This window comes from Cupressus sempervirens, chromosome 4 (genome assembly GCF_028749045.1).
Source record: "Cupressus sempervirens isolate cs-2001-9-10 chromosome 4, ASM2874904v1, whole genome shotgun sequence".
In the NCBI taxonomy this organism is placed as follows: Eukaryota; Viridiplantae; Streptophyta; class Pinopsida; order Cupressales; family Cupressaceae; genus Cupressus; species Cupressus sempervirens.
The window spans coordinates 573318848-573390936 of NC_143121.1; the positions used below are offsets into that span (position 1 = coordinate 573318848).

The 72089-nt window shown below is 34.0% G+C and overlaps 1 protein-coding gene and 1 pseudogene across 6 annotated transcripts; one reads left to right on the forward strand and one right to left on the reverse strand.

Moving 5' to 3' along the window:
- The first annotated feature begins 11326 nt into the window (after positions 1-11326).
- Positions 11327-18188, forward strand: LOC149562494 (pentatricopeptide repeat-containing protein At5g59600-like; annotated as a pseudogene).
- Positions 18189-19280: 1092 nt separating this feature from the next.
- Positions 19281-30571, reverse strand: LOC149562495 (inositol transporter 1-like). 6 transcript variants are annotated; one of them, XM_089825984.1, is made up of 10 exons: positions 30398-30571; positions 27226-27564; positions 24148-24228; positions 23921-23990; positions 22445-22515; positions 21980-22315; positions 21529-21636; positions 21216-21410; positions 20654-21046; positions 19281-20414 (listed from the first exon to the last, which is right to left on the reverse strand). In XM_089825984.1, exons 6-10 carry the CDS (start codon positions 22298-22300, stop codon positions 19887-19889), a joined length of 1545 nt encoding a protein of 514 aa, XP_089682110.1. In that variant the 5' UTR covers positions 22301-22315; positions 22445-22515; positions 23921-23990; positions 24148-24228; positions 27226-27564; positions 30398-30571; the 3' UTR covers positions 19281-19886. The 6 variants fall into 6 exon arrangements, with proteins under 6 accessions (XP_089682110.1, XP_089682114.1, XP_089682111.1 ...); XM_089825988.1 differs by lacking the exon at positions 30398-30571 and having other exon boundaries at positions 23879-23990; positions 27226-27348; XM_089825985.1 differs by lacking the exons at positions 27226-27564; positions 30398-30571 and adding an exon at positions 24440-24468.
- Positions 30572-72089: the final 41518 nt, after the last annotated feature.

Below are 72089 nucleotides of genomic sequence, written 5' to 3' on the forward strand. Positions count from 1 at the left end.
TCCTCCTTAGTAATATTTCCAAGTAACTGGTTATTCTCCTCCTCCCCAAGTATCTTTGGGACCAAGTTAACCAAGCTTCTTCTAATTATCCCAGTTGCAATTTCTCCCTGGAGTTTTTTTAGCCTTTCCTCCACTTCATCTTTGACATTGAATAAGTCACCAAATGAACTCTTCGCCCAGACCCTAACATTCCTCCTAATATTATCCAGTTTTTGAGTAAGTTTGTAAATTGTAGTACCATCTATCCTTATATTCCACCAATCCTGAACTCACTCTTTGAATTCCAGATGAGACTTCCACATTATTTCATATCTGAAAGGTTTTTGTCCACCTTTAAAACCATCCTCCCAGTGGAATAATATCGGGGAGTGGTCTGAAACAATTCTAGTGAGGTTCTCAAGGTGGGTGTTCCCCAATCTATTCCAGTTCTCCGACACCAATAATCTGTCTAGCTTCACCTAAATAAGGTCCTTCCCTTTCCTATTATTAGTCCAAGTATTTGGATTTCCTCTTAACTCCACATCCATAAAGTCCAACCTACTCATGAAGTCATTAAGGTCTTGCAAAATTTTCAGACGTTCTTTATTACCGCCCAGCTTCTCTGAATGGTAGAGGGGGGTATTAAAGTCTCTCATACACATCAATTTCTCACCCTTTATAGTTTTAGCAATTCTACCCAATTGATCATACATTTCCTTCCTCCCAAGTCTACTATTAGAGGCATAGATATTGATCAACCCCCAAAAATGGCTACTAGACTGGAAATTAGTAATGATAAAAAAAATTTCCTTCCAAATCTTTGTACCCTTCATAGAGTTCAGATTCCACATGGTGGCAATACCCCCCGAAGCTCCATCTGCATCCATATGTGAATGCTCAGCCCCCGGCCAAATATGACTAGCAATTTTATCAAAACTATCACTAGACATTTTGGTCTCCTATATTAAGACATAGTCAACTTTTTCCTACAAAATATATTGTTTCAGAGCATATTGCTTCTGGGGATTATTTAACCCCCTCACATTCCAAGAGAGAAATTTCATTTCTTACCTCTAGTAACTGTCTCCAGTGTAAGTTGCTTACTACTAGCCACATCCCTAGTTGTTTTCTTTGTCCTAGTAGCCCTACTAGATGGTCTTCCTTAAGTGAGTACAGTAGTTCCTCTAAATCCTTTCTGAAAGGGTATTCCTCTGAGTTTATCTTATTCTCCAACTCTCCTCCCCCCCCCTAGAGTCCAAACATTTTTCCATTGTGGGAAGCACTGTGGGAGTGGCCTTAGGAGGGGACTCCACCACTTTTTTTGATATCTCTAAGGGTTCACCCAAGGACTCAATAACTATCCCTGGGGATCCCTCTTTCTGTTTGTCTTTTTGCATCAGGTTTTTACAACCATGATAAGGTGTCCAAATTGTCCACATCTTTGGTAGAATAGGCCAGACTATAGGCTAAATTTTTTCACCCCATTTAGTCATCAACTTGACTACAGTGGAGAGTGCTCTATTCAAGGCTACATTCACACAAAACCTTGCATATACTAGCCATGTTTTTTTGCATAGTCACTTTATCCATTGTGACAAAATGACCAAAAGAATTCCCCAACCACCTTCTCATCCCAAAATTCTAGGGGGAGCCCAGGTAACCTAACCCAAACCGAGGCAAGTTTTTTCAACTCCATGCTAACATCAAAGCCCAAATGCCATCTTGAAAGGGCAAGATAGTGCTTCCCATAATACCAAGTACCAACAAGAATGGAGTTAAAATCCTCCTCATAAGTAAACTTGAAACAAAAGAGATCACTAGGCATAGCAAAAACACTTACACTCCCTTTAACCTTCCATTTCTGACTCACCCATTTATGTACCATCTCAATAGTAGGCCAAAATGCAACAAATCTGCCAACAACATAGAGTTTGAGGCCTGCAGTGACATTATCCACCATACTATCAAGGAGGGAAATCATAGGACCCTCCTGGCCACGGGTAATCATGAGATTCTCCTTAGGGGGACAGGCTATTGAGGTACCAACAAGCACATTCTTCCACCCTAATAGTGATCCATCACCCAACTTCTGGCCTCCCTCCAGCAGACAATCAACAAGGCTCCCACTACCCTAAAGGGCCCACAACCACCCCACAAGTCCTCCAAATCCCTGCACACCTCAAGCACAAGTTGCAGGTTTGGGCACGTTGGCAAATTCGAAGGCTTAAGGCCCACCATCATTCAAAATTCAAAATCAAAAAGAGCGGCAAGATTACAGAGCAGCAAGATTGTAGATTTCATGTATCTTTATTTTTGGATTTATTATTCACATAAGTGTAATATAACACTTTTTACACATTGACTCTAAATTCTGAATATCTCAAGAGTGGAATATGACATCATTATTATTGATAAGTAGGAGATAATTTCCACAGCAAGTCAAATTGTGATATTTATATCAAGATTTAACTATGGGGTTGCAAGCTTTGAGTTTAACCATGGAGGAAACTCCGTAGTTAAGTGTGCTCAGGATGGAGTAGTACTGGGATGGGTGACCTCCCGGGAAGTCTCGGTGCTTCACCCCTGTGAGCATCACCTAGATCAAATGAGTGCTAAGTGTTCCATTTATTCTCATGAGAGGCGGATTCATGTTGAATCACTACTCATGAAACATGGGTCAATGAGTTTGACTCAAAATCACACAGTTAAATCCTGATAGCAATATCACAATCATCATTATTATTATTTTCTTGATTTTTTCTCATTAACATCTCATTTCTTCGGAGAGAAATAGCTTGCTCAACTCCCTAGGTATAACATTAAATGTAGACAGAATGGCGATGAAGGAGGCGATTGTAGGGATTAACTTGGATCTAGGTTTGCATTCACATACGGCTGATCGAAACATGCAGAGAAAGGAGGGAAAATTTTTTCAGATAGCTAAATTTGTAGAGAAGTTTTGGGGGTATCCTGGTTTTAGAAGATTTGAGGGAAATCAAGGTTTTCTTGAAGAGCGGAACAAATCGTATAACCAAATTTTTCACAAATAGGCAGTGGTGCAACCAGTGAAGCGTTTGTTTATAAATATAAGATTCCAGTTAAAACATAAAGGAAAGGAGAAGCAGCAAGTGTCGTTTGATATTTTTGAGAGAGAGAGAGAGATGTCTTTCAATGGTAGGAAGATAGTTAAGTTTGTAGATCAGGTGTCAAATGGGATTGGAGAACCAAAGATCCAACAATTTAAGGGTCGAGATGAGGGTGAATGTTCTTATTCTTCTAGGAATATCAACAAGAACATAGATATTCCCTAGCGAGCTACCTTTAATCCAAAGTTTTCAAATGGAACTAGTAAGGGTTTGTAGTAGAATGTGAAGTTCAAACAAATTTGGAGGAAGAAATAGGTGGGAGCTAAGAATTCAAAGGAAAACATGAATAAATGTCAGGAAGTTTTAGAAATTACTATTCTGAAAAGGTTATTGGTGTCACATGTAGATTTTTTAAGAAATACAACATTGCGGGTAAATACAAGAGAACCAATTGATTAGACAAGACATTCAAGATTGGACTAAGGAAAATTGGAAAGGTATGAAAGAAATTTTATTCCATGAATTAGTATCAAATTGTTTTACAGTTTTATTTTACTCTGCCTTGCATACAGATAGGGTAAATAAATTCAAAGGGTGGTTATGCATGGGCTTTGGCATGTCCACTTACCATTTCACATCAAATTTTGTCCTAAATTTGGATGATGTTAACTTTGTCCCACATTGTGTAGAGTTTCCAAATTTGCCTTTGGAATATCATGATCCTGAGATTGTGGAATTAATAGAAAATAAGGTGGGTATCTTTATAAAGCATGACTTAATCCCATATGAGCAAGTTTTTTGGCTGGTCAGGGTCTACATCTTTTTGAGCAATAAAAAACTAGCACCTGTTAACTTAGTGTGTCATTCAAAATGGGGTTTGTGGAATCAAAATATTATCGTTCAAGGGCCAGAGGAAATTGTAAAACATGCTAAGTCTTTAGGGCACTTCAACTTCGCATGTCGTGGGAATGCCATAGATAGGATAATGGTATGTGAAGATCATTCTATGATGGTTGAACATTGTAAGTTTTGGCAGGGCTTGAATCCACATGAAGTAGTGGTTACAGAAGAAACGAAAAGCTGGGATGGGAATGGGGCTATTTCAAGGGTAGATTTGGGGGAAATAAGTGTAAAATCATCTGAACAGCAGGTTGTAAGGATAAATCCTCAAAGTAATCAAGGTTTTTCTCAATTTCAGCACCTTGTTAATTCTAGGGCTTTAACCAGTAGGAGAGGAGATCGTGTGGAATTAAGAGCAAAGATAGGCATGGATAATGGGATGAAGTGCTCATTATTTACATCTATTGTGGAAGATTTAAGAACCAATCAGTGAGTTTCTTTGTTCAAGGGACATGAATAGTAGTTTTCAACTTCCCATTCAACAAAATTTAGCCTCAGATGTGTTGGCAAATGATCAAGTATTATTTCAAAACTGAAGTTTGGTAAAGTGCAATTTTGCTCTGCAGTTTCCCTTTTACATGTTAGGTGTAAGCTTTAAGGATCAATTTACATATATGGAGCATGCTGATAAAGTTCATCATATAATATTTCAAGACCATATGTATCAAGAGATATTTGTCAAAGATTATCATTCTAAAACTAAGGAAAATTTTAGATGGTCTGTTGAAGATATTATCACTCACCAAGTCATGTTTAATAATTCTTCAATGGAGAATTTTACTCCAAAATGTCAAGTAACCATGAAGAGTGCAAATCTGGTCCATAATGTGGAGAAGGATCTTGTAAATTTGGCAAAAGAGATATCTGATTTTATTGTTTCGAAACAGTTTCAGATAATAGCAGATGAAATTATTAGAGAAGATAATAATTAGGAATCAAATTTTTTTCATGAATAGGTTGTATTAAATCAAGGGACAACAGGTAAGGATTGGCAAGACTCCAGTGTTCAGGTTGAACAATATACTTGTAAAAGTTTGGAGGGAGGGGAGGCCAAATTTAATTTTTCACAAACTTTCTCAATTATGCAATCACCTAGCGAAAAACAATTCATTGCTAGTACTCCCAAGACTCGTGGAAGGAAGAGTAAAAGCATGAAAGATAAGGAAGAAATTGCAGTAGGGATTCAATCTACTTTAGAAGACAAATTTCACTTAACCAAGAGAATTACGAGAAGGACTAAATGTCCTTTGGCAGAAATATGAAGATTATTACATGGAATGTCAGGGGTATAAATGCCTTTGACAAAAGAAGTAGAATCAAAGAGTTATTAGAGAATTTGAAAGGTGACATTATTTTGTTGCAATAGTCCAAATTATCAAATAGTAAATATCAAGATATAGTTGCAAAATGGAGAAATTGGAAGTCTTTACATGTATCTAGTATTGGGGCATCGAGAGGGTTAATTACTTTGTGGAATCCTAGAACAGTTTCAGGACATTTGTTGGATCAAGGATTAGGTTGGCAATGCTACAATTTTGAATATTTCGACATTTCTATGACGATAATCAATGTATATGGTCCAACTAGTGGCGCAAAGAAGCTAAAGTTATGGAATAAAAAATCTGATAAACTTAGAGATCTTTTGGATCAGAATTACATCATAGGTGGAGATTTTAATGCAATTAGAAATATGAAAGAGAAACTAGGGGGATCTTTCCTTCTGTGAAAATTATGGAAGAATTTGACAATTTTATTTGTGATAATGATTTATCTGAGGTGATGTCTTCTAATGGTATTTTCTCATGGCACAATAAAGAGATTGGTTTTTACAAATTGCCAAGAAACTTGATAGATTTCTAATTACTAAACCTTGGAATTTAACCTCAGCCTTCTTTGCTTCGAAAATCTTATCATTTCCAGGATCTGATCATTTTCTGGTTGCTTTAAATTTAGAAAAAAAAATACTGCAAAATATGTGGGTAAGCAGAAGTCCTCTTTTAAATTTGAGATAATGTGGTTAATGCATCCTCAGTTTTTGCCTTTAATTAGACAATGGTGGGTTAGTGCTCCAATTGTAAAGGGGAACTGTGTGTTTAAATTTTTTAAGAAGTTCCAATACCTTAAAGACAAAATTAAAATGTGGAACAAACAAGTGTATAAAAAAAAATTTGAAGAAAAGAAAGTAGTGCAACAGGAACTATCAGACATAAATGAAGAAATTATAAAGTATGGCTTGAATTCAAAGTTATTTTCCTTCCAAAAGAAGAAGCAGTATGAGTAGATGGAGTTATATAGCAGAGAAGAAGCGTATTGGAGGCAAAAATCTAGAGAAATATGGCTTAGTGAGAGAGACCGTAATATGAAGTTTTTTCATGCAGCAGCTAGTCAGAGGAAAGCAAGTAATGTTATCTTCTCTATTTTGGATCAGAAATCAGGCAAGGTTATTAAAGAAGAATGAGACATTAAGAGGGAAGGGGTTGATTATTTTAAGAAAATTCTTGATCCTTTTCATAAAGAGGATATATGTGAAGACCAGGTCGGGATTTTTCTTGGTTTGTCCCAAATATTATTTCAGATCAAGATAATCTTGATCTCATGAAACCATTCTCTACGGATGAAATTTGGCAAGTGGTAAAATCATTTCTGCCTGATAAAGCTCCTAGTCCTAATGGTTCTACAGCTCTCTTCTTTCAGAAATGTTGGGATGTTCTTGGTTGGAAATTATTATTAGCTTTAGAATCCTCAAGAAGGAAGGGTATTATGCTAAAAAAAAAATCAATGCTACAAACATTGCTATTATACCTAAGATTGGGGATTCCCAATCATTTTTAGATTTCAGACCCATATCGTTATATAACACCATTTATAAGATCTTTACCAAAGCCATATACTCTAGATTAAAATTCATTTTTCCCAAAGTTATTTCTTTAGAATAGGGAGGTTTTGTGCTTGGTAGAGAAACATCGAAAGGAGCAATAGTTGCTCATGAAACCTTGCATTTTATTAATGAGAATCATTTATCTTCTTTTGTGATTAAGCTAGATATGATGAAAGCATATGGCAAGGTAAATTGGTTCTTTCTTTTTAAATTTTTGGAGAAATTGGGTTTTGGTAGGGCTTGGTGTAAATGGATTAAAACTTGTGTTTCGGGAGCATATTTTGTAGTACTCATTAATGGTTCTTCAGAAGGATACTTTAAGTCTTCACAAGGTATCAGGGAGGGCGACCCTTTATCTCCAGCTTTATTCATTATGATAGCTGAAGCTTTTAGTAGAACTATTATCAAATCCCAACAGATGGAGAGGTGGTAGGGTATTTAGTTTGGGGGTAAGGATTTAGTAGTTACCCATTCTTTATTTGCAAATGATACCTTGTTGTTTGGATTAGCGAGTATAAAGGAAGCAAAGAATATAAAATTTGTATTGGACCTATACAAAAAGTTATCAGGATAAAAGATTAGTGTAGCAAAATCAAAGGTTTTCTTGTTCCACACGAGTGTTGATGTTGGAAAAAGAATTTGCAAGATTTTGGATTTTGAGTAGGATCACCTTCCTTCTACATATTTGGAGGTTCCTTTTTTCATGGGCTGCAATAAGACTTACTATTGTAAAAATATTATTGGAAGGATTAAAGCTAGGACTATGTCTTGGAAGGTGAGATGGCTATCATTGCCAGGTTGCATTATGTTAATCAAATCTATTCTTGTTGCTATTCCAAATTATTATTTTTCTATATTATTAGCTCCTAGTAGTGTTTTGATTAAGTAAAAATAGGTTTTAAAGGACTCAAAACCTTTAACAAAGTATTAAGAAATTATAACAGTAGAACATGATAAGTCTACAACAAAACACAAAAAGTCTAACAACATAGAACATGGACTAAAGGCCTCATAGAGAACAAATAAAACAAAGCTGAAAAAATAGCAAAAGGACATCAAAAAGCCAGCACCCGGACAATTGCGTAGTCTGCAGCTTGATCCGCCAGAATGTGCATGTTCTCCGTAGTAGCCTTCATTTCCCCCATTTTCTTCACATCACCAACTTTCTTGGAATGAGCCCTTGTGCACTTACTTGGTCCCTAGTTCTCAGTCATAGTAGGTGAATCTTGCCCTTTATCCTACTCAACCTTTTCATAAGACTACTAACATTATCTACCACTGTCTTTAAAATGTTATTGTCCTGATCATCCATCTTCTTAATCATTTTTTCAATATTACCCATTATGGCCTCTAGACTCTCCAGTCTCTTCTAAAAATTAGTATTAGCCTTCTCCAAGACCCTATTTTTATCTTCAAACATTGGGACCTTTTTCATTAAATTATTCACCTCTTCAGCATTACCAATTACTTCCAAAAGCTAGTCAATATGTTGACCCAATATGCATTCCCCTCTGGTCGTCCTACTAAGCTACTCAAAATCCTTAAGAAATAATTTGCATTTGTCATTTTAGGTTCACAATTTCCTTCAGAATGGTCCCAGGATTACCCATAAGCCCTTTTGTAACACCTATCTCCCTCTCATTCATGTTATTATTAGGGGATTGATCCTTCTCACCATAATTCGCTTTTTCTAGAGTCATATTCTTAGAGGACTTCTCAACCCCCTTCTCCTGAGCCATTCTCATTTTTCTTTTCCTTTCCATTATGTGAATAAGAATTTTTGCATCTGAGGGAACCGTAACCCTATCCTCATTCTGGCCCCTATTCCTCGAACCCTTTCCTCCACTTCCTTTCTTCTAAGAGCCCCTCCTCCATCCCTCATCAAAATCACTATTTCAGTCAAAATCACTCCCCTTAGCTTTCTTATTCTTCTTCTGAGAACTGCAACCAATACCCCCTTTAAAACTCAGACTACCCCCTCCACCTCATCCTCAGTATCTGAATCATAGCCTTTCTCCGAGACACTACCCTCGATATCATACTCAACTTCCTTCAAACTATGTCTGGGTTTGTCCGCCCTTTTTGATTTCAGTAAATTCATTATGAGTACCATTAAACCCTCATGGCACACATGTTCACCATCTGATTCTTTTTGAATTTCCCGTATGGAATCATCTAGTGATTGTCTAAGATAGAAGGGAAAATTGAGCCTGATACTATGCCTAAAATGGTTAGCCAGCATAAAGTGATAACCATAAAGCTTCGTGAAATGACCATCTAAAGTAAGGTATTCAATGATCACAAACAGAACGAATCTCCAAGGTTGCGAGAGGCAGGATTGTAAAGTAGATTGAAATATTATTCGAGGCTTCTTATGGTCGGAAAATATGTCAGGAGTAAAGAAAATTCTGTTAATATCACTTAAGGAAATGTCAAATGATAAATTTGTAGGGGGCATAAATTTTCCAAATCTGGGCTTGAGGAACAAAGCTTTTGGTGGTAAGTTAGTGCGGTTTATGTATGAAAAAGTTGATGCTAAATGGTGTAAGATTATGCAAAGGAAATATTTAGATACATTAGCACGTTCTAGGATTTTTACATTAGATAAATTACCTAAAGGTTTAGCGGTTTGGAATTTTATGGTGGAATCTTTTGACTTGGTTACTAAATATCTTTCATGGAAAATAAATAATGGGGCTAGAGCCCTATTTTGGGAAGATTCTTGGAATGGCTTATTAGTTCTAAATGCAATGCATTCCTTTGGGGCATGAAAAAATATCTTTTGTGAGCAATGGGGTACCTGTGTTTCAGATTATTTTCAGAGGATGGATCCACTCTCAGGAGTAGTTAGCTGGAAGAATCCAAAAGATCTTCCTATCCCAGAGGAGGTCAAGAAGGATTTTTTTACCATGTGTAAGGCTAGAATTGTTCTGGTGACTAACAAGAATGACGAGTTAATATGGATTCCCCACCAAGAAGGGAGATATTCAATAAAACTTGGTTGCTTCAAATTTAGAATCAGGAGAGAGAAGACCAAAGGTGTATAAGTTTTGTTGGAATCCAGTTGTTTTGCCAAAAGTTGGTTCCTTTGCTTGGTTGGCCCTTAGAAAGATAATTTTGACTGGTGAACAATTGGAAAAATTGAAAATAGTCCAAAATTTTCAATGTGTTGTGCTCGGAGGAACCTGAATCAGTTGATCATTTATTCATTCATTGTAAAATGGCCCAACAATGTTGGTTTTTTGTTCTTCAAAAGTTAAATGTTATGCTTCCATTACCAAATACATTATGGGATATGTTCAAGGATTGGCCATGTCCGAAAAATCATTCCTTCTATGCTTGCTTTTGGAAATGTAGTCCAGCATTATTTATTTAGGCTTTATGGTGGGAAAAGAATAAACAAATTTTTAGGCGATAGTAGTCAAATATAGTAGGAGTGTTGACAGCTTTAGAAGCCTCAATAGCTGAAGTGGTTTTGGCATATGTTAGAAAAACAAATGAGCACCTAATTGTTGTAGGTTGGGATATATTAATGTCAAATAGATGGATAAATTTAACTTCTCCAACTTATAATTTTATTATTTTGGGTCCAAGTGTAAAAATAAATAGGAGGAAAGTGAGATGGATACCTCCTAAGAAGGGAATTTTAAAGTTAAATTTTGATGGTTGTTCAAGAGGAAATCTTGGAGCTTCAAGCATAGGGGTGTGTATCGTAAGGTGATCGAAATGTTAGCTCAAAAAATTCCTTCAGGAACAAATAATTGTGCAAAGGCATTAGCACTTATGTTTGGGGTCGAAATGGCTATGAGCCTGAATTTTATAAATATCCATATAGAGGGAGATTCCACTCCGGTGATAAATTCATGTATACAGTGAAAAGTGGAAAATTGAAAATTTGGATACATAATTCATAAAGCTTGGAGCATTATTGATCTATTTAATTCTATGTCTTTTTCTCATACTTTGAGAGAAGGGAACCGAGTTGTGAATATTTTGTCAAATTTGGGTTGTGATTTACAAGGCTCATGAAAGCTATTAAGAAAATTTGATGATAACAGTTTTCCTAATCTTTTCAAGGAGTTAGAACATGATAAAAATTTGATAATCTCTCATTAGGAAAATTTGAAGTGGGGGCATGGAATATCATTGTATATTTTTTGGTGTACAATATAGGTCAATTGCTCTCAATTTTCAAAATCTCACGTGATTCATCCTAAACATGATATGACTTTCAAGTTTATTGAGATTTCATTAAAGGATAATGATGGCATTCATTGCCAAATTTTAAATTAAAATTATAGTCTTCATGGCTAGTGTGAAATTCAAAAGTACAATTTATGAGGTCACATAATGTGGTGTGAATTTATATAAACTAGTTGGTTGTGATTTCATTGTATGTAGTATGAGATTTTGTCAGTAAGAGATGGCTTTAGTTTTTGCTGGTTATTGATGGTCGCTTGTGTGAAGATACTGTTAAAAGTACATGGTGATGTTGGCTTATTCATTTCATTTGGATCTAAATTTGGATGTGAGAATGATAGTAGTTCCTGGTTTTCGAGTGATGGAGGACAGCAACAACTACTTTAGAGTTTCGTTGAAGAGTAATGGGCGGGAATTACCATTTACTGGCTTCGTTTCCTTAGATGCTTTGAAGGAAATTTTTCATTTGGACTGTGAGAAGTGTCGTAATGATGTTATGGGGATTTTGGGATTTGAATTCCTTTACCCAACTTTGTCGAGACTTATAATGTCGTCACAAATATTGTCTTTGTTCTTAACTTATGTTATGGACTTTCTTTTGGATCCGGATGCAATCGCCCATATTGCTGATAAGGTGGTTTGTTATAACTTTATTGGAAAACGAGTAATTGAAGAGGAAATTAGGAAATATGATATTCAAATGGGTTTGGTCCCAACAGGGGGTGTTTTGAAAATCTAGCGATTAGGAAGGATGGAAGGTTTTAAATTTTCTATCATCATTTAAAAGTGTGATATTGGAGAGAAAATTCGAGTTGATTGATTACATTTTTTGGATTCATAGAGATTTTATATCGGGAGAAGCCGCTAATTATCTCAAAGGGAAAGCTCAACCTATTGAGGATTTGCTCAGTCATGATCATGAGGGCTTGGGGAGTATGCGAGGATACGTGAGGAACAAAGTGCAGGAGGAGGATTTTGAGCAGAGTTCAGTTAATATAATGCAGATAGATAATCCATTTGCTTGGCTGGATTTGTCAAAAGATGGGGCCCTGGTTTCGATTGATTGGGAACCAGTATTGATGAGTTGATAGTGGGCTAGGAGGAGTGGGAAATTATCAACAGCTTCATGGGTTTTTCATGAAGCGGTTTTGCATTTCTCCAGTATTAATATGGTAATTTTTTGAATATGCAGATGAAGTGTAATGTCTGGTGGAGCTCATAGGGGCTTGGCTTTTGTATCAAGACCGAAATCTGTAGATGTGAAAGGGCATTTTTTGTGAACATTTTATGTATAGTGGATAGGTGGTGCAAGATGTAAAGTTTATATGTCATATGCTTGTATATTGCGTATGTTGGGTTTGCTTTTGTAAGATCTCTATTGTATGCTCAAGATTATGAGGGCTTCAATTACTTTTCTCTTGAGATGGGTTTGTTAAATACGTTATTGTATATTTTTTCTAATACTTTGTGTTTGGTAACAACTTGAGAGTTTCTTACTGGTTTCTTCCCTTCATGAGCCATTGAACCAGGTTATATATAAATAAATATATCTAAAGTGGCATGCCATTTTTCGCCAAAAAAAAAAATTTACACATCAATTAAGAGCATTAAAAAGGTATTATTTAAACAATATTATAATTATAATAATTTAACAAACAAAATATCAATAGATTTAAAGACAACCTAAATTATATAGACTCAAAATTAATAAAATAATATACTCTTGTACTATGAATAATATTGATAACATGATAGTAATATTAATTTGATTAAGAAAAGACATAGCCTAAAGAAATGAAAATCAATATCCAAAACTCTATTTTTCTTTCCCTTTTACACTATTCAATTTAATTTAATTTTCAATTATTTTTATTTTTGAACTCTAGTTTAAACTTCTAACTTCAATTTTACTTTCTAAATCTAATTTTGTAAATGAATGTGTTAAAAACTAATATTATAATATAGAAATAATTTTTCAAAAATATAAATTAAAAAATGCAGTACTCAATTATAAATTAGTCAAGATTTGCTTTATAATTAATTTAGTATTAAAATTAAATATACTCTATTAAATTGCTAAGAACTTTAATAAACTTTATAAACTTAAAATCTGTCTTAATATAATTAAATAAATGTAAAGAAATGGAGTAAGAAATGTTGATGTAGTTTTATATTGAAGGTCTTCTTTATTCTTTTCTATTTTCTATGGAAGATTACTACAATGCATTTTGAAAATAATGTAAGTATAACAAAAAAATGTTTAAATTTTAAATTTTAAATTATTTGTTGGTTGTATGGAAGATAAAATTAAATAAATATTTAAATAATTTAAAAGTTAAAAAAATGACTAGAATAATGTAAATATGTGTTAAAAAAATTAGAAAGTAGTTTTAAATCATATGTACTAATTGAAATTGGTATCTAAGTAATGTATAAATTAGAGAAGTTTTTTTTAAAAATATAATGATCTTATGGAACAACTAAAATAAAAAATTAAAATCAAAATATATACAATATTCAATTTATAACATAACATATGAAATAAAATTAATTTATTTGACCACTTAGTAAACTTAATATAACTTAAGAGTATTTCTATTTAATGTACTAGCTTTTTAATCCAAATGTGAAAAATCAGTCATCATGTCTCAATTTGAAATTACATACTTACAATTAAAATTGTTATTAAAATTGTTTTATGAACTAAACCGATGGATTTTAAGAATGTACATCTGGAAAAAGAAACCACAATTTTGTATAGCTGAAGATTAAATACCAAAATCCATAAAAAGTTTAAACTTGCAATCAATACATATAGGTACATACCATATTAGAGTTATAAAAAAAAAACTATGAATAGTAATTGAGAAACAACAAATAACACAAAAAGAAAAAGCAAATCAAAATAGAGCAATCACTGAAGAAAAAGAATTAAGAAACTAAAATGAAATCTCTAAAATTACAACTTTTCCAACATCAAGAATGACTAGATTCTAACCAAGCACCAGTCATCAACATTTTCACCATATGCATAGATTTGTAAACACATTTCAAAAGCGATCTACCAAACACTACCTCCTACTTAATTCATTCAACTTTTGTCTTTGATATACACAAGCACATATCAGATAGAATAAAAAGACAATGAAAAATAAAAGGAAAATTCTCTTACAATAATTCATAAATATCTCTATTGCTTAATGCTTAATTTAGCTCCTCAAAACACTTAAAATTTTGAAACATTTTGTCAAAATGGTAAAAATGATGAATATGACTTATATGATTGTATTTATATTATTTATTTATCCAAAATTGTTATATTTGATTTGTTTCTAATTTTAAAAAATAGAAAACATAAAGAAATGTAACTTACAATTTCAAAATTAACTTTTGCTAATTTTCAATCAAAAAATAGGAAAGAAAAACTTAACCATTTTACAATGTCGAAAAAAAGACTACTCAAAAAATGGTCTTACAATTTTTCCATCAACAAATATAATTTTCGGAAACAAAACTCCCACATAAAGCCTATCAGCATAAAAATTGATTCCAAACTACACGAAGCTATACCTCAAAAATAACACCTCTACTTCTGTGGTATGTCGATGATTCTCGTTGGAGACCTAGCCCAACTACTCCTATTATGGGTAAACCAATCTATACATCACTCTAATACTAACAAACAATAAAAAAAAAATTAAAAACCATGACACACTTTTAATACAATTGTAACATTGAAAACAATATTTAGGTAGGAAAGTGATGATCCACTTCAAATACAATTTTGCGAACAAATGCTACATGATTGAGAGTTGTTAATGACACACAAACAAGAATCTCACTCCAAATGAACATCTTGTGGTTGACCATACAACACATTTATTTACTACTAATGAACAAGTTCCACCCAACAATTAAAAAATGCTAAAAAAAACTAAAATGTCTCTGCACATTGTAGATTTGAGGAATTTGTTGATGATGGCCAAGAATCCAAATAAATTTTATTACGTGAACTTTGACATGTTATGGTCACAACAAACTTTTGAATTGTTGGTCTTGTTAATGGATCTTTTGAAGAGGTAAAAGATATAGTTTATCCAATAAACTCTAAACAATTTCAAAGGTGTCTACAAGTTAACATTTGTTGAATTCAAAGGTGTTCATACACAAGAAATGCTCAATACAATTTCAAGTTACTTTTTCAATGTATTTTGAATTCCACTAATTTTTTATTTTATAACAATGAGACACATCCTTCCTCTCATCAATTAATCTCATTTTACTTTAACCTACAAGTTTTTGTTGCCTTAAAGTGACTCCATTATTGATTTATTTACAATAAACCAAACATTTCAAATATTATTGGTAGACAAAATATATGCATCAACTCTATATAAAAATTTAATTTTATACCATTAAATTTGAAATCCCTAAATCATTTTTTCTAAAATTACCCTCAAAGTGATAAAATTTTAAAAATATTTTCTATTGTTAGAAAAAGCTTTATTTTTATTTTTTTTTAAATTCACTCTTGCATGTAACATCTTCGACACATATAATACCTTATAGAGTTTATACTATTTTCTTTTTCTATTAATACTTTGTTCCATGATATTCATCTACATATGGAAAACAAAATCTGACTAAATTTTTTTGAATACACGGAGCTAAAAGAACCAGCCCAATTTTTCCAACAAACGAAAGATCTAGTAATTGAACATCTTGAATCTAGATTTTAAAATTATAGTAGCAAGCTCTAGCTACACTTTTACAACGTATTTCTTTTATTACTGTTGTGTCTGGCACATGTGACATCACATAATTTATTATTTCAATATTAGAAAACATTATATTCACATTCCAGTTATTGATGGCCAACATCACTATCGACTTGGAGAAGGAAAAGCTCCGGAAGCGAGGAGATGATACGTGAAACCTGTTGCCCGGTCATAAAGTGTTTTGATTTTTGAACCTGTTAATCTTCTGGTTATGTGTGAAATACGTCCCATTTTGATCATTGAAATGAACTTTTTATCTTTGATTTTTCATGAGTTTTTTATTCTTCATGTCTCCGGCTTGTCCTTAAAATCTGGCTTCTAAGCTCCAACTTATTGGAGACATTTTCAAGTTTATCATTAAACATTAACCTCTCAAAAAGGTTAATGATATCTTTCCAAACACACATTTTGGAGTAGGTTAATTAACCACTCCAAAAATGCATTTTTCTTAACCTCTCAAAAAATTAATGATAACTTTCAAAACACGCATTTTGGAGTAGGTTAATTAACCTCTCCAAAAACACATATTTCTTAACCTCTATGACACACTTATTAACCTCTCTGTTTAGCTGATTAAAGTTGAGCACTAGAAGTAAGATCATCGAGTGCCAGGATAGAAGTCATATTGAAGGTTACAGAAGAAACAGACTCACCGATGTTGCAAATCTGTTTACCAAAACATAGACACCGAGAAATGTGTGGATGTTATTAGATTGTGTAAACAGGGCCGACTGAAAGAAGCTCTCCATATTTTGCAATTCTAGGATCAGAAAAATTTGTGTTCATATTCATCGACGCTTTATGTCAATCTCTTGCAGCTCTGCATCAAGAAGAGACTTCTAGCACAAGGAAAGTTGGTGCAAGCCCACTTTATTCAGACTAGATTGCAAACCCCCAGCAACTTTGTGTGGAATAAAATAGTTAACATGTATGTCTAGCTTGGCAATCTTGTAGGAGTTCGCAAAGTGTTTGACGAAATGCCGGAGCGAGATGTGGCCCCCAGGACTACCATGATTGCAGCTTATATATGAAGGGGTTATGCAGAACAAGCATTGGAATTCTTTTGTCAAATGAAGAAAGCACACATCCAGCCAGTCGAGTATACTTTTTCCAGCGTTCTTCTTGCATACGCAAATTTGAGAGCTCTCTGTCAAGCGAAGCAAATCCATAAGGATATAATAATAATATGTGGATTTCACTACGACTTATTTGTGGGGAGTGCACTAGTAGATATGTATTCAAAATGTGGGAGTGTAGAAGATGCGCGCCATGTGTTTGATGCAATGCCTCAACGAAATATGGTCACGTGGAAAGCTATAATTGCAGGATTTGCCAAGACTGATCAAATCGAGGAAGCACTGAAGCTTTTCAACGAAATGCCGGAATGAGATGTAATCTCATGGAATGTGATTATTTCAGGATTTGAACGTAATGGATTCATTGATGAAGCTCTTGATCTCCTTCAAAAGATTCTTGAACGTAATATAGTTTCTTGGAATTCAATGATTGCGGGGTGCATACAAAATGGGTATTCTGATAAAGCCCTAGAAATATTTGAGAAAATGCAAGCTACAAGTTTGAAATCAGACTTGGAAACCTTTTCTTTTGTTCTACCGGCATGTTCTAACTTAGCGGCTCTGCAGCTTGGCAAGATGGTTCACGAGGATGTGATTCAAAGTGGGCTACAGTTTGACAGCTTTGTAGAAAGTGCTCTTATTGACATGTAAGTGTGGTTGTTTATTGGATGCTCACAAAGTATTTGATAAAATTTCTCAAAGAGATCTAGTATCATGGACTGTGATGATTACAGGTTATGACGTGAATGGTTGTGCTAAGGAGGCCCTGCTTCTTTTTGAAGAAATGCGAGGATCTAGTATGAGTCCAGACCATGTAACTTTCACTAGTGTTCTGTCAGCGTTTAGCCACGTAGACCTAATGGATGATGGATGGCTATATTTCAATTGAATGGTTCACTGTTATCACACCAAGCCAACATTAAATTATTATTGCTGCATGGTTGATCTTCTTGGTCGAGCTGCACGCCTGAACGAAGCAACTGATTTTATACAGAGAATGTCAATCAAACCAAATGTTGTTGTTTGGGGATCTCTGCTTGGTGCCTGTAGAATCCATTCTAATTTGGAGCTAGGTGAATATGTGGAAAAATACCTTTTTGAGTTGGATTGTAAAAACACATGCTTTGACCTATGGTTATCAAGATAAATTACTCAACATTCTTTTCATTAAGGTTAATTTTGTGGAGGATAATTAACCTCATCCAAATCATGTACTTGGGGGTAGTTACTAACCACGGAAGGGTAGTCATTAACCTTTGTGTCTATATAAGGGCTCTTTTGGGCTTTGTAAAAAGACTCTTTGATTTTAAAAATAAGAGAACACTATGCTGAAATTTTGATTGAGAGATAAATTTTGGAAAGTATGTACACTTTTTATATCTGAAATTAAAAATCTCTTTTGTCTTCGTGGTGCAAAGAAATGGAATAAGATATGCTTTGGGTTTCTTATTCTAAAATCAAAATTGTTATACATTGTTGTAGACAATCAAAATTGTTATACATTGGAGTAGACATTCTCATAGTACTATGTGAGTGTTTATGAATGATAATGAATGTGCTTGGTAATATTGGTTGTTTTCAAGCGTAATCCTTGATCACCTTTGTTATCAATCTTGTTTACCGAAGAAGGTTGTAAGGGTGTGCTGTTCATTCGTCTTGGCTTTCTCTTGATCTCTAAAGTTTTAACGGCTTTCTCTTGATCTCTGAAGTCTTAGATTCTTTATTTGAAAACCCAAAAAGAATAAGCCATTTTCTTCTGTTTGTGGAGGGATTTTCCTGCTGATCTTGCGTGGGATTAAAGCGGTGCCAGCTTTTGTACGTACCCTCACTCCAGAAATCAAGTTTCTCTGTTGTTTCACAGCAGAATACAAACGAATGGAGAAAATCAATTACAGATTCCAGTAAAATCTCTTTAGAAGCCCTCTGCTTGTGTTGATTTTGTCAAGTATGATTCTCTCACTCTAGACTACAACTAACATCCTGGTTACTTGTTAAAGTTTTTTCATAATTTCATTGTGTTATGCTTTGTTTTCATTAAAACAAAATCAAATACTTACTACCACTATTAAAAATATTAAACCCCGAGTCCAGATATACTTGAAATGTTAATACCTGCATATTGAAATGTTAATACCTGCATACAAATATCAAATATTTTGTGTGAAACCATGTGTACAACACTAGTTACTTCTATTACAAATGAATCTATTACAACTTCTATACTTGATTGCAATTTAAGAATGTCATTGACCAAGGTTTCAGGACCTTTGAGTGTACTATCTGATTAGTATAATAATTAAGACTAACAAATGAATTCATATTACCAAATAAATGAACATGGGCTACCAATTTAAGTTTATTTACTAAATTCTGATAGAATCAATTTAATCAGTAAAGCGAGAAGTGAGTTTTAATCCACTTTTCGCTTGCCAAAATATATTTTAGGCGAAAGCTCAGAAAAAAATTATTGCCAGAGATAGTTACAGACTCACATGCCCAGAATGTGCATTCAATGGTCACTGACTGCATCTATACTGTTGCACCATTTCAAGTGTCCTGGATGTGGGAAATATTTGGACTCTAGGTTCACCCTTGGGACTGAAATTCTGATAACAAAATACTTATAATTCTATAATGAACTTACCCCACTACAACACCCATACGCTTTGTCTACATACAATATTAGTGGGGCTGTCACTGCCAAACAATGCATGTTCCACAACTTTGCTATTAATCTGCAGAGAGAGACTGGCATTTTCAACATATCAAATGAATGTGAAAAAGGCCACCTAGAACTAGGACCATCCATAATAATATCAGATGCCTGTCAAATTGCACAACCAAAGATTAGGTCCATCATTTCTCTATATCAGAGAAGGCTGTTTCAATATCATGAAAATTTTGTACCACCCACCATCAAAATATGTGGTTTGTCAATGTACCCACCTGAAGTTAGCTCCACACTTTTATTACGGACAATATCTGACACTCAGACATGAGATTTAATAAACACTGGCTTGTGATTTTTGTCAAGAAGAGACTCAGTAGTACTTCCATTTTCACTACCATTCATATTGCCATTGCTACCGTTGTGTGCTTTCACTTGCCACATTTTTTCAACTTCCTCAAAACTGAGGCCTTTTGTCTCAGGAACAAAAGCAAACGTAAAAATGAAAGCAGCCATGACGATCGCAGCAAAAATTAAAAACGTCTTGGAAGTCCCCACTGCATCAACTATCGATAAGAAACTCTCTGAAACAATCAAATTGCTTACCCAGCAAGCTGTTGCAGCAATACCTCCACACATGCTTCTATATTTTGATGGGTAAATTTCAGAATTGATTGTCCACGGAACAGGTCCCATACCAGGAGAGAAGAAAGCTATGTAAAGAACCAAGCCAAAAACAGCAAGCCAACCATAGGAACTTGGACAAAGTCCACTGTACCAGTTACCAGAATTTAGAGAACAATACTGCTCAGATGTTGAGTTTGAAATGAAACAGGTTCCAGGAAGCATCTGGAAGAGAAAATTGAAAAAATATTATAGATCATGAACTACAAATTTAATCAAAAGGATGTAACAATTATAGAGTTGTATTGTCATTGATGTCCAGGCTCTTCACTAGGCGCTGACAAGGCTGAATAAAACACTTAATTGGAAATTACACTAGATCTAAAAACTCTTAATATGTACAAGACAGAAAGTCTACAGCCTGTATTTTTTATGGGCAAGGAATAGAATTTTTTTGTTATTACCTGGTTTCCTGAGGCCGTACAAAAACCACATCCAGCATTTAGACAACCATTGCAGTTCCAAAGTGGTTGGCTGAAATCAAGGACAGCTGGACAAGCATAACCTGCTTTTAGTGTCTGATGTACATCAACAGTGGGTACATCTACAGAAGTCAAGTAAAATGCTCCAGAGAGAAGGCCGAGTGACACAAAAACACCAAATAAACTCGTTAAGGCAAGTATTCTCCTTCCGCATCGATCTATAAGGAATATTCCAAGAACTGTGCCAATAGCATTCATTGCTGCAACTATTAAGGAAAGCAACAAAGCTATCTGATTTGAAGCAAAGCCAGCTAGTTCCACTATGGTGGGACTGTAGTACATTACAGTATTAATGCCCGCAAATTGTTGAAATGCCTATATAGATTCACATCAAACTTTTTGTTAGCTCAGTCTCAACAAATTGACAATTAAGAAAATTCAGAAAATAGCGAAACTAACTGTTTTTTAATCTAAGCAAATGCTATAGAAGGTCACAGAGATTATATATATATATATATATATATAACAGTCGGAAGTTGCATACCTGGAAACCAACACCAGCAAATAGAGCAAGCCTTATTTCCTTGGACTTTAAGAGGTCCAGATATGATATTTTGCCCTTCAATTCTCTTTCTTGGGTTTCTTCTTCCAAAGTAACATTTAGCAGCTCGATCTCACTCTCTAGCCTCTCAGGATCATATATCTTTTCTAGAATCGCAATTGCTTCAACTTGCTTGTTCTGCATTTTAAGAAAATAGGATTTCAGGACACTTTTAAAAGACATCTACCCTTTTAATGAGATGCTACTTAATCTAAATAGACTATCAACACCTTTATAAAGAACAGACTAGCATTACCTCCAAGAAGAGCCAACGTGGTGACTCTGGCAAAAACACCATTAAGAGAAACTGTGCAAGAGCTGGCAAACCTGCAGCACCTAGCATCCAGCGCCATGTCCCTGGCACCTGCAAAAAAAACAGAATTAGGCATCTGAATCTAACATCATATTTTAATTTGGGTTCTAGTATCTCTTTCTCAATTAAACTATATATTTTTAATGTACTTATATAAAAGACTGCTATATCATAGTCATGCCATATGTTATTGAATTATTCTCAAGTCATACTCCTACCATTTCACACATCTCCTTCATTGACTTAATGACATAACATACATTTGATCCACATAATTCATTGTATCAAGACATACTTCAACTCAAGCATCAACGAATTATCAACCAAAATTAGTGAAGAATTAGCATCAGTATTAAATGATTTCACATAAATTCATCAACCATAACCTTCTTACCTCCGTAAATGCTAGATTCACAACATATGATAGAAACTGTCCACCAGTAGTCATCAGCGTATTTGTACTCACTAGTGCTCCCCTTATTTCAGAGGGAGAAACTTCCGCAATATAAATAGGGGAAGTTATTGATGCAATCCCAACACCTAAACCCACTAGCAGCCGTCCAAAAATCAGAGTATATGGTTCTGGTGCACCAGCCATTGCAATAGATCCAAGAATAAAAAAAAAATCAGCTATTAGGGTTGCCTTCTTGCGTCCATATTTATCACTAATGCACCCACTAAATGCAGCCCCTAGAATGGCACCAAAGATTGCCATGCTAACAATAGTCTCCTGTGAAACAGCAAGTAGGTGACCATAGCTTAACAACTTGATTACCAGATTCTAGACATGTATCAGAAATGAAAAAAAGAGATAAACTCTGATCGTTTATTTATTTATTTTTAAATTATTTAGTCATACCTGTAGAAAGCTGCTCTCTTCCACAGCTTTAAAGTCTTCACGAATGTACAGAAGAGCCCCTGATATGACACCTGCATTTATACATTAAAGATGAGTTTCACCATCTTCCAGTTACAACTGAACAAATTACACTTGGAATAGATTAAAATTGCAATGTGATCCAATACAAACTTGGATAAACATAAACCAAATTAGTTGACAGGTGCAGAATACATGTAACTAAGAAGAAAAATTGTCTCGCTATAAATCTGCTAGAAATATTTAATACCACGAACCAGCAATATTACTCATTGAGAAAGTTTTGATTGTATAAGTTGAGATCAAAAATATTTCACTTCTGAAAATGTTTAAAAGTATCCAACAAATAAAATACATGTGTAATCTGACCAGTGTACCAATCCCAAACCATGTGAACACCCACACCCCCCCACCAAACCTCACAGCCCAACTAAACACCCTGTAACCCATGAGGGGCGGTGCACTTTCACTCCATTGGAGCCTCTGCCTCTACACCCCAAAAAGTCCACCCACAAATTGTTATTGCTAATGGAATCATTGGGATGCTTTTTATGTTCATTATTGTAAACTTCAATTAGTATGCTAAAGTTTTATTTGCAATTCTTATATTCATTATTGATTTGCTCCCAACTCTTCCCACTATTATTAATGTTCAAAATTCAATGCAATCATTGTCTCATCAGTATTGTTTATTAGTTTATACTGCCAAAATTTCATTTGTGATTCTTATACTTGTACCTTACACATCTTCTTATAAATAATTTTTCAAATAACAAAATGATTTACAAAGATACATCAAATGCCCTAGTTCAAAATTTGATATATGTCACACAAGTGGGCCTTGCTATTTAGGGCCCTGGGCCTTGCTATTTAAGGCCCAAGAGAACTAAACATTAAAATATAACTTACATATATGTTTATTTAACAAAAAATTTCTATATAGCTTTAATTCGTGATCATTATAAAATTAATGCCACCATCCAGATCCAATGTCTGTAACATGTACTACCACTACAATTTTCACTCCATCCATTTTGGTATTTGAAAGGCACTTGCTGGGAAACAGAACTACGTGATGACATGGTGTAAGTGGCTTGAAGATTCAAGGTCTAAAATGGGGTGTATTGGGCTGATGTTACATCGAATGTGTTGACCTGACATTCACAGATTCAATCCAATAGGTTTAATCCTATTTTAACAATGTCATTCAGCAAAAAAATCATGAGATTCTAAGATGGATCAGTTTATCCTGCCAGAAATAACCTAAAGTATTTCCCTGTAAGTGGCAGTAGGTGTGTTACTACTATCTTTATTATTTATCACATGTATACAAACACACACATACATGTACATAAATGCAATCTTTACATTCATGTCATCTGACGTGAGACAAAAATATTTTACAATATCTGATACCTATCTTCAACAAATTCAACTAAACCCACTCAGAGATGTTACCAGCAACATGATCATGGGCATGCCTCTTCGTCAAGGCCTAAGCCCAGGCGTCCCCTTCTGCATTATTAGCCTGGACATCAAAAATGTCATAAGAGAAATCTTGTTTCCATTCAAAACAACTTGAATGTGCAGAGAAATAGAAATCATTTAGCTAGCTATCATAAACCCAAGTATATCAAGTAAAATGTCAGGAAAACTTGAGAAAGGTGGCTCGTTTTTTGCCATACCATCACTAGAGAATGACAACCTGCAGCTCCAAGTGAAGTGCATGCAAAGGCCTTGCTTGTACCACACTAGAATCCATAATGCTAGGGAAAACTCATTGCCAACATATCAGGGTATTTAATCATTGCAAATATATTGACACATGAAAGGGGATAGTTGGAAAGAGATTACATGCTCCTGAGTTGCTTCTTACAGAAATAATATAACATACGCACCATTTTTTATTTAGTACAAATTCTATATTTAATAGAATAAAGATGAAAAAATTAATTTGGGAACAGTATAATTCATTACCTGGATGCACATTCAACTTTTCATAGAGGCCTTGCTTACAAACCAAATAGGGTATATAGCATAAAAAGGAAAAATGTTAGAAAAAACAAAAACTTCAACCATTACGAAATTTACATTTGCCCCATATGCTTCCAGAAACCAGCAGAAACGAGATTCAACACACAATTCTTAATGAAACAAGACAACTGATAATTTGTAAACAAAATTCAGGTCAATGATCCTAAATGCAAATGAAAAATTTTGGCCGCAAACAACTCTTTAGTAGATAGCTACATTCTTCAATTAGACAGAATTTTGTTGGCGATCTGCTTTTGAGTTTTGACACCCATGATTGATCCATCAGCCATAGGCTTCAACTAACTATGTATCTTCTCTTCATGCCAGAGTAAGATAAGATTCAATTCCTTTAAGAGAAGCCAAATAAAGAAAGCCTCTATAATTTTGAGGGGATGGTAGCACACAATTCCACAATATGACTAGGATTTATAAGTAAAATTTGGAACCAATCAACAATGAACAGTTCTCACATGGACCACTGGCATAATAGTAAATAGTCCTTATATAACAAATCCAATCAATAACTAATCTGCTTGGACGCACACAACATCATAGTTCCCACAGGAACAACAATAACAGAAAATTGCAAGTAATGAGAAAGAGGAACAGCAATAACAGAAAATTGCAAGTAACAAGAAAAAGGGGCGATGAACATAGAAGCAATTCTGAAAAACAATGGATCAAGAACAATATGGCCTCACCTAAATGGCAAGATTCAATAATTCCATTGAATAATACATTAAGATTGGTTTGTACACTATCAACTCATAATCCGGACAAGGCTACCTAGCACTTATTTTTATGTTGACAGATAAACCTGCATTTTTCCTCTTCTATTGAATGTACTATACATTTAATTTACACCAGTTCGTGCCACATTCCACCACATGATCTGATCAATAGTTGATGGTGATACATTTAATTTACACCAGTTTGTGCCACATTCCAGCACGTGATCTGATCACTAGTTGACAGGTGAATATAACAGAAATCATGCCTTACGATCCGAGCTCTTATCCCTTAACAAAATGAAATTCATGTGTCTGAAAAGATTATAATAAGGTAAACTATTGCTAACTCAACCCTAGTCCCTGCCGCAGATGTTGCTGAATCTGCTGATTCTGTAAGCACACAAGATATGGGTATGAAACCAGAGCTGCAAGCTATTGACTTTTCTGCTGTTACTGATGGTAACTCCTAATTAAGCCGAGAGGCTTTCTACAGTGGCAGCAATCTTCAATGTAAACATTTTCCATTTTCAAAAAAAATTAACGTTCATTTACATGTCAGAAAAACAAAATAGACATAGACTAAATATAATTATAATTAAAATTGTGAAAATTAAAGAGAGGAAATGGAAGTAAAAATGAGGCACATCAAGAGTCTCGAATCATTTCCTCATGCCTCTTAGACTCACATAAATATGCGATGATGAAAATAGGTGCCTCAAGAAAGATATCTCTCGGCTTATTTTATATATATATATAAAATATATATAAGCTAGTTATGGCTCTTCATTCAAATCTAAATTGGAATCCAACTTCTAAAATACTCTTTTCAAATAGAATCCAAGAAATAAGAAGTAGGTACCAAAGGCAGACATGTAGAGAAACATGAACTTAGCCAATGGGGTTCCTCCTCCTTATATTTGAAATGATAGACCACAAAGAATTTAAAAAATACTATGGCTACGATCCAGACTCCAATATAGGGGTGACTTTCTAAAACAATTAAACAGTACTAAGAAATTTTAAGATCTTACAATCAAGTGTGTCCTGTGAATTTTATAGGAGCAGCTAAGATGATAAAAAATTAGCAACCTTGAATGATTTGTTTACATTACAAGCTGCAATATATATATATATATAAACTCATCCACCTGTCCCTACCATACCCACCTCAGAAATGCGTAGCAACCTTGAATGATTTGTTTACATTACAAACTGCAATATATATATATATATATATGTGTGTGTGTGTGTGTGCACTAAGATGGTTGGAGAACTTTCCTACTCACCCAACAAACAGCTACTACAAATCTGAAAGCTAAAATGTAAAGGCTCCTATTTTCCACAATGAGATTCCAATTTATCATGTATCAGTTTTTCCTTAATATCATGGGACCTATCACTCCATAATTATAGATAATCAATCCCCTTTACATAGACCCCTTCCTAAGATAAGGTTTTTACAACATCTGGTATTTTACTGGAAATCTGCATTCTAGGATGGATCCTTGTCTCTGAAAATACAAATCGTAAAGAGGAATAAATTTACTGAAAATACAAATCTTAAAGAGGAATAAATTTAAGTGTAGCAAGATGAGACTTCATTTATCTACCATCATCCTAAAAGAACTTAAGTTGCAAGTATCTGTTAGTTGCAGGTATACGTTTTCTAATAAAGTAATTAGAGATTAATGTAGTCAATACAGAATATTATCTATTCTCTAATACATCGAGTATAGACTCATAATTTCAAATAGAGAACACTTTCTATTTCCCCTTCAACAATTGCAGATTCATTTGATTCATATAATTAATGCAGAACAATATTTATTCCCTAATACAACAATAATATGTTCATACAATAGATACAGAACACTGTCAATTTCCTAACACAACAATTGATGGATGGAAAACAAACTAAAAAAAAAAAAAATTAGATCAAACTTCTTTACAAAACTCATCATGCCTTAAAATGCTTGAAAGTTGGTGAGAAGAACATACCCGTATCATAACCAAACAATAATCCTCCAATACCAGCTGCAAAGGTTATACCAAGGATGTATGAATTACCAAATAAAGTCATCTCCTTTCCTACAACAGGTCTAGATGGAGCTGACGTCCCAGGCAAGATACCCATCGTCATTTTTGCTACTCCAACCAGGTAATACTACCTTATGAGATGTTAAAACTCAAATCCTTCAAGTGCTGCTATTATTGTCAGAAGCAACAAGTCTGTTCCAGATCAGATCATTGCATTTAATTCCAACCAGATGGAAGAGATTTGCATTTACAGAACGTACTATTCAAAAGCACAAGCAATAGCACAACCTCTTCAAAGTCCTGCATAGGCAATATCAATCAATTAAATAGATGAAAACTTTGAAACTTGCAGAGAGAGAGAGAGAGAGAGAAATAAAAGTGGATGTAAAAAAGCAGCATTTGCCCCAAAACAGTTTCTTGTTAACTTTTTAAAACTAAGTTTCATATACAATTACTTGGGTGTTCACCTAATTACTAGGATGGTGTACACTTACAACGAAAACTTAAGTGGAAAGCAACTGTTCATGACAAATTCTCATTAATTAAGGTAATACAACATATTAGAATTGTCAGCAAGCAAAAAATCAATTGGAAGTAAATTTACTTAAAATATGCTTGAATCGGTGTACAGAAGGAAGTTTCAAAAACTTTCAGCTACGAGGGGCAAAGGCATATATAGCATGTTGCTTTATCGTGAAATTGCAACGACAAAAAATGAAAATGAAACTCTAGATGGTGACACAAGTTCCAGCAATGAAAAATCAGACGAGCAGGTATAAATTGAGGCTGAGAAAGTAACTCGCCTAAAATAACGGCTAATAATCTGACGCCCAATTTAGGCAGTCTTCACAGGGCAATTAGTCGAAAAAATGGTGAAAGTTCCTGCCGTAGACATCTAAACAACTATCACCTAGAAGCAGTTGCTTGTAACAGAAGGAGCCAGTTCTTATAATATTAGAAAAACCAAAACCTATTTGTCATGAACTCAAAAGCCAACGTCCATGGAAAGATTGTTCTTTGAACTTGAGAATTAGGAGCTGCTCTGCCTAGCTAAAAAGCAAGATGAAACGTACTACAAAGAAGAGTTCTGGGAGGGCTAGGAAACAATCACTCTAGAAACCTGAAAATAACATTATGCCTCTAACCCTAGGTTCCTTTGGAGATTTCCTCCAACGCGTTATTGTCTCTACAGAGGCTTATAGTTTTCTAAGGTCTTATTATAAGGTCTAATAATTATAACAGAAAAATAAAATCAAATGTATTCCACAATCGTTTAGAACTTAAATCATTGAAATATGTTTCGGAGAAGAATATAGACAAACTTTATCTCTCATTTGAAGAAAATATAGGTCCACAACAGAAGATTGCGGACAAATTGAATTGGCAATCGCTTAACGCCCTCAACTATCAATCAACAAACTAATCGTATTGAGTTCAAATCAAGGTCTTAACTGTCCTAAGAAAAAAGATGGGTAGGGCAACTACACTGATACAATACACGTTCAAGATCTGAACTAAGATATAGAATTGTTATCTACCAGACTAGAAAGCAACTCCTCTATCCCTGATTCATCTCATATCACAGGCTAACAGTCAAAAAATTGAAATTTTAAATGAAAAAATATTCAACAAAATAATGAAGAATGCTCACCGAATTTCAGAGATCAAAATATATCCAAACTTATGTGATGACACCTTCAAAATTGTATGCTCTATTTTACTTGTAGACTGAGACTCCGCTCACAAAGAAATCGTCTAAAAACATAGAAAGGGAATGCCCTCAAATGAATTATTTCAGGACCTATAAGGAAGATGTTGCAAAAACCCTAGGGTTATTGCTTTAAAAGGTTAAAAAAACAATGTAAAGAGCTCAAAATCGACAATACAGATTACGCTCACAAACAAGATCCTTAAGCCAGATTACACCACAAGTCACAACACGTAGATATTAAAAATTAGACAGTTAACAGCCGAATTGCACAGTTTACAGCCTTTAGATAATTGACCCAGAAAATATTAAATCACTAAGTAGCATTTTGGATAAGATTTCATGGTTGATTGCTCAGATTTCGACCCAGACATATCCGTCGTTACATGGTCATCGAAAATTCGAAATATTGTATTTTCCCTTCAAATTGACCACACGAAGACCAGAATAAAATATCCTAGCCAAATTTGATCATTCCTGATGATAATTACACCCAAGGTTTGTTGACAGAACGACGACAGAATTTATGAAACAAGCGCACTTTCAGATCGCCGTTTGAAGTCCCAAAGACATGGCCCAAAAATCTCTTCACCAACATAAGAACAGTGCTGGATGAATGTTTTATCCGACATATACCGCCTTAGAGTCAGAGTTTAGAATTATAAGCTGAAATTTGAGACCAGAAACACCTAACTGTTAGAACCCATGCAACTTGTGAAAAGAACTTTTGCAACCAACTCGCCATCGCAAATGTAAAAGTTTCGGAAGAAGGAAAAGCATTAAGATAGAAGCCAACGCGCCGCTTAGCACAGATTTGCCTGTTTAAAGGCTAAAAACATTAATAAAAAGCGAAAAAAGATGATTTCGCCAAGATATCAGTTTTCGTGGTGCAAGCTTTGTCATAGACGGATTTTATCTACAAAATTATTCCTAAGATTTCAGAAGAGGGTAAAAACAAATTCACCATCACAAACAGGAAAGCTTGGCCAAAGATCTTACCACGACAGAAAATGCTGCTAAAGAAGTTTTTTTCCTCAGATTTCCAGAGTTTCAAGCCAAATACAGATGCCTCAGGTACAAAAACAAAATTCATTGACAGCTTAAGCCAATCTAAAACATGGTTCATTCCCTCAAAACTTCCAACAACTTGAGAAATTCAAAAAAGGATCTTTATCTAAATTCAACACTAAAGACATTGGTTGGAAACCCACCCTGCCCCCCTGAAATTTCCATCTCTAGGTTTGCCCGGCAACAAATTGAAATCCAAGCCATTTCCAACCTTAATCTACCATTGCATACATAAATCTTACTTTCAAAGCTAGAAGCTTTCAAATTCAACAACTTCAACTGACAAAAAAAAACCTAATGGACAAAAAACCTGACAAGTTTTCGCAACACGCAATAAACAAACCAGAAATCACTTACACTTTCCAAATCCAAGCGCCAAGCACCAAAACAATCAAGAATATCTTCTGAAATTAATAAACAATTCTTGTAAAAAGGGGCGCGGCAACCTCAAATGTCAGAAGAATATTTTCAACCAAAAAAAAATCTCTGACTTATCCTCAGAAACACAGCATTTAATGAGACATATACAATGCTTTGGTTCCAGCCGAGGCAGGCCTATAAATCAACTTCCCTCCCCCCAAACCGGCTTATCCCGCAATCTTATAAAGCGGTATTCCAAGGCGGTTTCCCGTTGAACCGACAAAAGTAGCCCAGTGCAATTGGCCGGCGCCCAAACCGCCGAGAAAATAAATTCCGTTAAATATAGAAAGAAAGAAGAGCCCAGGCACCACAAATTTTCTTCCATGTTCACCGTGTTCTTGATACTCGCCAACAAAATAGCACGCCGGGATAGAAATCCAGTCTTTGCCCGTTATAAACTGGAAACAAGACGACACTATCATTCAGATCAATTCCAACACCTTTGGAGCTCGCCTGCGCCGCTCGATGTCGGCCGCCTCTTTCGTCGGCAAAAGCAAATCAACTTCAAATGTAAATTTCCAATCTCAGACCGAAAACTCAGGACGTACGATGTACTTGAACAGTCGTCGTGCCACGTGTCGGAAAAAGAAACACTGTGGACAAAAAGTACAGGTGTTGATAAGAAATTGCTCTGACAGCACGCCACGTCCACGAAAAACTCGTGCCTGAATTGATGGGAATATTTATGACCGTCCACGTGTTCAAAGCTGCCATTTCGTATTTCTCTGTGTCGTTTCATGATTCTCATTTAAATATTTTAAATCTGTGTTTCGGTCCTGCTTAGTTTTTCTGTTTCTCTAATTTTTTAATTGGGAAGTTTGAACTTTATTTGAGTGGTAATAAAAATATTGGTTGCTTTTTATGCATTTTCGGATTGAGATGGAGGATGTTATACGTCTTGTTTATTCCTTTAAAAGGATAATATAATTTGGGTTTTGTTTTTATAATATTAAACATCTTAGACTTGTTTTTGGTCTGTTTTTTATTTAATTATTGCATAAATACAAACTTAGATGTTTTTGTGGGCTCACAATTATTTAGCTTTATTATTGTTCTTACAAAGCTATTAGATTTCTACAACTCATCTTCATTACTTGTTTGTTTTCTAGTTTCTCTAGTGTAAGTAGTTTTATCATCAAAATTTAGGATCATACTAGGTGATTTATAAGAAGATGGCATAAATCAAATCATGTCTTAGTTTTTGAGTCAACCTTTTATCATAGTCTATTTTCCTAACATTCAAACTTCCATTAAAATATTATTGCTAAATATTTATTTGGAAAAGAGGCTATGGGGTTAAATCAGGGAGTTTATTTTTGGTCAGTTTTGTTTTTTGTTTTTGTTTTTGTTTTTTTTGCGTGGGCTCAAGATTATTTGGCTTTATTATTGTGCAAACTAAAGATTCTTTCAAATTAGATTTCTACAACTCATCTTCGTTACTTGTTTGTTTTCTAGTTTCTATAGTGTAAGTAGTTTTATCATCAAAGTTTAGGATCATACTACATGATGCATAAGAAGATGGCATAAATCATGTCTTAGTTTTTGAGTCAACCTTTTATCATAGTCTATTTTCCTAACATTCAAACTTCCATTAAAATATTATTGCTAAACATTCATTTGGAAAAGAGGCTATGGGGTTAACTCAAGTATTTTATTGATGTGGAGGACGCCAAATTCACGTAAGTATGTACACTCATCATAATGTACCCTTGTTCAGTTGGGGTCTGGTCAAGTTGGAGGCTATTTTTTGAGGGGTCTAGCCGGGTTGGAGGCTATTTTTTCAAGGGGCAATATGGTGTAGCTGACTCTAGCTCTAATTTTGTAAGTGGCAAACGGTTTGTATAGAATGGCTTAGGGTTAGGGATTTTAAGTGTGATGATGAAAATAATATCTTGGTATTGAGCTTAAAGGAATTGCATATTGTACTCAACTTGATAATAAGAATATTAGACTATTTGGTGAACGTAATGAGAAATTGGATTAACTCGTTGAATCTTTGTGTCATACGTTATATTATGTGTATTTATTCCTATCTAATATTAGTGATGTTTACATATAATTGTTATTTCTTGATCATAATTCTAATTTTTTTTTTTTTAAATTATATAAAAATATATTAAATCTATAAATAAAATAATAATAGTAATAATAATAAATTTCAATTCATTCTTTATAATAATAATAAAATATTTTATGTCAAAGATTTGTTTAAGTTGTTGATATAGTTGAACATTTCTTAATGAAATCACCACTACCAATGCTATAACAAAAAAACATAAAAATTTGGAAAATTTGTCTATTTAATATTTTTAATAATTATTATTTTCAAAAACTTTATTACCACTTATAAAAAAATTCAAAAATTAATTATATAAAAATATATTAAATCTTTAAATAAAATAAAATAATAATAATAAATTTCAATTCATTTCTTATAATAAATAAAAAATTATTTTATGCCAAAGATTTGTTTAAGTTGTTGATATAGTTGAACGTTTCTTAATGAAATCACCACTACCAATGCTATAACAAAAAAACAAAAAAAAATTGGAAAATTTGTCCAATAAATATTTTTAATAATTACTATTTTCAAACAATTTTATTACTGCCTACGCCATATATTTAAAACAACTCTCAAGACGGTAATGAATTTCTAAATATATAAAATAAAATTATTATATTTGATAGAAAAATTTGAGTAGTAATAAAAATATTGGTTGCTTTTTATGCATTTTGGGATTGAGATGGAGGATGTTATACGTCATGTTTATTCTTTAAAAGGATAATATAATTAGGGTTTTGTTTTTATTATATTAAACATCTTAGACTTGTTTTTGGTCTTTTTTATATTTGTTTATTGTTTTTAAATTATTGTAAAAATACAAACTTAGATTTTTTGTGGGTTCAAAATTATTTGGCTTTATTATTGTGCAAACTAAAGATTCTTTCAAAGTTATTAGATTTCTACAACTCATCTTGGTTGTTTGTTTTCTAGTTTATATAGTGTAAGTAGTTTTATCATCGAAGTTTAGGATCATACTACGTGATTCATAAGAAGATGGCATAAATCATGCCTTAGTTTTTGGGTCAACCGTTATCATAGTCCATTTTCCTAAAATTCAAACTTCCATTAAAATATTATTGCTAAATATTCATTTGGAAAAGAGGCTATGGGGTTAAATCAAGTATTTTATTTATATGGAGCACACCAAATTCATGTATGTACACTCATCATAATGTAACCTTGTTCGGGTTGGGGATTGGTCGGGTTGGAGGATATGTTTTTGAGGGGCAATATGGTCTAACTGACTCTAGCTCTAATTTTGTAAGTGGCAAATGGTTTGTATAGAATGGAATGGTTTGTATAGAATGGCTTAGGGATTTTAAGTGTGATGATGAAAATAGTATCTTGGTACTAAGCAAAGGAATTGCATATTGTAATCAACTTGATAATAAGAATATTAGACTATTTGGTGAACATAGCTGAAAATTGGGTGAACCCGTTGAATCTTTGTGTCATGTTATATTATGTGTACTTATTCCTTTCTAATATTAGTTATGTTTACATATAATTGTTATTTATTGATCATAATTCTATTTTTTTTTAGTAAAAATTAATTATATAAAAATACATAAAATATATAAATAATAATAAAATAAAATTAAAAAATTTCAATCCATTCTTTATAATAATAATAAAATATTTTATGTCAAAAAATGTGTTTAAGTTGTTGATATAGTTGAACGTTTCTTAAGGAAATCACCACTACCAAGACTATAACCAAAATAAAAGGGAAAAACTGTCCATTAAAATATTTTTAATAATTATTGTTTTCAACAACTTTATTACTACCAACTACTTACGCCAATATATTTAATTTAAAACAACTCTTAACACGGTGACGAATTTCTAAATATATAAAATAAAATAAGTATATTTTATTTGATAAAATAGAAAACAACTCTCAAGAAGGTAATTAATTTCTAAGTGGGTGGAAAATTAGATGAGAATTTGAAGTTGGCAAAAGTCGGTATGAATTCTTTTGTAAAGATAAAATCGGTTGCTAAAGATCAGTCATACATCTTTCGCTCTTCTACTTCTTTGAGGTCTAGTACGTAGAGCTATTAAAGTTAAATCTATTTACTTGGGAAAGTAAGATTATTTTATTATGCTTTAATTTTGTTTACATCTTCTTCCTTTTTTTTGAGTGAATGGTTTTTATTTAATTTAATATAAATTAATTTTTTATAAGTTTTTTTATTAAATTTAAAGACATTATTTGTTAATTAGGATAAAGGATATTGAAAATAAATACAAGCATAACGACTTTTGTGAAAAAAGCAGAGGTTATCTTTTGCAAATTGATTAATCCTAATTTTAGATTTTCAAATAGACACGAAAATTATAACAAAACATTCATATCAAGGGTTAAAGCAAATTCAACGAACATCCCTCTAAGTACTAGGAATAGTTTTGAAGCATTGGCCTATGTACAGGAAGAAGGGAAGGAACAAAACAATGTGGCCAAGAAAGGCAATTTTGATTCCTAGTTATTACTCCATGAAGCCAAGGTGGTAGTCACAAAACAGAGGGAAACGACTAGGAACAAGTCACTAGTACAAATGCTAGAAGGAGAAAAAATTGACACATTCAGTCAAAAATAACCCTAAATAGAATAGAATAATGACGATTACAACACCAAAAGCCCACTTTAACCAAATGAAGTATGCAAAAATTAGGGAATTAATCAAAGATATGTCCTTATCAAAGAAGGAAAATGTATCAAATAGTGTTACAATTAGCATCATCAAGCCCATTAGAGTATCAATTGTCAATAGCATTCCTGTAGGCACAAAAAAATCTATAATTCCCTTAGTGCCTAATTTGACCAACGAAAATAGCAATCTTGATTCCCTTTCAAAATGCCTTAAAGCTTACATCCCTTCCCATAGAAAATGGATTTCAAACAGAGAAAATTCCAAACATGTAGAGAGCCCAAATAAATTCATAGAAGTAGAAACCCCAATAGGCAATCAAAACCTCCAAGAGGATATTCTAATTATAAGCAACAATCATTCTAAGGAGAGATGGTAGGATTGTTTAGATTTAGGGGCATATGCTTATTAGAACAGTCCAACAAAACTAAAGTCAAACTTGATAAGAAGTTGTAAAAAGATCTATGGGAGTTAGGTAAGTATCATAATGTACTCTATTGTTGTATTTACATTGTGCAAGCAATAGTGTTAGAAATGAATTGGTTTCAATTTCTAATTGTAGTTATAAAGGTTATGTACTTAAATTTATAGCATGGGAGCCAAACTGTTATGAACAAAATAATAGGAAGATAAACATTACTAATTGATATGAATGTAAAAATTTCCCTTTGAAATTAAATCACATCACAGTTCTAAACAAAATTGGTAAATGCTTGGGTAATTTAGTGGGTATTGAATCAAACTTCATAACATCTAGTAATATCAAGTTTTTGGTAAATTCAAAGCTAGGACAAGAGAAAATTAAATCTAAGAAGATAATAACAAATAGATCCATTTACAAATTAATTTTCACAAGATATAAAGAGGAGATACAAGGTATAGCCAGACCAAATCTTAGTGTGGATTATAAAACAACTAACATCAATGTATGGAGGAAAAGATCAGAGAAAATCACAAAAAAAAAGAGACACTACCCAAAAGTAACCAAGAGAGAGAACAAGGAAGAAACGTCAAAAGGAAAGGGGAAGAAGCAAAGAATACATACAGAAGAAGGAAAATTAGAAACACTAGAGCTACAACAAGAAATGTTGAAGAGGGGGGTAGAAATAGAGAATGGAACCAAGGGAAATCGAGACAATCAGATTAAATTGTTAAAATGCAAAGAACGTAAACTATGTCAAAAAGAGAATGACCTCATAAAGGACATTAAATTTAGTATGAAGAGTTTAAATCAATTGTCCCACAATATTATACTTATGCAAAATGATATTGAAGATCAAATTATAATTGGGGAACAAAAACATTTGGAACATGAAAAGATGACAAGAAAAAGAAAAAGAAATATCATCATAAACTCAACAATTTTAGAAGGAGCAGATAAAACGAAGTGAAGATACAACAAATAAGGAAAACCAAACCAAATAACAAATCTCATAATAGAAAAACATGATATAACATAATAGAGTAAAGAATTCATAATATAAGGAAGATAGGAATAAAATAATGAGAATAAATCAAATCAAATAAATGCAAAGGATAATAATAGCATAGCACAACTAGAACCTCTTAAGAACAAATCAGTCAGAGGTACCCAAGATTATGCTGAAGACCAGGAAGAGGGGAATTTATTGCCTCCAACATCATCAACACAATGGAGCAATGTTACAATTAGAAAAAAAACAAAGAAGAGAAGCCACAAATTATGGAAAGCTCTGTCTAATGGCAAAGATCCCTTTGAAATTCGAGGGAAAGAGGAACATCAAATATTTGAGAATAGCAACATCTTTGAGGATTTTATAATACCAAAAGAGGTAGAAACCTATCTTAAGGTTGTAAGTACATATGACCATATCATAAGCAAGGAACAAAGGACAAAAGAGGATAACCAACAAGAAAACAACCAGATATGGGAGGAATTTGGGACTCTAAGTAATAGAGAGGAAATATGTGGAAAAGAAGGAGCCATAGAGAGGGTTTTTCAACACAAATAAAATAGGAGATTAAACACAGAAGAAATGGATTTAAAAGAACATATCTTTAAGGATCTAGTAGAAGAAGAAGAGAATAAGGGAGAAGAAATAAAATCAACTAGCATAGATAATGCACAAAACTATCTAGATAGTCTAGGCATTGTTATTAATCAAGAAGGTTTGAAAACTCCAAAATGTGGTAAACAAAAAATGAAACGTGGGAGAAAATCACTAAAGGAATTAAGAGAAGCAGATGGATAGACTAAGGAATTAAAAAAAGATTAATGAGATCTTAAATGTAGGGAAGGGGAAGTTCCTTTCTACAACCCAATGAGGATTACAACTTAGAATGCTAGGGGACTAAATGTCCCTAGCAAAAAATGCTAGTTAAAGCGTAACCTAACTACATTTGAATCAAAAGTAATAATAATTCAAGAAACTAAGTTGAATAAGGAAGAAGGAAATAAATTTTAAAAAGTAATTGGGCAATTGGAATGTCACACTGTTGGAATCACAGGGCATCAAGAGGAATAGGTGTTATATGAAACCCTCTAAAAATAAAACTTAATATGATAACATCAAATAACCACTAGACGGGATGCAAAATTAAAAGTTCAAGACACAATTTTTACATAAATCTAATTAATGCTTATGGGCCCATACAAACAAAAGATAAGAAAAAAACATGGTATGAGATTAGTACATATATAGAAATTTACTCTAGCAAAAACTTCATTATTGGATGGGACTTTAATCTAATACTAAACCTAGAAGAAAAGTATAGAGGATCACAGTTGGTCTCATAGGCAATAACAGATTTCAGGGAGTGTGTTGGAATACTTTAGAATAACTGAGGGGGGGGTGGGTGGTGAATCAGTTATCCAAGGTCTAGATGTAGAAATAAAAATTTTCACAACTTAGTGAACCCATAAAATATTCATACCCATGCATGCATCCATTATGCAATCACTACAACTTGTATGTTACTATCAAATCAACTTGCAAAAATGTAAAGCATGAAACACAACAGATTCATCAACACACTTGACCACAATGATTTACATGAAAACCCAATTTGGGAAAAACCACTAGTAACATGCTACTCATTTTCACTCTTCTGAAGTGATGCCTTGTGAAAGGCCAACCCTATTAAAGGTTACAACACACGTTGTTAAATGTGACCCAATTAAGGGATTTCAATCACCCTATTAGAAGTAAACGTTGTTAGAGGACTTTAGGCCATTCACTTGGATTGCCACCCAGTTAAAGGATTTACAAATGACTATTAGGTCAACCTTAATCCAAAGGATTTACCCTAGACTGATAAAATTGTTAGGGAGTAACAATAGAGCTTTGATCTAATATAACTTACAACTTCTCTTGCAGATTATAGATCTTTGTTTAGTCCTCAATTTTGCTTGGCCTTCATACTTTTCAGTTCTGACAGCTTGTTCACCCTTCAAGCATTCATCTTCTTAAGCCTTCTTGCTTAACATGCCATTGCATATTCTTCTCTTGGGTCACTTGATGAAGCAAAACCCTTAATGCCTTCTCTTTCTTAGGTTCTTGCACATGACAACTTTGCTTCATGACTAGACATTCCTATAAATAGGAAATTAGGATATTTTCCCACACATTTTCCATCATCCAATTTAAGGTTCAGATGGATTAGGTAGGATACAATGTATCTAACCCATATCTTGTATCTCTTCTAGAAACTTCTCCTAGAATCCATTTTAATTCACTTTAAAATGGTTTACATCAAGTTCTATGCCACCAACTCATCAGCCTTATCTTCCTCCCAGTTCACAAGTTTCAAGAAAACAAACTTGTCAACTTAGATTCAAAAAATCTTCGATCTTTAACATAATGCAGCAGCTCGACATTATCAACCTTCTAATGCTCGGCACATACTGCATTGCTCAACATCAACTATAAAATCACTCAGCATCAACTAAAGTTTATTGATGCACGGCATCAACTAAACTTTACTCGGCATCAACTGTCTTGCTCGGCATCCACTAGAATTTGCTTTCACTCGACTCCAACTGACTTTTTGGTTGGCTTGCACTAACTTTGCTCGACACCTACTATCCACTTGGTCAAGCTTGACAAACAAACTTTGTGTAACTTGGTCTTCTAATCTATGTAAGTGTAGCCAGCATTTGTAACCTTAAGTAGATTATCAATACATCATATCATCATTGTCTTAACTGATCCTTGTACTTCATTACATATTCATAACTCAACCTTTCCTCTGGGTGCTTTTTTTACCTCTTATTAATCAAATCATCTTCATTAATCAACTAAGTGATAGTACTTGAATCTTATAAGCATTTGTCTTACCAGAAAATTGCAGGTTTTACATCAGTGACAAAACAATGATTGAAACACATAGTCTTCTTCAACAATCTCTCTTAACAATGACCTTTTCAATTAGATTTCAACAGAGTGGGTCTAGAAAAATGTCCTAATGGATATAACAACAAATAATGGTATATATACATGGAATAATAAATGGAAAGGTTTTAGCTACATAGCTGAAAAACTTGATAGGTTATTTTTTAAAGGAGAATTAAGTAACATTTATATGGAAATAAAGGTGACCATACAACCAATTATAGGGTTAGATCACTATCTTGTTAGAATAGAGTTAGCAAAACCTACTAAACCATCTAGAAACCCTTTTAAATGCAAGAAAATATGGTTTATGGATAAATATTTTATAGAAAATATCAAGAAATGGTAGCAAGAAGGAGAATTCAAAGGATCTAAGATGTATTGTTTTATATCTAAACTTAAAATGCTCAAAGAAAAAACTTAAAATGGAATAAAACTCACTTTAATAACATATTCAAGGAAAAAATACAAAATGAAGAAGATCTTAAGAACTTAAATGAAGAAGTAATTGAAAAAGGTATGGATGATGAGAAATGCAACAAAGCAAAGGAGCTGCTAGCTATACAGGAAGATATTTTGGCAAAGGAGATATTCTGGAGACAAAAATCTAGTGAGAAATGGCTAGTAGAGGGGGATCAAAACACAAAATTCTTTCATAATAGTAATATTTATAATAGATCCATAAACAAAATAATAATTTTAAGAAAGAAAAGAAAAAAGAAGGAAACATTGAAGAAGACCCTACTAAGATAATTGAAGTCTTTGTAGACTACTATAATAACATCTTTAATAAGTTTGATTCTTCAAATCGAACAACATAAGATAAGATGCTAAAAGAAGCCCCAAGATTGATCACAGCCAAAGACAAGCTTTTCCTTAACAAACCATTTACTTTAGAGGAAATTAAAATGGCCCTCTTCAATCTCAACCCAGACAACTCACTAGGACTAGATGGTTTCGAAGCATTCTTTTTCTAGAGATACTAGGACATCATAGGGGTGGATCTCTTGAAAGCAATAAAAGCATCAAAAAATAGACATGCATTACTAACATAAATTAACCACACCTTCTTAGCCCTAATTCCTAAAAAATCAATCACGATGGAACCTAGAGACTTTAGACCAATTGCATTATGCAATACAATATACAACATTCTATCAAAAGCTTTAGCATATCAATTAAAAACCTTCCTTTCCAAACTCACTTTGGAAGAACAAATTGGATTTGTACTCGGTAGATCCATTTTAGATGGCATATCAATCATTTAGGAAGCCATTCATTCAACCTCTAGAAATAAAGAGGTTTGCATGTTCATGAAATTAGACATACAAAAAGGATACGATATGGTTGATTAGAGATTCATATTGTAAAATGCTAGAAGCTTTTGGGTTCTTGCATCAATGGATCAATATTATACTTCAATGTATATCAACACCAAAAATCTCAATTCTAATTAATGACACCCCAGAAGGTTTCTTCAACATATCAAGAGGAATATAGCAAGGAGACCCAATATCTCCCTTTCTATTCATTATTATGGCTGAAGCATTTGGCACATCAATTACAAAAGCTCAAATAGAAGGTAAAATTAGAGGAATAATAGTAACAAAAAATATGCCTAATATTGCTCATCAAGGATTTGTTGATGACACAAATTTACTAGGAGCAAGTACTATGGAAGAAACCCAAAATCTAAAACAAATAATACAAGATTATTCTGAAGCATCAGGGCAAAAAGTGAACACTGAAAAATCTGAAATCTTTTTACTTAACACAACAAAACAAATGGAAGATCATATCTGCAATAGTATGGGGTACCAGAAAGGCTCCTTCCCTTGTAAATATCTTGGGATTCACCTAGAAAAAGGAACAAGGAATACTAAGAGATGGGAAAATATTCTTGAAAGAATTGATAAGCAGATAGAAAGTTGGAAAGGGAAATGGCTAAATAAAGTTGGTAGAGTCACAAAAATCAAAGCCATACTTTCAGTTATACCTACATATCAAATGTCATGTCTTCCACTGACTAATAACATCAACAAAAAACTTGAAAAGAAACTAAGAGATTTATTTTGGAACATAACAAAAGTAAAAAAGAATCAACATTAACCAAATGGGAAAAGATCAAGGGCCCCACCAAGGATCAATTCTTGCTGAGTGCAAGGCCCATAGACATCATAAGGGATGAGGTCGGGATCGTGCCCCGGGCGAATTTGGCAGCGTGGATGCTCCTCAGTCCTTGGCTCTTAGCCGAAGAGGTGTTCAGTATTTAGGCACGTGTGGGCCTGTATCGGGTACCTGAAAGTTAATGGTGGCCTTTGCTGGTTGGTAGCTCGCAGGCTTCGTGCCTCGCTAGGCTGCTTCGCAGGTCTGAACCCTCCATCAAAAAAAAAAAAATTAAAAAAATGGGAAAAGATCTGTAGGCCAAAGAATTAGGTGGGTTAGGCATTAAGAATTTTAGCTAACAGAATGAGGCTCTAGAAGAAAAATTAGTCTAGTGTATGTACCAAGAAAAAGAAAGTAAATGGGCTAAAATTTTGTACAATAAATATTTAAATAAGGCAAATCCAACATCATTGTTGAGAACTAGGAATCCACCCAAAGGGTCAGAGGTTTGAAATTTTATGATAAAGAGTTGTTCAATGATTAGAAAATATGTAACTTGGGATATAGGGATAGGAGAAGAAGCACTATTCTGGGAAGATTCTTGGGATGAACTTCCTCCTCTAGAAAGTCTCAATATTTCTCTCAATATCAAAAATATGCTAGTTAACATATGTGGGAGAAAGGTAGAAAATTATAAGCAAATCATAGGGGTGTACGGGGAAGACATATGGACGTAGAAATCTCTAGAAGAGGTAGATTTAATGCTTGCAAAAAAAGAGATCCTAAAAGGAATCCTTTGACAAACAATAGGTCAATCACAAAGAAAGGAAAGAAAAACTTATTTGGGGAGCATCAAAAGATGGATTATATAGTGTAAAGAAAGGATACAACCTAATTATTAATTCTCAAAAGTGGGAAGATTTAAAGATGCCCCTCAAGCTATGTTGGGTCCCAACCTATTTACCAAAGGCAGGAATCATTTTGTGGGTAGCTATTTAAAATAGAATCTTAATAGTGGATAGGTTTAGAAAGATGGGATTTGAAGGGCCTTTGAGAAGTATTTTGTGCAAAGAAAATGTTGAGACAACAAAACATCTACTTCTTTAATGCCCATATGCTAAGGAATGTCGATATTGACTTCAAAAAAAGTTAAGATGGACATAACCCCTCCATGAGGATCTTAATAGCCACCTAATTGGATGACCTAATGGAGTAATTTTAGAATATATAATAAACTTTAGAACATATCCCCTTTCATCCTAATGTGGGAAATTTGGAAAGAAAGAAATAGGAGAATATTTAGCAATAGAGAACTAAGCACACTCTCACTTCGTAATAAAATTAAAGCAAGTATAATTGAAGTAATGGACAATCATTTAAGGAAAATAGTCAGGAACCTTCATAGAATGGGATGAAGAAGAAAAAAATGGACCAATATTATTAAACCCCCATTAGTTTATGATAAAAAGAACCTAAAAGCAAGACATGAGTGCAAATGAGAACCTCCACCGAAAGGATAGACCAAACTCAATTTCAATGGAGCATCTAGAGAAAATCCAAGGTTAGTAGATATAGGCTATATTATAAGTTCAGACTCAAGCCAATGGATTCTTAAGAGAGTAAAACCCTCAGGAATCACAACAAACAATATAGCTGAATAAGAAGCTCTTCGAGAGGGGATCATACTAAGCTTACAATTGAAAGTAAAAAGACTATTTGTTGAAGGGGAATCCCAAATAATCCTAAATACAATAAGGAAAATAAAAACCCCAAACTAGATTATGAATTCAAGACTGGAGAATGTACTAAATCTAGTAGACAAATTCGAGGAAAGTAGGATCAAACATATATACCGAGAAGGTAACATAGAAGCAAATCTCCTTGCAAATAAAGGAGTGGAAGGAGAAGACATAAAACTAAAAGAAATTGAAAATCCCCTCCACTAGAAGTATTTATTCTAAGGCATGCTTTAGTATAACACATCTCTTTTTAACTCCTAGTCCTTAATGATTAAATTTAAAATCTAGTATAGGAATTGTAACATTAGGTTACCGTTATATGTCTCATTAATCAACACCTTCTTATAATGGTTTCTCTTGTAATCATGGTTCATTCTCGCTAGGAGCTTTGTTTGGAAAATATTTTACATCTTTCTTGAACCTTCTAGGGCTCTCGCAAAAGATCTTCTCCCATGGATGGAGCCTTTTTATTTATCCCTTAACCTATTTATTTGTCACTTTCATCTTATCTTAGGCTAGGTGTCTGTAGTTGAGAGCCATTATATAGCATGAGTCTACAATTACCTTGTTTCATGCCCTAGAAGCTTGAACTATGGTCTTTAGGGGATGTGTTAAGTCAGAAAGATGGATCAAGATATTGAATTTGTTGACAACATGATAAGGGTAGTTGTTAGTAAGGCTCCAAGTGAGTAGGCCTTCAATTATGATTACACTTGACACACCAATAGTTCAATCATTGACTCCTTTATAGGATGTTTAGTCTAGGCTAATGTAGGTCAGTGGGAGATTTTTCACCTGTGTTACAAAGTATTTGACCCCATCTAGTTAGAGGGTTTAGAGAATGTGGTACTTAGCATCAATTAAATTAAGATAATTCCATTACCTAAATTTTACATGTCCAACTCTCCCAATAGCTTAGATCATGCTAGTATATTTAGTCAACCTATTTTGTTCATTCAAGATAATATTCAAATTTTCAAGGAATGGCCCAAGATGGAAGCTAGCATTAGCTTCCTAATCCGTTGAAGGGGGATTGTGGAAGATCAAAATAAGGATTGGATTTGTCACTACCTAAATTTATACGATGCCTACGTTGAACTAGGGGTGGACTTCAAAGATTTAAATAAACTAGAATTTTCACTTCCAAATCTATTCAAGTCTAGCAAAAAAAATGGCATTCGTCTTGCCACCATGTTCCAAGGCTACCAACATGGAGGAAATGGTCGACATCTTCATGGTATTTTTGAAGGACAAAATGTAACTCTAGTATTGGGCTTTTGGATTTTTGTTGTTAAAGTCTCCCTTATTAAAATGAAGCTTGTTAATTATAGGCTAGATACCATTTATGTTTTTATTTATCTCTTGGGGATATGGTCCATTGTCGACATCCAAATCTAGGTGGATGTAATTTTGGTCTTCTTAGATTTTGCTTAAATATAGGGTGTTTTGGTTAATAGGAGATAAAATCTGTAAGACATCTTTCAGTTGCAAAGGTTTGTAGTTGCATCAGTTGAAATATAATATAGAGTATTCTAAATAGGTTTGGCTCATATAGTAAGAAAAGATGTACATTTGTTAACGATCAATATAAATTGTCTTCAAGTTCTGGTGTAATACTATATATGATTGTTAATTTTTTTATCAATTTAATAGGAAATAATTCTTAAGAAGGTTCCCGAGATTATACAATCGCATTTCACCATATGCAGGGAACTGGTAAAGTCCAAATTATAGATAAAAGGAAAAGGTTGTTTAATCTAATATTAAGAATTAATTGACTAATCTATATAGTCGTTATGCAAACTAGGCAACACAACTGGGCAAATTTTAAGGGGTAACTCCATTTATAACAATGATTATGGGCAGTAATATCTAGCAACCAAACTTACTCAACTTACTAAATTCCAAATATTCTGGCCTACTAATCCTTTAATAGATTTGGTGTCATCATATTACCTAAAATTAGGAATAATGATCATACCAGTGTTTAAGTTAACCACATGTTCAAACAAACAAATTTAAGTAGATGAAATAAATATTCAAGTAATTAAAAAATGACACAACTCACAAGAAAAATAATAACAAGAGTAATCTTATGTGTAGTAAATAAAGATCTAATAAACTGGAAACCTGAAATATTGTTGCTCAGTAGTAGGTATTCATATAAAGTTGTCTAAATATAATTAAAACTAAATAAAATGACATTTGACAATTCAAGTTAATACACGATTTGAGTACTAACATTTAACGTTGAGTGTGAAGTGTGTTAAGATGTAGAGAAGCAAAATATGAAAACTCCCAAATGGGATATTGTCAAGAAAAGAAGCTTCATTTAAATCTTATCCTAGGAAACTACAGGTGCTACATCACTTTACAGAAAATTGATAATATTTCCTACCGAATAGAAAGAGAAGATTGCTTATCAAATCCCCTACTGAATTAAGACATATGCATTAAATTCCATATAAATGGTAATACTTGTTCTTGCTCAAAGATTTAAAATTGGGGTAAGCCCCTTTTATAATTGTATTTTGAAAAGGACTTAGGTCTTGGGCAAGATTGGCGATTTTCTTCTCCATTCTTTCCTACCAGTGAATGTTTGAACAAATATTATTATAAAGTTTATTTCATTAATATATATCATAAGGCTTTGGTCATTTACTGATTAAAAAAAAGAAGATATTATTTGTTACTAATGAGTTTTTAAGGATTTGATATATATATTTTAAAGCACAAAGAGAATGAATCAAATGACAAAAGAATAGACACAATTAATTTTTGAGACAAAATTTAAAAGAAATTTACAAGTGCAAAATGTAGTGAGAGATAAGAATGGTAATCATTTAGTGCTAGGGACACATAGACTAGAAGATGGACAAATAATGTGGCTAAGGGAAAAGTGGATTACTCACCATTGGAAATTTAACATATGGTAGATTGTAGGATTTTTAATATGAGGAGCATGAGAAGGATATGGGAAATCCTTTGTCTTTTATTCCCAATCATGTGAATTATAGGAGTCACATTAAATTGGTGTTCATTTTCTCATTTTTTGTAGGAAGCATGTAAGTGAGGCTAATAAAAATATAGTACTGAGAGTTTGAATAAGTTTGCATGCCAACCAAAATGAACCAATAGATGTCAATGAAGGTGGATGGAGACAAATTTCAGCCTCAAGATAAAGGAAAGAAATAGTTTCCTTTTGGGGCAGGGGGCGAGGAGGCCGGGGGGGGTGTGGGGGGGTCATATTTATATTGATTGTCTAAGGTAAATTTTCAAGATTAATGATCAAATGTATTTCTCATTTGGTTAATAAGTTATCTACAGATGAGTACATGGATGTTGAATTCAAATAGCACCAATGCATATATGGCTTTAATGTTTTTAGTGTAGTCCCTTAAATTGAGAGGAAATTAAGATGTAAGGAAAGTCATGGAAATGTATGTGAAGGATGAGAGTTTTTTTCGATTATTGGAAGACTATAAAAATAGATATTTTCGTGGGCACAAAATCATTTAACTTTATTATGCAAACTAAAGATTCTTTCTACAATTTTAAAAACTTAGAATTGGATTTCTAGATTAGATCATGTATTCGCTTTTTGAATCAATGTTTTTCATCATGCATTCCATTATTTTTAAAGCTTAAAAAAGATGCAAAGATACTTAATATGCATCTTTAATCAATACCTCCTATCTTGTGATGATTACAAGTTCGTTAGGAACATCAGTGTTTTTGTGGTTGTGATTCCTTTTTCGTCCACTAAAGGTGTTTGTGGGGATGGCTCTACCCCTAGTGTGGGAGATGCATGGTCATCATCACTCATGTTGGTGGCTTCTTCTATGCTTGATGATGGCTTGGATGGGTAGAATACTGTGATTGGTAGATTGTTACCATTCCCTTGGTCCCTAGAGTTTTGATGGAAACAAGTGGAGGGTTTGGGTTACCCTCCTCTCAGTTTCATTCTATCGTTGATATTGCTATATTGTAGGAAGTTAGGGCTTGGAAGGAGGCCCTGGTGGGTGAAAAAGGACATTCTTTCACCCAATCTATGCATTTTGGCGGTGGATTGGGGAATGTCACTAAGTTGATGGTCTCTAGCCTTTTCCTACATGTAGTCATGTTTAAGTTAATCTAAACAAGGAAACAATGGTAGAGATCAAGCAACAGACTGAAGCTCTTGAGGTGGATGCAGTCATTTGTTGATTCAAGGGTTTGTTTCCCTTTCTCAAGGATCTCCATACTTGGATCTCAAAGCACTGGGATCCATACCTTACTAATTATGTCCAAATTTTTCATCTAGTAAGGGGTTTCTTTATTGCCATATTTGATAATGTGATTGATATGAAAGTGATTTATGTTATCATTTCTTCACTTGGAAAAATACTTCCTTTTGATGGTTAAACTTTGGTGTAAGGACTTTAATGCTTCCACTGGATATTTTTGTAAAATGCCTATATGGGTTCGACTTCCTAACCTCCCTCTTCATCTATGGCATGATTTTGTGCTTGAGGAACTTGGGAAAGCTTTAGTAAGTTTTCTAATAGTGAATTCATAATCCTTTGATATATTACTCTCTAACTGCACCAGGATATTGGTTGTGATGCTTCTAAAATCCTTCCAATGAAGGTTAAGTTGTGTAGCCCTATTGGCTCTTGGATCTAGTCTTTAGATTATGAGGGTCTCCATTTTATATGTAGGAAACGCTTTAACACTAGACATGTTGAGGAAAAGTGTGAGATTGAAAAGATCAAATCTAAAAAAACCCTCTTGGTAGATAAGGGCATTGTGGCAACATTATACGGTGTTCAATATGTCTAGAGTTGAAGTGGATGCATTCCAGGTTGCTACTGTTATTATTCAATGTCTGGATGTTGACATTATCACTTCTTATGTTTTGGTTGATGTGACTATCCCTATGGATGTTATTGCAACTCCCTCTATGAGTGGTTCTATTAATGGAGCTTCTGATTTTAGTACTATTGTTGTTCATTTAGAAACTGATACTATTGGCTAAACCCATTGTGTTGTTATGGCTAGAATGTTGGCAATTTGGTTAAGAGGTGAATATGAAAATGAATTGAGGTTTCCATTTATGGCAACATATTACTTGTATAAATTCAACATATTATGAAGATAAAGTTTTTGGTTGAGGACTTATAAAATTTTCTAAGTATCACAAAGTTTATCTGACATCATAGACACCTTTTTTGTTGGCACAATTCACACACAAAGTTTTGGAACATGTGAAGTTACTTGGAGGAAGTACAAAATGTCAAGATTATGCACCTAAGTGTGCAAGTCTTTATGAGCAGTACAAACAAAGATATTATGGATTTAGTGATTGTAGATATGCACAGGTAGAACAAGACATAGTTAAGGAGATAGATATTTTAGGTTAAGGAATTATTTTGTTTAGAAAAAAAATTCTTGACCCATTACGGACGACATCCTAAATGTTAACCCTAAGTGAGCAAAGGTCAGTTTTGCATTTTGAGACATGTTTGAAGATGTAAAGGCTAACATAACATAATAACATGGTATAAAGGAAAGACTTGGACAAGCAAAGTTATATGCTAGTATTGTTATCATAATGCTATCATTTTGTGATGTGAATTTGATGTTAAGAGTAGAAAGAGGAAGTATATGTAAAGATAATATAGTGAGCTACACAGGTCAAACTAGATAATGAAGATATCAACATTGGCAAGAGGTTTTTGTATCTATACTTTTGTGTACAAAATTTTATTGTATATTACATGTTTGATTAGTGGACTCATCTTGCATATATTTTGTAATTGTAATAACAACTCCTGATAGAGTTAAGACTTCTAACAAGGCCTAGTCCTCTAACAAGCACCAAAACACTATATAGACGTAATAGACTCCTAACAAGGTCAATATCTATCATGAGATACTTTTGATTAGTCGATCATTTTATGGGTAACATCCCCACCGAGGTTTTTCCTTGGCTAGGATTCCCCTAGTTAGCAAATAATGGTTTTATGAGTTGCATTGATTTAGAGTTATGTTTACTTTTTTGTATATTCACATGTGCATGTTTTAAGGTAGTAAAAGATATCCATAGTTGGGAAAAAGTTTGTGAAACACTAGTTCACCCCTCTCAATATTTCTTATTTCTAACAATTGGTATCAGTGTACAATTACTTAGAAGAGGCCTTACAATCTGAGTTAAGATCTCTATGGATATAGATCAGTTAAAGAAGAATCCAAAAGAAGCTCTTGAAGAACTTGATGTGATCACTGAAGAAAGAGATAGCCTGAAAGACAATTATAAAGATGCAAAAGCTACCATTTAGAAGTTGATTAGAGGAAAGAATCAAATTATCATATCAAGGATAGTGATGTAGTTTCAAGGCTTTAAAAGGAAAATGAGATCCTGAAGCATGAGCCAGAGATTATAATTCTAAAGTTGAGTATGGAGGATGATGACAAGAAGATTGAATCAAATTTGAGATCTAAAATGCAGATCTAAAATCCAAACTTATCAAAGTGACATTTGAGCTTGAACCTTCCAAGTTACAATATGCAAAACTTGAGAAGTACAATGCTATTATGAAAGGAGAGCTTACAAAGACAAAGAAACACTTTGAGAAGTTGTATTCAACTAATAAAAATCTTGATGAGAATCATGGCACAAAGACCTTTCTGTGATAAGATTGGTATTGGTTACTATGAAGGTGAATCATCAAAGAGATGTAAGGTTACTAAGGAACTAGATCTTGTGATCCAAAAGCTTGAACAACAAGAAGAAGATCTAAACATGGTTGAGTCTAATCAATCTGAAGATGTACCTGAACAATATGAGTCACCTAAAGGGGTAAGGAGGCAATTTACTAAAAAATGTTATGCATGTAATGAATTTGGTCATATGACGAAGGATTGTACATGTAAGTATACTAACCTTATTTTTGGTTATTGTTATAATTGTTATTCTTATGGACATAGAGCTAGTGAATATAGGAAACCTAGATTTAATAATAATATGCATCGAGGTACTAACCCTACAACTAGTAGACATATTGGAGTAAATAATGTCGTGAGAAATGGAGTTATGATTTATAAGTGCAATAAATTTGGACATATTGCTAGAGATTGTAGATTATAGATCTATTAGTCATGATCTAGATATAGAAATAATGTGTTAACATGTCAAATTTGCAATAATTTAGGACATAAATCAAAATTTTGTAGAATGAACAACATGAGAACACCTAAATTTAGAAGGAATGCAAATAATGTCAGAAGGAATGAGAATAAAAAAGACGGTTAGAAAGAAAATGTGAAAGAGCTTGTAGAAAAATTTAGTGAAATATTTGTCGAAGTTAAGACTCCAACAAGAACACAAATTTGGGTAGAGAAGAAGACAAGTGACATACCTAAAAACTAGTTGAAGTCAATAATTTTTGTTGACAAACCCCTATCTATTTGAGTAACTTACTTCATAAAGAATAAAAAAGGAATTAGCATAAGAAAACTAAATAACCCATGTATGATTGAATCGAGGTTTGTGCAGTTAATATAAGGTAGATATGGATATAAGGAAGTTACACCTAAGAGTGCATGAGATTCAAAGTTCATATGTGAGCACATGAAGAGAACATATTCTCTAGTTAACAAGAACAACTTTTTGAGGCCTGCATACTTGCCAATTAATCCATAAGTAAAATGGAAATGATTTAAAGGTTAAAATTGAATTTTTGAGTACCATTTAATTGTGAAAATAGTTGAAGAGAATAAAGAAGTGAACTTGAGAGAAGAATTGAAGCGTGTTAAAGAAAATTGAAAGTGAATCCAACGAGCCCTAATTTCATGAATTTTAAAGGTATTTATCGCTTGTGCAATTTTAATTTGAAGATTTAAATTTGTAAGAATGGAAACCCCATAGTATGTGATGTGAGTGAAAGACCTAGGTATAATTTTAAGAAGCACCTATATATTTTTCTTGAAAATGATCTGTCAGGTGCATTTTCACAAGTACCCAGAAGAGTTTTACATGTAGAAGAAATATGCACTTATAGCCACTGCAAGTCTAAAATAATTGGAGAGAATGACATTCACCATGATATGAACCTAATCTACAACAATGACCTAACATTCAAACAAGGGTTTAAGCATTTGGAAAACCTGAATATTACGAAACATATGATCTTTGAGAAATTTGACGAACATGACTACACAAGGATAATTTTGTACTTAATTCATGTTCATATATTTTGGGTAGGAGACATTCCAATAATGATTGATAATACCATGATTCATAAGTTGACTAGATTAAGCAATGAGGGAAGTAACCATGTTAATGAAAATAATCTTAAGAAATTGGTTGAAACTAACATTGGATCAGTATCTGATGGAAGAAACATGAAGATATATAAAATCAAACAAGTTGATGTAAGGTTGACAAGTAAGATAATTGGCTACAAAATGAACTACGATGCTAGGATGAGCTCTGTACTTGCTAGATTCATCTATGCAACTTACATGATGATTGTAGGAAGAGAAAGTTCAGCATGTGTGATATCCTTAAACAAAAAAAAGTTGATAACATTGACAAAATTAAGAAAACCAAAAATGCAGCATTCAGATTTGAGTCTTTTTTGACACACCTATTCCTTTCAAGTAATGATGAAATTCCCTAGTATGACTTATTATGAATGGAAATCTAACAAGTGCACAATGGGATTGATTACACATTATTATAGAAAGCAACCTAAATCTATAATTACATAAGACATCTCTAGAATGATGAAGAGTTTCTAAGTTGAGATGAAACAAAGATTTAGAATTCCACCAACCATTGTAGAAAAGTACAAGTATGAGATATATTTTATGGTTGAGAAAGATGTGAATTTTATGGAAGGAGTTGAGATAAGAGTCAAATTCGTTGACCCCATGGGCTTTGAGATTGGCAGAGATAAACCATGGGGGAGAGATAAATTAAAGAAACGGGGAGCCAAAAATAGAGAAATCTAGAAAGGGAGTATGAACAAAGGGGGAGCAACGAATAAAAGAAAGAAAGAAAGTCAATAAAATAAAGTTACATTATTGAGGTGATATACATATACATTTTTGGAGACACACTTTTTGAAGAAAACAATAAATAGATACAGATATCAGCTATAACAGAGTATTAGATCATATGAATGAGTATCAGATATAGCACATTGAAGCCAGAGAGAAGCACATATTTTGGATACAAAATAGACACATTAACTCAGGGGGAGTTATCAATTTTGAGGTATATAAGTTATCACAAAATTTTTAAAATTTTAAAGTTTTGTATATAGACTGAGTCATGGATATGTTATGATCGAGAAGTTAAGTAGAATATTGTATATTTAAGTGTTTTTGACACTCATGTCAAAGGGGGAGATTTTTTTATCTCAGATTGGTTTTGACAAGTGAGAGTCAACACACCTAAGCTATTTACTTAGTTCATACCAAACTAGTAATACATGTCGAGCACAACATATAAATGTTAGACCATGCCAAGTTGTAATGAGTGTCGAGTCACTCATGTTCTAAGTCACTCAAGTGCCGAGTAGATAGACCATGCTAAGTGAATCAAGTGCTGAGTAAACAGTGGATGTTGAGTAGTTCAAGTGCCGAGTCAGAAGTAGAAATACAATGTATGTCGAGCATCAGAAACTTCATATGTCGAGTGACATAGTTTGGACATATTGTTTTTGTAATGGCATAGACAACTATGTAAACTATTTTCAAGCCGACTTAAGGATAGATCTCAATCTTTTAGAGATAAGGACGAATCTATATGTGGATTCCCTATGCAATCACATGCTACCAATTAGAAAATGGGAAGGTTTAAGTGGAAAAATGGATAAATCTCAGCCATAGATTTATACCTAACCCTAAGCCACTAGAGTCTTCTTAAGGAGGACGAAGCCCTAAACTCTTAACAATGATGAGAACAATGTACAAGGGGTGAATGATTGAATATAGTTTGCAAAGCATTCAAGGTGACTTAGCACTAAGAGTGAATTGCAGAATCAGTTAGTGAAGAACAAGGGATAGAGAAGGATACATCATTGATACATCAAATCATGAAGGATCAATCATAGATTGTGTAGAGGTGATCTATTATCAGGAAAGCAATTACCAATCACGCGATCTATGCTGAGACATTTTAATAGGTGATTTCAGTTGAATCTCTTAACAGAGTGGTCCTAATAGGCTATATAAAATCCTTTAACAGGGTGCTTACTTAATTATAAGTTGAATTCCTCTAACTAGACACACTTCTAATAGTGTGTTGAAATCCTCCAACAAGGTGGGACTTAACAATCTTTGTAAGCCTTTAACAAGGCAGGCCTTTCATAGGGCAGATCATGATTCATGATTAAACTATTGTAACCTTAATTGGAGACACTTTATTGTTGTAATAGTGAAGATTTGTGGGTGTCATACCTACCCTAATTTTACCTTCTCACTTGGAGGGTTACTGGGTAATCATATTTGGTGTTATGTCTATTTGATTACATGTTTACATGATTGATGCATATGCTTTATACGTTATTTTAGTATATTATTACATTTGATGTATGAATGGTGAAAGTTTTATGGGTCCAAGTTTAAACTCCTAATTCACCCCTCCCACTCTCAGAAGTTTACTCTCTTCCCACTTGTAATTCCAACAAATATTAGTTTATAATACATAATACGATATTGTTTATATATGTTTAAAGATGTGATTTATAGAGTTAGGATTCATTCTATGTGTAAGGTGCAAAAACCAATGCACTTATTATATTTATATGTAAAAAAGCCCTAAAATGAAGTTAACTAGGTTTGCACTCTTTATTTTTATTAATTTCATGCACATGGACCTTTACATGGGATGATATCTTCAAAATAAGAAGATAAGAAGAAGTTAAAGTTCTAGCTAAAGTAGACTTTAGAATGACTCTTTGAACTGCACCTCTCAAAAAGATAATGTCTAAAAATATAAATTATTTTTCTGCTATTGAATTTTTTTAGTCAACTCCCCATTAGCTCATTAAACATGAAATCACACCTAGGAAGCCTCTAATTTTAGAACTAGTAGTAAAAACATGCAAAACTATGTTAGATCCCTGAATCACCAGAGGTTGGTATCATGTTTTAGAATAAGTATGTGAATTTTCCAAAGCTATAGACTTATGGAGGTATAGAGTGAACCCAAAATTTGTAGAGTTGTAGACTGATCTTTAAAATTATGTACTTGTAGAGCTTTGTAGACCAAATTGTGCAAAATTTTTAAGTCAAAATCTGGGAAATCAAAGGTCCATGTTTGCTCCCTTATTGTTCCAAAATAACCCTTAGGTACTATAATTTGTATCTCTCCACTATTCCCAATACATCAAAGGAATCTAACATATCTAAACTTTTATGTCTTCTTCTAATTTGTTGCAGAGCTCATAGATCTCCTTCCTCACTTCTTCAAAACTTTCAATTTTGTTGTCAAGATTCTTAAATTCTACTTCAACCTTGAATGACCTTCTTAGGTCATCCTCCATTGACACAATTTTCAAGGAGAAACAAAATTATTGTACCACTACTACAAGATGACATAGGTCTTTTCTGGAGTCATCCCTAAAAATAGCCAAGATTTCTCTACTTAAAAAATTATTAGTTATTTCTATCTTATTGGTAACCTTATCCCTAACATCTTGAACTTTAGGTAATATATCTAGCTTTCTCTTACTCCCAGCTCCAATCTTGGAATCCACTCATCAAACTTGTCAAGTTTTTCTCTGTCAAATAAAGCCAACAAATTCCTATAGATTTATTTATTCATTTTTCTTAGTGTGAACCTTAAAACTTTCTAGTCACAAGTCTAGTCTAATATTCTATTGGGGTCTTTAAATATGCTTACCAATCTAGTTTTATTATCCTAAATAGAATGAAAAATCCTCGTGATTTATTCTATACGCTCTCTTCCTAGTTTTATAAAATTGTGCCTCCATCTATAGCATGCATCCAAGAAATAATCATTAGGAATGGGTGTTGGGGCTCACTTTTCAAGCATAGCCTTTAGGGAAACTTCTATATTAGCATGGTCAATAGGACCTATTATCTTTTTCAAAAAATCTTTCAATGCCTTATTCTACTTCCTCAAAGCTTGAATTTCAACTTCATCCTTATCTAAATTTTAGAATAGGAACCTCACACCCAAGTATGGTTAATGTCTTTCCACCCTTCTTAGTGGGCCTTCCTAGAATAATATCCTTAATTGATTGATCCTTAGGGGAAAGATTTTATTCATCCCCTTATGTAGGAGGAATACTTATTTATGATTTCCAATTTCCATATTGATCTTTTGTCATGAATGGCACCCTTTCAAGCTTTGTATCTACTACTAGCATCTAAAATGATTCCATAATTGAAATCATGTTTACATACTCAACTAAGGTATTAGATTATTTTCCTTGGCTAGATGGCCTTGGATAACCATAATGGCCAGGAGGCAAGGGATGATGATTTTGGCTACATAGGTAAGCCAATTATAACTATACTGGATTCCTTTCCTATATTATCCCTCTATTTATAGTAACCTCAACTTTCCTCTTTTCAACCACTAGCACTAATGTACTTTTTGTTTTCTTTGACGAAGAAGGTCACAACTATACACTTAGAATCTATTGTGGTTTCACAATGCATGCCCCATTTTGCCTAGAAATGGTGACCCCCTAGTTAATTTTTCTAGGGTCTAAGTCTATTTTAGGGTTTTATCTATTATTTTTGGCCAGATCCAAGCCTTGGTTCAAAAACCTAGATCACAAAACTCATTTTTCTAGAGGATAAGTCATTATTGCAAAGAAAAAGGTGCATCAGTGCACCCCCCAGGGGTGCTAGTGCACCAAAACACTTAGGAAAAGCATTCTTTGTAGGAAAGTGTGCAATAGTGCATCAATGTAGCTATGCACCCCCCATAGCTATGCTAGGTCCGAGGTCTATATAACCCAAGGACCGCCCTTACTTCCTCATTCTTCATTTTACTCCTCTAGCTTCAGTTGAGTGCACCACAACACCTCAGTAGGTGCACTACTCTGCATCACTCCTCCTTCACTCCATTCACCTACACACCAAAGAACAAACAAAACAACTTTAAAAATACTTAAAAGGTGCATAGCTATGCACCTTATTTTTTCTTTGCAAAGGTAAAAGACCTAAAAAACATTAAGAAGCCTTAAAAACTCACAAACACTTATTAAAGGTGTGCAATTGTACACCTATAATAATAAAGTAATCCTTTTGCGCTAAGTGTTTCATAGGGTGCGCATCAACACACCCCACGAGGTGTGCTGTTATGCATCCTATGTATTAAAGCTCTACCAAGGTAAATGTGCACTAAGCACACCTCACAAGTGCACTAGGTGTGCATTTTTTTTGCATTCCAAGGTCATAAAATTAGATTTCTAGGTGTTTTTTGTCAGTAGGGTTTTTGGGTTTTATTCGTGTTTGTGTTAAGGTTTGAGTTTATTGATTTTTCTTCAACTTTGAGCTAATAGATGTCAATTTTGTGCAAATTCAAATGGCTTCTTCATCATCCTCCCTTATAGCAAAGATGGTCCCAAAGCTTGTGGTATTCAAGTTTTAAGGTGTTCTAACCAAGTCACACTTTCAAGATGACTATTTAGAGATCCAAGACACCGAACTAGGTCACATAGATTTGGGCACATTCTTGGCATTGTGCAATAAACCCATAGAAAGGTCTCTAATGGTGTCCACTTTGATCTGGTTAGGACTCATTAGTGCAACATTACACCCAATATCAGTGGATTCTTCAGAATTGATCATGACATAAGTGGAGAATTATGTTCCTAAAGAAAGGGTCGTGAAGAGCATAACTAGAGAGATCATCTTGGATCTTCGACTCAATAACATAGAGAAGGTGTTCCATCTTCCCAAGGTAGATCAGTTCATCAGATTGACTTATCACCAAGAAGAGAGATGGCACAGGGAACATGTAGAGGAAGCATTTGAGATCATTTAGTCTTCATACCTCATTGAGAAGACTCCTCTAGGGTGGAAAGCAGGCAAAGTGGATATGACAAGAGGCTATATGAAGGAATATATTGGATATTCTATCATACTCTTGAGTAGAGTCATGGGTTTGCTTGCTTATGGACACTTGAACATTTGGATGGTGCATTTTATTAAGACAATCAAAACAACGAAGATACCACTTGATTGGTCTTCCATTCTTGGTGAGAGCTTGGGTGAGTAGTTAGTCACGGTTAATAATAATTGAAAGTTTTATATGACATCATATTTGGTTTACTTGTTAGTTGCAAGAGCGACAGATTATCCATGGCTCTATAAAATAGGTAGTATGTAAGATGCAAATGTGTGGCCATATATAATATATCCTTAGCTAGTAAATAAGAAGCTTCAAGAGCATAGCTGGGAATACAAGATCATAAATGATGCTTTTATATTCGCAATAATCTGGTTCATAAAGGGGGATTATGCGAAGAGGATGTCAGAAGAGGTAGCTGCAAAGATATCAGAAGTTGGAGCCTACTACATCTAGTATCAAATATTCACCTATTTAAGGGTAGCAGGTATGATGATCAATCCTAAGAAGCTCCCTAGGTACCCAAGTGATAGACTTATATTGTTGGAGATTGCTTGACAACTTTTGATTACATACAACAGAGTCAAAAAGTAACATAAAATAACTTGGGTGTGGCCCATTACCATAGGGCCATTCAATCTGGATTAGAGACAGGATATTCCATCTTTTGAGTCTAAGTGGGATCAATATCCTTTGGATGAATATAATTCTTCGCGGCCTTATTTTGATAATTGCAGGAAGGTATAGTATCTGGCTAGTAAGACATTTTAGCATGAAGATGTAGTTGAAGATCACTAGATGAATGTAGTCTAGATGACTACGATATCCATATAAGGGATTATTATAGGATGACTCTTTATCTAGCAGAGAAAGCCTTGAAGATAAGGGTTTATTTGAAGATCATGCAATAAGATACTAAAGATGTCCTTGATCCATTTTTCAATAAGGACAAGATTGGTGATAGACCTATCATGAATGTTGAGGTTGATAAGGAAGAAAATGCAGACATTAATCACCGGGCTAGACATGTCATCATATTGACAAAGGATTGGATTAAAAGGCCTTTCAAGTTGGATCCAATTCCTCAAGCTATAGTTTTCCATGCTCAAGCCCGCCCAACAAGAGGCCGAGGAGCTAAGGTCATAGCACCTACATTCACAGCTTAATCCTCAGTGAGATCAGAGATAGTGCACCAACTTGACAAACAAGTTGGATATTATAGGGCTCATAAAGGTAAAGGTAAAGGTAAAGGAAAGAGGAAGAGGACTTCTCCTCAACAAGTTCTGCTAGAAGAGGAAGCAATTTAAGCATCTCCATAGACAGGAGAAGAAAATGTACAAGGGTCCATGAATGTGGAGGCCACACCAGCCCAAGACAATCCTCAAGTGCCACCAACTGAAAATAAAGTACAAGAGGTATCTCCACCTCAACAAGAGGTATAAGCCTCCCCTTCTGCTCCTAAGAGAAGAAAGATCAAGATTCTGGTCAAGAGGAGACAAAAAGTCATTAGGAGAGTTATTCCCTTCCCATCTATTCTAGAAGTTATCCCAGAAGAAGGAGAAGAAGAAGGGGATGAAGAGGATGATCTTCCTTTGAACTAGAGGACCCATCTTTCTAGAGCTACAAAATCATAATGGAGAAGAAGCTCCACAATCACACTGCCACCCATTCCTGAGCAACCCATTCAAACTACAACTTTTGAGGATGAAATGCAATAATGAATAGATGAGCAGGATATTGAAGGGACTGATGTCTTTGAGATGTTAGAGTTTGATTTCATGCCAGTTGGTACTATATTAGTGGGAGAGAAAATTAGAGATACTCCAACTAATCAACCTCAACAAGGGGATTGGAGTCAGTTGCCACCTAAGCCACAAGGTCTCAAAGTAGCTCCACCATCCCCAGTGCAAGTCACATTTTGTGTGGATAAAGGTTCTATTACCCCATTATCTCCAAACAATGAAGAAGAACAAGTCCAAGAAGAACAAGGGGAAGAGCCACAATAAGTATACACCAATGAAGTGTTAGAAGAAGGAAAAATAAGTGAGTTTCCTCAACAAACTTCTCAAGACACAAAGGTGAGAACTGTGGACTCTCGATATACAAAGACTCTCGGTATGGATCTCTCGCACAAGGAGAAGACTCCAAAGAGAAGTGAAGGGGAAGAGTATAACTAAGAAAACTCCTTCAACTTCAAAAGCAAAATCCCTGATAGAGCATGTTCCAAGATGGCTAAGAAAAGAGGTGATAAGCAATAAGAGGCAATAATTCACTACAAAAGAAGACGATAGGATGGAATTGATTGAAGTTCTAAGGAAACTTGAGTCACCAGCAAAGGATGCACAGGCATTAGCCTTAATCATGAGTAATCAAAACTAGGACTTGCTTACGTGGCTATCCCTCCTCCAAATGTAGATGTTGAAGAATTGACTCCAAGAGATTATCAGATCAGGGAGGTCATGCTCAGGAAACCTACATTGGATACAACTAAGTTGATGGCAACAACAGGAATGAAAGAGGTGTTTAAACACTTAGAACAGGTTGGGGTAGAATTGATAACACTTCGAAGAAAAAATGAAATCCTAAAGGGATATCTAAGTGAAGTTTTTGGTCCCTTAGATCTCGAGCATCGTGAGGAAACTTTAAATGTAGCATTGGAGAAAAGGGGTAAGTAATCAATATAGCTAGATCCATTTTTTAGAGCTTGTTAGTAATGAAGAGAAAGTTTTGAAGAGAAAGGTGTATAGATTATACAAGGAAACCTAAAGTTGTTACACATTATGCAAGATAATGCGGATAGGCTAGTGGCCATTTTGAATCAATATTTTGGTCAAATGGATGAAGTACATACTTGGGGCAAAGACTTGTAATCACTCTAGTCAATTAAAGGACAAAGGTATCATATATTGATGGAGGTGTATATAGTTGAGGAGTTAGATAAAATTGATGATTGGATAGAGAAAATTGTAGATGACAATAAAGTAATGGAAACATTACATGTAGAGATTCACAAGCTCAAGGATCAAACCCAAGAGCACATGTTGGAGGCTGAGAGACATTATAGTGATGTGTGTTTAGACATTTTTGAGGATGATGCAAGAGATAAATTAATAAATTTAGAGGTAGTAGTTAAGAAATTCCAAAAAACTTTTGAGGAAGCTTCTAATGATGATGACATTAGGCAAGCATTCAAAATAGAAGAAGCATTGTTAGAGTTGGATGTAAAACTCAAAGATTTTATAGAGACTTGCACTGATGTGGGCAACTATAGGTAGAAAGTGAAAGAAAAATTTGAATCCTTAGATTTGCTAGATGTAGCTCAAGTCACTGAGATCATCAAGAAATTCAAGGGCAAATACCTAGACATAGCTTTGGTATAAAGGGGAACAAAACCTAGAAGCCAGAATTTCAATTTTAACACTTAGTGAAATTTTGCATTTTTTAGAACTTGCTTCTGAGGTGCGTAGGTGCACTTTTTCAGTTGTGTTCTACATGATTTTGAAGAATTCAAAGGTGGACTAATAGTTAACTGCCAGTTCTAAATTTAGATCTTTCCATGCATTGAAAATGCATTCTAACAACAGTTTAACTCCTACAGATGCCTAGTGAAGATGGAGCTCCTATTTTTGGCACTTCCAGACACTCCTACATTAACTTATGGCTTTCTTCTTCCTATTTTCTTATGATTTCTTTGTTTTATGACATGTAAAGGCTCATGCATCCAATTAATAATATAAATATGGATGGAGTCCTATTAAGCACCAGTTAGAGAGTTAGTTTGTACATAAATAGATTTGTTTTATTAGTTTAGAAGCATATGATTGCATAAAGATATCTCTCACTCTCAACACAAATAGAGAAAAAGATTTCTTATAAATTTAGGAATGTAATATGTGTTCCAGACTATCGTTATTTTGATACAATAATATATGCTTTTGGTGCTTGCATTTGGAGTGTAGTGATTCTTGCCTAAGTGTGTTATATTTTTTGAATGTATGTTCATGAAGTGTAGTTGAGCCAATAGTTTTATTGCATTATTTTTGGTTGTACAATTTTTAATTTTTGTGTTTATTACGGGTCTAAAATTTTTGCTAACATACCTAGTTTGAGAAGAGATCGTCATATTGTTCCTCCATTATTTTTTATCTTGCATGAGCACACTTTTCGTGGCCTTGTGATCTAATGAAAAGTGAAACATCTTATGATAATTGAATTCACCATTGATGATTGCATCAGTGGAATTAAGGAAGTTTTGCTCCTATTTTCATCGGTTACCTACCAATCTTTTCAAAAGCTTAACTCACAAATGTGTTGTTTCTATAGTTTATGTCTATTAGGAATTTACGTTTCATGTTATTTGCTTAAACTTCTCATTACCCTATCTTTGTTATCTGCTTTTACAAACACTTGATTAATTTAGGAATTCATATAGTTGCATTGTTAGATTGCATTCATTAACAAATAGGAAAATACAAATATATATTTCTTTTTGTGTGTGTTTTATTCTTTTGAAACAACAAGCATATTCTACATCTTATCCAAATTGTTTGAACCAACAAAGGCCTCCTCATAAACATTCACATTTATCTTCAACTAAGCAGATTCTAGTAGGTCACAAGATCACCTAGAACCTTGGAGTTGATCCTAGATTAGCTTTTCAAGAGAGGAGTTTGAAAGGATTCTTGTCATTAAGCATCGTGCAAAATGATAGCTCAAAAAAATCCAAGCTTTTGATTGATTCTATGTTGTTTTTCCCTTGTCCATTATATGTTCATGATCATTTTTAAGAGGTGGAGGCCGAGACATCTCTTCCTTTTATGAAGGAGGAGATTGTGGAGTATCTAGTTTCCCAAGAGGTGGTGGAGTTATCTGTGCTTATTTTTCAGGAAGAGGTTGTGGGGTCTCTTTAGTAGGAAAAATTATTTGGGACTCATCACCCTTAGGATCCTCCATGGGTTGTTCTTCCCTTATCTCTCCTTCCTTAAAAACATCATTTCTACTCATCTCCATCATTAGGGTCACCATAAGGATGTCCTCCTCTACTTCTATTTGCATCTCAAGTGTGACGTCAAAATTTTACAAGTTAAACACATCAAACCTTAACTCTTTAGGTGTCTCACCCTATTCTTGGTTTGTAGATTCCTAAATATGGATGAGTTTTTATCTAGTGGTGGGAGAAATTTGGGCTTGGCTCCTTCTCCTTCTTTCCTCCTTTTGACCATGTCATCTTGAGTCCTCTTGATTAATGACACTTTGTATTTAGGATCCTCCTCTTCCTCCTCAAGAATAGATTCAACTGTGGAGGATGGAGTGGCATTTCTCTTTTTCCTTTTGTATACACTCCCATTAATAGGTTTGGGACTCATCATTATTGGTACCATCCTTTTCCTCTTTGGGACCAATTTCTTTGGAGTGACTTTCTCTTCAGTGGATAACCCTTTTGTTCCATGAGACTTCCCCTTCTTGACTTTGCCAATCTTAATATTATCATGTCACTCCCATACAACTTCTCTTTCTTGCCCAAAGGTTTTCCCAAACTTGATTAGTGAAGTTTGTCACCATGTTCAAATAGTGACATTAATGTACTTTCCCTTCTTAGGTTGTGCATGTGTTTCCAATGACTATTTTACTAACACTAGGTCCAAAAGGAAAGATTTGGTGATCTACCTTTTTGTCAACTCTTTCACATGTCAAGCCTAGAATTGAATATCATCATTCTCTGGTCTAGCAATCTTAGCATTGGTGATCACCCTTTTGTAAATGTCATTTCTATTGCATAGAGGACCCAATAGGTTAGTTGAGTCTTTCTTCCAAGGTTAAGGAGGAATTTGTATGTCTAGGACTATCTTTGCTAATGATAGACCCATTTGACAATAATATTTGATCTTAACTTCATAATTAATTAATCTAATGATCCTCCAAGGCTACATCATGGATGAAATTTTGATCCATAACACTCATTTAAGGTGTTAGTGGGTGAAAATATGGTTTACCTAATGGAAAGTCCTCCAAATGGTATTTCGTCCACTCTTACTCAAACATCTTAATAATATTGTATTCCAAAATGGTGTAGGGTTCAATTGAAATAGGCTGCTAACATGTCTTCTATTGCCTCTTCTTGCATTTCTCATCTATAGTCTTTGATTGTCTACCAATTTCTAATAGGACCAACCTATCTTTAGGGTATCTTGTAACCTTCTTTGGGTATGAGAGTGATATAGACACTTAGATATAGATAAATGTATGAAACTATATGTAGTGGGCACCTAGCTGCATGAAATTAGCAACCACTTCAACTAATAATCTCTTAGCATAATCTCCTTCTATGCACTATATTACCACGAACACAAAAGTATTATTCATAATGAAAATCTTAGGATTATCATCTTTCAATTTCTCCTATACTAACTAAGAGTAGAATTTGTAAGGCTAGTGTCTTCCAACCTGTAGTGATCCCCTCTTTTACACTAACAAGTGTAGATTCTGTAAGTACAATTGTATCAACTGTACTTACCTATTCATTATGATATCATGTACTTTATATTTCATTATAGTTGTAGACATTATACTAAATATTAGGTATAATTATTAGTATCTATTCAAATATATTGAACATGAAGGAACCCTTGAGAAATAGAAACTGTAATTGTATTTCTTTTTAATATGTCATGACTAATCAAGAAAGTACTATAATTTTTTCTTAATTCTTTCTTGTTAATGGAATTGACCCAATTTTTTTGTGTGGTTAACTTGATAGGATTTTTGAGTTGACTCATCAACCATTTCTAGGGTTGACTCATCAAGTATTTTTTCAAGTTTGCACGTTAAGAAAAAATTATTTATCCCTAATTTTGTAAGTGGCAAAGAGCTTGTATAAAATGGATTAGGATTGGGGATCTTATGATGTATGATGATTTAGTAACTTCTTATGACAATATTGATTTGCAAGGGATTATAGATTGTAATTAGGCTGTGATCACTAGATACTAATAATATTGGAAATGTTGTTTGGTGGATGCATCCCAGGGATAAGATGAATCACGTTTAATTTTTGTCTTTTGTTCTCTTTTATGTGCTTTATCCCTTTTTGATATGCTTATATTTTCATGTAGTTTTTATTTATGTCTTTGAAATCATCACAAGTAGTATCAAAGCCTAGTTGTTTACTTTGTCTTATATTGAAAGGTCTCATGGTTGAGTGGGAGCAATGACAGGTGAGGGTAAGCTATGTTGACATATCAGTCAAGTTTATTATTAGTGACACAAAATTATTCAGATTCTGTATAGCCACCAAGTAGTTCAATGTATACCAAGTTTATCAGTGGCTACCAAGTTCGCAGTCCTCATGATGTGAAGTCAGTGGTTACCAAGCATTGTAGAGTCTACCAAGTTCTCAGTTCATGCAATGTGAAGGCAGTGTTGACCGAACCACTCCATAGTAACCAAGTGATTCAATGTTTTCCAAGTTGCACAATATCTACTGATTCACCAGTGTAGATTGAGTTCAAGACTACTTGAAAGTGATCAGTATGGACTGAGCTTCTATGTCTACCAAGAGCATGATGATGCCACGTAGTAATAGTGAATGTCAAGTATTAGAACCTCACAAAGTCAGTCTTCAAAACTCAAGTATCTTCATATGGGCCAACTTTGTAATATGTGTGATAACTTGTGTCATGGCCAACTTTGTAATTTTGTATGTGTGTGTGTGTGTGTGTGTGTGATGTATTACATCATATCTGATGAAGTATGAATGCAATGAATGTGTAATGCAAGTGCAAGAATGTGAAAGTAAGAAGAATATAAAGTTTTATGAAGGCCATATTAGTATAAGGAGGCACAATAACAAATCTATCACAGAAAGGTGATTGGTACATCAAGGAATCTCTATCAGCAAACTCAATTGCAAATTAGAGATCTACTGCTTCATCCTAACATGTGAACCAGTCAAAATCCTCTAACAAGGTAGACTTAACAGTCTTTTCTAAATCTCTTTAATGAGTACATACTTCATTGCATATTTGTAAATCCTTTCACAAGGTGGATGTAATAGTCTTATTTGCTCCTAACATGGAAGATCATTAGAAGTGATCAATGTAAGCCTTAATCGACCAACTTTATACTATAGTACTAAAGTTTGTGGGTATCATCCCCACCCCAATTTTACTTTCTATTTGGAAGGTTTTTGGGTCACCAAATCATTGTGTTCAAGTGTTGTGGATGCTTTTATATGCAATTAGATCATATGTGATAAATTAAATGCTAAATGGAATTGAAATTGGTAGAAGTTTTCAAAGTTACTGATTCACTCCTCCTCCCCTCTCAGTAACTTAGAATAGTATTGAATATTTCCAACAATTGGTATCAAAGCTCTGTGGTTCTCAGGAGAAAGTTTAGCAGCTTGAGCAAAGATCAAGGATATGGAGATATTCAGACTTGATAAGGCTATTGACAATGAAAAGTTGGATCTGGAAATGACCATTGCACAACTCAAGAAAGCTAAGGAGCAACTTTCCCAATCTTTGAAAAGAAGAAAGGAACTTGCAAATCAAATGAATGATCATCTCTACATTGAAGAAAGAATTGAATTTTTTTTTTCTTCAAGTAGTTCAAATGAAGCAAATAATGCAATCAAAGAACTCCTAGAGAAAAATGGTTCCCTGCAAGAAGTAAGAAAGCTAAAAAGAGAACAAGAAATTAAGTCAGTAAGGTTATGTGAAGTCTCAGAATAGAGGAGCAAAATAAAAGAAGAAATGGATGGAAGGAACAATAAGATCCAACCAATCCCTTCAGCACGCAGGCCTTGTTGATCAAATCTCCAATGCAAATGAGGAAATCATGAACCAAAGACATATCAATAAAAGATTAAGAAATGATCTAAATTTTGAAAGACAGATAAATGAAAGAATAAGAAATGAGCTAAGATCTGAAAAACAAATTAGTGAAAGATTGAAAAATGACCTAAACACTGAAAAGAAAATCAATGAGAGAATGATGAAATCTCAAGCAGACATGGTTCAACTAAATGAGCAAAACCTCTATAGGCAAAAAGGAAAAGCAGGAATAGGATACAAAGAAGAAGGTGAATCCTCCGAACAAGGTGCTCAAAGGAATCAAAGACCTACTTGCAATCATTGCGGTAAGATAGGTCATACATCTAACAAATTTTGGAGTAATGGAAAAGAAAAATTTAATGGAAAAAGCTACAACTACAATCAACATGGTCACAAGGCTAATAGATGCAAAGAGAAACCAAAATTTGAAGGCAACTATCATAAATGCAAGAAACATGGAAACAAGGCATCAGAATGCAAAACAAAGACATCAAATCTTGCTAAGAAAATTGTGAAAGCAATATGTGGTTAGGATTATAATACCTAGTGTAGATGTGATTATTGTGGAGAATATGGACACATTGGTACGAATTATGCTAAACATCATATGAGAAAAAAGGATACCACTATAAGATGTTACATTTGTACAAAACTTGGTCATATTGCCAAGAATTGGATGAATATTGGTAAGATTGAAGATGAGAAGAAGGTGTATGGTGATAACATTCAAAAGTAGATGAGACAACAATGGATTCCTAAGTCTACTAAGGATACTGGTCTGAGTAATGATGGTCAAGTCACTCAAGAACTGGGTGACTCTACCACTTCTAATTAAGTTCTTAAGGAAGAATTGGAACCAGGCTATCAAAGAAAACATCAAAAATTGTTCCAGTTGAAAGGTAACAAAGATCCAAATTCATAAACAAGATACAAAGGGATCACTATGCAAGATCTATATCAGTTATTACCGAGTTACCTTCTCTACCAAGTAAGGTCGGGTCATAGACTCTACCGAGCAAGGTCGAGAGTAACGAAGGCACTTATGGTTACCGAGTCACGAAGACTTTGCCGAGTGATCAATATAGAGTAGTGGATGATAGCCTGTCAAGAATCCACCTCTGTACCAAGCGTTAATAATCAAACTTTGACAAAAGGCATGCAAGCAAATTCATTTTTTATCATGAATTTTAGAGAGCTATTGTGAGGTGTTATTTTCTATGTGATCAAGTGACTTAAGCAAATTTCCTACAACCGTTTTCAAAGTTCTCTCAAGCTATCAAGTGAAAATGGCATCCAGTAGTGGCAAGACAAAGAAAGGTTATGATATGCTGGTTCGTGGTGTTGAATGGAAGGTGCTAGACTTCAAGCTCATGCCCACAGTTGCAACAACCCTAGACCCTAGTGGAACTTAATCACAAATCCCTCCCAAGGTACTTCTTGTCAATGACATTAGAACTCACTTTAAATGTGCAATTCAAGAAATTGGTACTCTTGAGATGGATGATGCCCTAGCTCAATTATGTGTTGATGGAACCCTAAAACCTGAGCATCAACATTTGGAAACTAAAGGTTTAACTCACATTCCCCATATGGCCCAAGAGTTTCAAGTTAAATGGATTAGGTATATTCTTAGCCAGGTACACAATGGTCAATTATGGTTGGAGCAACCAATATTGATAATGAAAAAGATGATTTATCAAATCATTGGGCTTCCCATGCTCTCCAAAGCCAAAACGACCAAATCCCTAGGTCAAGCTGAATTGGAAAAGAAAACCCTAGCCAAGTGGGATGGCAGAGGCATGAAAATAAGTAGTATTACAGATGTAGAACTCAAATTTGGTATTCATGTTATAGCTCACAAGATATACAGTTCAAGCCATCACAATAGTGTATCATGTGAAGCTATGGACTTGGCATAAAAAGTGGTGAAGAATAACTTGTCTTATGACCTTGCCAAATTGTTACTGAGACAATTCAATAAGAATATGGAAAGCATAAAAAACTCTAAGAATAACCTATGCAAATTTGGTTCTTTGTTACCATGTTTATTCTTCTATGTTCAGAAGTTTTTCCCTTCTAAAGGCACTGTAGTTTAGAGAAAGTATGTGCCAGTATTGTACCAAATAAATGAATACACTGTAGAAATGGAAGAAAACTATGGCAGCATCATGGAAAACTACTTTGATGTGTTCAAGGAAAAAATGAACAATAGGTTTAGGATACCTAAAAGGTTAGTTGAGGACTACAAGGATGATGTGTGCTTCATGGTTGATTGTGACAAGGTATACATCAAGGCAGTCAAGCCTAGGATTATGTGGGTCAAGCCTCTTGGTTATGAAGTAAACATTGATGAGACCAAGGATATCATTGAAGCTCATATCAATGAACCTGTGGATCCCAAGGCCCCTTACTTTGGTATCTATGATGAAGCTAAAGCAAGAATAGAGCTAGAAATCAAGCTACTGCAAGTGGTTAAAAAAGGAAAGAGGAGGACAACCAAACTGAAATCTAGTGCACCTCTCATGTTAACAGAGGATAAAGGTGAAGATGAAGAGAAGGTAGAGGATGAAGAAGAAACAAAAGAAGAAGAAGAAACTTTGAAGAAAAAGGGTAAGGTGATCATCACCAAGCCTCCAAAAGCATCTATTGTAGTCTTCGCAAGGAGGTCCAGGAAGAAAGGAAGTAAAATTGTTCTCAGCAAACCTCCTCCCACCTTTCAAGAAAAGTTAAAGCAAATGGAAGAAGGTGTTGGCATAAAAAAATTTAAATCCTTGAAGTATGAGACAAGGACAAAGGCAGAACAGAAACAAGTTGAAGAGCTGGTATTGACCAAAATGGGCAAATGAAAGTACTCACCAAACCAGATCACCTCTCAAATCTCTAATGAACTAGTGGAGAAAATAAAGCCAAGATGGGATTTTGCAATGCAAATAGTAAAATACATTTATGCACAAACCTTGAGGTAGTTACTACTAAGAATATTAGATGCTGAGGTAAAAGAGTTTTTAAAGAAAAAATGTAGGAAAACTGACTCTAAGATTTAATACTTGTTTAGTTTTGATTAAGGATATAGATCATGTTGTGAGAAATGCTACAAACACTTGGAAGAATGTTTACCATCTTCATAAGCCAAGTGAATATCCAATTGAAGTAAAGGATAATGAAGATGAAGAAGGTAAGGATGAAGAAGATGATGAAGGATCAAATCACTATGTTATCATTGATTATGAAGAGTATAAGGAGCAAGAAACCAAAGAAAAGGAAGAAGAAGAGGAGCAAGGTGCAGAAGCTACCAATGAAGACAAGGAAGATGATGAGGAGATTGACCTGGTAAAGATGGTAGCTGCAGTCATTGCCTCACTTCCTCACTCCCCGAGCAAATCTTTGTCAACAACAAGTATGGAGGTAGTGTTAGCAAGTTTAGTAGTGACTACGTTAGATGCATCAAATGACCAATCACTCTTTGCACCAACACAACTCAACATATCATTGAAAAAAGTGATCTCCAATTCATCAATCGAGCTACAGTCTCCCTCTTCATCTGCTGAGTTAAGTTTTTCAGTCATCTCCTCTCTAATTTTGACTTCTTCAGTTTTGAGCTCATCCATGGTAAACACTCCTATTTTGTCTACTTCAGTTTTGGATTCTACAATTTTGACTTCATCAATTTTGGATTCTTCTAGCATCTCTGTTAAGTATTCCACCAGTCAGTGCTATAATAGTTTTTACTGCAAGCTTGAGTATGTCAACTATTGTTTCTATTATGGATACTAAAGCAATAAGTGCAAGGATGGTTGAGCCTAAGGATCAACCAAGTATAAAAATTTTAAAAGGAAAAGAGATAGAAGAAGATATAGATCTAGATGAGGAAATAGAAATTCCCAAATGGAATTTCTACAATCTGTCTACATACCAAATGCAAATAGTTGGCAATTTTTTATAGAAAAAGGCCAAGCAACAAAGATTAAGAGAAGAAAGAGATAGAGAATATAATATTTAGATGATGCTAAGAACATTTTGACCGAGGCTATTGAATTTTAGCTTGATTCTTCTCAACATATTTTGTTTTAGCTTGAGGAGGAAGTCCAAAATTTTAATGAGGATACAAAAGGACAAGAGAAGTTGATTGAAAAGGCAGAAAATAAATTCAGTAATATAGTGATGGAGCATATTGCTAAGCAAATCATTGTCAATCAAGTTGAATTATCAACAATTTTGGTCAATCTTGAAGCATCCTATTCCAACGTGTCATCACTTTTTGCAAAGCTATGAGATGTTACTGAGTATACCATAGAGGTTAAGGAAAAATTGTCCAAAATTGATACTGATCTTAAGGCGTGTTCTCAGCAATTGCAACTTGAACCCAATTCAAGCTTTGCACATTTTAAGAATATTAGATTTTTGTCAAATATGCAAGCAGAGTTGTTAAGAGAAGAAGCAAGAATCCATTCCACACTAGTTGATATACAAAATATGATCTTTCTAGTCATGGACTCTATGTAGAAACATATTATTTATTCAAAAACCATGATTCATGATAACAACTTCTCTGTTGTTGACCACGTGATTGAACTATCAGCTAAAGTGCAAATTGCCATTCAGACATTTAAGGTCTTATAGGAAAATTGGGATAAGACATTGGCAATTACCCTCAAGGTACACTTTGAATTCTTATCTCATTTTGGTGTCTCTGTAAACATGTTGAATAGATCTTTGGCATTACTATCAAAAAGGGGGAGAAGAGATAAGATATGGGAGAAATGATAAGAGCAAAATTACAGGGGGAGAAATGTATATAAGAGAAAAGTTTCGTGTACATGATAGATCACATAGTATAGGGGAGATATATGTTATGATGCAAATATACTCTATATATATCTTACAAAGATCAATTTTGAAAAATCTCAAAATAGACCAAGCTAGTATCACATGATGATGAATACAAGGTATTTAGTTTTGGGCTAATAAATGTTTTTTTCACTAATGCCAAAGGGAGAGATTGTTGACATATTAGTCAAGTTTTTTATTAGTGACATAGACTTATTCAAATTCTATATAGCCATCGAGTAGTTTAGTGTATACAAAGTTTATAAGTGGCTACCGAGTTCACAGTCCTCATGATGTGAACTCAGTGTTTACCAAGCATTGCAAAGTCTATTGAGTTCTCAATTCATGTGATGTGAAGGTAGTGTTGATCAAGCCACTCCATGATAACCAAGTGATTTAGTGCTTTCCAAGTTGCACAATATCTACTGAGTCACCAGTGCAGACCGAGTTCAAGACTACTTGAAAGTGATCAGTATGGACCGAGCTTCTATGTCTACCAAGAGCATGACAATGCCAAGCAGTGATAGTGGATGCCGAGTATTAGCACCTCACAAATTTAGTCTTTAGAACCCGAGTATCTTCATATGGGCCGACTTTGTAATATTTGTGATAACCATGGCGGACTTTGTAATTTTGTAAATTGGATTGATATATATATATATATATATATATATATATATATATATATATATATATATATATATATATATATATAATATCATATCCGATGAAGTATAAATGCAATAAATGTGTAATGCAAGTGCAAGAATGCAAAAGTAAGCAGCAAATAAAGTTTTATGAAGGCCATGTCAGTATAAGGAGTAGTACTGACAAATCTATCACAGAAAGGTGATTAGTACATCAAGGAATCTCTATCAGCAAACTTAGCTGGAAATCAGAGATCTACTGCTTCATCCTAATAGGTGAAGCAGTCAA

Excerpts from the sequence above, each read along its gene's own strand:
- LOC149562495 (XM_089825983.1), bottom strand. The coding sequence starts at position 27,367 with ATGACGATGGGTATCTTGCCTGGGACGTCAGCTCCATCTAGACCTGTT. Across the intron at positions 21,411-21,528 it reads CACGTTGGCTCTTCTTGGAG|AACAAGCAAGTTGAAGCAAT; the intron begins GTAATGCTAGTC and ends CTTAAAATGCAG. Across the intron at positions 20,415-20,653 it reads GTACGGCCTCAGGAAACCAG|ATGCTTCCTGGAACCTGTTT; the intron begins GTAATAACAAAA and ends TTTCTCTTCCAG.